General features: G+C 44.7%; 1 protein-coding gene across 1 annotated transcript; it reads left to right on the top strand.

Annotated features, from left to right (window-relative positions):
* The first annotated feature begins 38,030 nt into the window (after positions 1–38,030).
* On the top strand, positions 38,031–71,643 carry LOC115480834 (rab5 GDP/GTP exchange factor-like). Its single transcript, XM_030219765.1, is given in 10 exon segments — positions 38,031–38,110; positions 44,064–44,248; positions 50,804–50,940; positions 55,705–55,718; positions 55,720–55,857; positions 56,755–56,824; positions 59,884–60,019; positions 60,235–60,326; positions 65,339–65,595; positions 70,440–71,643. Coding segments are annotated over 9 exon segments (1,383 nt in total). The 5' UTR covers positions 38,031–38,110; positions 44,064–44,069; the 3' UTR covers positions 70,800–71,643.
* The last annotated feature ends 446 nt before the right edge of the window (positions 71,644–72,089 follow it).

The raw sequence follows: 72,089 nt of genomic DNA, 5'->3' as shown, positions 1-72,089 counted from the left end.
CTCCAATTTTGAAATTTACTTGACAATGACTGTAGACTGCTTGGACTTTTGCTGATCATTTTTAAATGCGTTTGTAAACCGGCCAGTTTCCACTTTTTTGGACATTGCAAAGTGGAAAGGAGCATTGTTAGAGAGGTTAAACCATTAACACATGCTTTCATGATGTCTAGATCAGATTATAGCTATGTATTGTTCTCTGAACTCCTTAAATCCATCATTGTTTAAACCTCCATGAGTTCAAAATACAGCAGGGTGAGTTGTGGCATAACAACCATTAGGGAATCACAATGCTTTGCTGGTACAGGACACCGGGGCCATTTTTTATTTTCAATTCGATGCTGTTGACTTATGAGGCTCTGAACGGTTTGCTGGGCTTATCTCAGGACTTGTTTCTCCAGATGTTCTGCTGAGATCACCAAGGTCAGGGCAGAACTTGCCTGTTTCATCAATCACATTTAAAAGCACTGGACATCAGCCTACTCGTTTGCCTACAGTACTTCAGTGGAGAGAAATTACCTTTTAGAGTTAGATACAAATGAATTAATTTAAAATTTCTATTAAATTACGCTGGGTTGGTTTTTTGTTTTTGTTTTTTTTTTTGCTTTTTTTTAAATTAAATGTTTTGTTTTTGTTTTACTTGATTCAGATTTTTCTTCTTTCTTTCTTTCTTTATATATCTATATTTATTTATTTGGATTTATTTATTGCTTTTTTGAAGGAATTCACTGAGGGCTCCTTTTACTAAGTGACAGTGAGCCCAACATGGACTTACTGCGCACTATACAGGATGTACCGCTGGGCTCCCGCAGCAACCCGGCGGTACTTCCCACCCCTAGCACGCCATCATTTCCAGCGCTACAAAAATGTATTTATTTTTGTAGCGCTGGAGTGTACCCGGTGGTAATCGGGCAGTGCCACACGCTGCCCAGTTACCACTGGGTTAACATGGGAGCCCTTATCGCCACCCCAATGGGCGGCAGTAAGGGCTCCCCCCCCCCCCCCGAAATGGCCATGCGGCAAGTGCTTTACTTGCCGCATGGCCATTTCCTGCAGGAAGGTGAGACTTCCCTTTTACCAGCTGCGGTAAAAGGGGGCCTCGGCGTGCATGTAAAACATACGCCAATGCAAACGGCAGCCCCTTTTGCAACAGCTTGGCAAAAGGGGACCTCAAGGCGGTGTACTATATATATATATGTACAGTACTTTTTTTGTAGAAAAAAAGGTGCCGGTACTCATTATGGGCGGGGTCACCACATATGGCTCCACCTCTATGTGAGCCACACCCACATTAGCCACACCCCCTTACACCAGCCATGGTGCATATAAACAGACATCATTGAAAATATTATACTAGTACAGGAGAAAAAAATAACGTGATTTATAAATCATTTCTGTAAGCTGTTGCAGCTCCAGTATACCCAGTGCAAAATAAGACAGCAGATGTAAATTCTCAAATTGGACATATTCCAAACACTAAAATGAAAATAAAATGATTTTTTTCTACCTTTGTTGTCTGGTGACTTTCTTTCTCTATCCATATTGGTCCCAGTCTCTGATTCTGCTGCTCTCTATCTGTTCTCTTAACTCCGTTTCCAGGGCTTCCTTTCCATTTATTTCTTTACTTTCCTCCTTTCTTCTTCATTTCTTGCCCTGCATCCATAATAAAAGCTGGGTCCTCCTCCGTGGAATTGACTGGAGGAGGTATAACGTGGATCCAGCTTTTGCCTATTTTCTCCATCCATGTGCAGTTTTTCTTCTCTCTTCCCTTTCCCTCATCTCCATCCATGTGCATCTTCATCTTTTTTCTTTCCTCCCCTCCATCCATGTCCAGCACTTCTCCTCTCTTTCCTCCCCTGTATCCATATAAAGCAATAATTCTTTCTCCCCTCTCCTCCATCCAAGTCCAGCAATTCTCCTCTATCTCCTGCTCTCCTCTCCATCCATTTCCAGCATTTCTCCTCTCTTCCCTCTCCTCCCATCCATGTGCATCTCCTTCATCTCTTTCCTTCCCTCCATCCATGTCCAGCATGTCTCCTCTCTCCCCTGCCCTCCACTCCCATGTCTAGCGATTCTCCTCTGTCCCCTGTCCTCCCCTGCCATCCATGTCCAGTGATTCTCCTCTCTCCCCTCCCCTCCCCTCTCATCCATGTCCAATGATTCCTCTCTCTCCCCTGCCCTCTCCTTCCATCCGTGTCCAGTGAATCTCTCTTCCCTGACCTCCCCTCCCATCTATGTCCAGTATGTCTCCTCCTTCCCCTGCCCTCACCTCCCATCCATGTCCAGCGATTCTTCTCTGCCCCCTGTCCTCCCCTGCCATCCATGTCCAGCGATTCTCTTTCCCCTGCCCTCCCCTCTCCCACGTCCAGCAATTCTTCTTCCCCCAGTCCATCCTCCGTCTCCCAGCCTGTCCTCCTTCTCCACTGCCTGCCAGCGAAGTGATAGAAAGGCTGCCAGCGTTGGACTCAGCAGCGCAAACGGTGCAGCGATTCAGAGAGGCTGGCAGCATCGGAGCTTCCCTCTGCGAGTCCCGCCTATGTGGAAACAGGAAATTGAAACAACGTAGGCGGGACTCGAGAGGGAAGCTCCGACGTTGCCAGCCTCTCTCAATCGCTGCCTGCACCATTCGCGCTGCCGAGTCTGACGTAGTAGTAAGTAGGGGAGTGAAAGGAAGGGTGCAGGACTCGTCGGGGGAAAAAAGTGCTGATACGCTGTACCGGTGCGTACCGGCACAAAAAAAGTGCTGGATAGATAGATACACACACACACTGGTTGATATTCAAAGTAATTTAAGTGGCCAGGAGAGGCTCCTGGCTGATTAAGGGGTCCTTTTACAAAGTGGTGTTAGAGCTACTGCTGCTTTGCCACGAGTCAAATCGGGTCTACTGATGGGCAACTGCAGGACCCTGGCAGTACTTCCCGCCCCAGTGCGCACCATTTCTGGCGCGACAAATATTTTTTGCTTTTTGTAGCGCTGAGGCTTACCTGGCGGTCATCGGGCAGTGTCACATGCTGTCCAGTTACTGCTGGATTAGCGCAGAAGCCCTTACCGTCACCTAAATAAGTAGCGATAAAGACTCCCCCTGGAAATGGCCGTGCACCAATCCCTGTGATTAGCGCATGGCCGTTTCCTTTTTTAAAAACCCAGCCTCTTACCCGCTGGGGAAAAAGGTAGGGTTACCATATGTCTGGTTTTACCCGGACTTGTCCTCTTTTTGAGGACATGGCCGGGTAACCAGGCAGGTTTTGCCAGCTTGCCCATTTGTCCGGATTTCTGGACAAACAGGCAGGCTGGCAGGCAGGCCTAATGATGTCCTATCCTAGTCCCCTCCCTGTTACCTTACTCTACTGCCCTGGTGGTCTAGTGATCTCTTCAGGGCAGGAAAAAGCCCCTTCTTTCCTGCCTGGATCACTGCCCTGCATACTGTTGCTTGCTGACGGTCCTGGCGCCGATTCAAAATGGCCGCCGAGAGTTGAAGCGGCCTCGCGAGACTAGAAGTCCCGAAGAGGTCACTAGACCACCAGGGCAGTACAGTAAGGTAAGGAGAGGGGAGGACAGGACACCTTTAGGGGGTGTGATGGGGTGGGGCGGTATGTGACATGGGGTGGGGTGGGGTGGGGTGGGGTGTGACAGGGGGTGGGGCATGTGTCCGCTTTTTGGAGGGAGCAAATATGGTAACCCTAGTAAAAGGGGGTCTTAGTGCATGTCAAAAACACACACGACACTGCCGCAAGCCCCCTTTTATCACAGAGTGGTAAAAGGGGGCCTAAATCACTTGTGCAGGGTTATGCACTGATCAGGGCCGGTCTTAAGCAGAGGCGACCGAGGCGGCCGCATAGGGCCCCGCACCTAAGGGGGCCCCGCGCGACGCGCCTCAACTCTGCCTCGCTGCCAGACCGCTGCTGCTCTTGCGGAAGTTACATCAGAGGGCGGGACATGAGGGAAGGCCGGCCGACGGACGAACTGCGAAGCGGTTTTTCTTCTTTTACTCAGACGCAGGCACCGTCGTTTGGAGATTTTTTAAAAATGCTGGGTCAGGTGAGGTGCTGGCCGGGTCGGGTGGCAGAAGAGGGTCGTTTGGCAGGTCGGAGAGGGGGGGCTCAGACGGAAGGGGGGCTCAGGTGGCTGGAGGGAGGGGGCGCAGGGGAACGAGTAGAGTCGCGTCGCTGGACATGGGTGGAGGGACGGGGGGTTACTGGACAAAGGTGGATGGCAGTTGGCAGGGGAGGGCAGGGGGCACAGGAGGGTCGCTGGACATGTGTGGATGGCAGGGGGGGTTCTGGACATAGGTGGATGGCGGAGGGCAGGGGGCACAGGAGGGTCGCTGGACATGGGTGGATGGAGAGGAGGGGGTTTCTGGACATAGGTGGATGGCAGGGGAGGGCAGGGAGGACAGGAGGGTCACTGGACATGGGTGGATGGAGGGGAGGGGGTTTCTGGACATAGGTGGATGGCAGGGGAGGGCAGGGAGGACAGGAGGGTCACTGGACATGGGTGGGTGGAGGGGAGGGGGGTTTCTGGACATAGGTGGATGGCAGGGGAGGGCAGAGGGGACAGGGGGGGTTGCTGGTCATGGATGGCAGGGGGGACAGGAGGGTCGCTGGACATGGGTGGATGGAGGAGAGAGAAGAAATGCTGGACATGGATGGAGGCGAGGGAAGAGTGAGGAAGGAGATGACGTGAGGGAAAAGGATGAGAGGAGAAAAAGTGCACATGGATATAGAAAATAGGCAGAAGCTGGATCCACTGGACAGTCAAGTCTAACCCACTTTTACTTACAGATGTAGGGCAAGAAATGAAGAAGAAAGGCGGAAAGTAAAGAAATAAATGGAAAGGAAGCCATGGAAACGGAGTTAAGAGGACAGATAGCAGCAGAATCAGAAACTGGGCCAGCATGATCAGAAAAACAAAGTCACCAGACAACAAAGGTAGAAAAAACTATTTTATTCAGGATTTATTATTTGGAATATGTCAGTTTTTGGAAATGTGCATCTGTGATATTTTTCATGTACATTTCAATTTTTGTAGTATTGCTGCATGCTGAGTCTGACTTCTTGAGGTAACTTTCCAGTTCAGTATTTTGCCTTCATGTGTTTTTCAGGTGTGATCAAGGAAGGTGCAGTATTCTGCTAGCGTATAGTTTGAATCCCTTTTTGTTTGTTTTTTTTCACTAGGTTGTGCACTGGTGTTTTAGAGCCAGGTGTAATTACAGTTGCCTTTCCACGCCACGCATAAGGTTGTAGCTCGTCCTGTCCTTGGAATTAGTGCTGTTTATGGTTTGTTAAGGTTATGAGTGTGTTTTTGCACAAGTTTGTGTATAGCGTTTTGCAGTGGAGAGATTGTGTGTTGGCCATACTAAGGTGGCACCAAACATCGGAAAGGGTGTAGAGCCTAAGTCATGACACACTACCTCTAAAAGGGTGTTTTGTGGCTCTACATGAGAATGATCCCTTGCTAGCTTCATATTGTTGACGGTCTGCATTTTCCGTATGGCTGGTATATTGGTGTATAAGGTATTAATTGTGACAATTTGTTTTTACTTATTTTTTTTCTGTGTGTTGTCAGACAGTTATGGATGACAGACAGAGTCGGAGTCTTCTTGAGTCAGAGAGTTGTGGTATATATTTTAAAACAATTTTAATGCCTTGGTGGTCTATATGTTTTTATATTGTACATTATATTTCACACATCACTTTATTTTATTGTTTATCTTTTCATTTTATTTTTATTTTATTGCATATATGGGTTACAGAGTAATAGGGGAATTTGAAAGTACTGAATCTTTTCTTAATATTTTTCCTTTATTCTCCTTTGTTATGAGAATTGGAACTACTACTTGTAGTGGACTTGAACTGAATAATTTCTGGGGAGGGGAGGTTTCATGATAGCATTGTGCTTATTATTTCAATCAGTTTTTTTGTACAAGTTTAGCTTCATTTGTCTTTATTTGAAATTTCATAAATAAAAAAATGTTCTAAAAATGGAATAATCTTATCAATGGGGTGGAGCTAGGGTGGGGGTGGGGCTACAGTGGGGCGGGGCTAGGATGGGGCCCCACCAAATTGGTCTACATAGGGCCCCGCACTTGCTAAGACCGGCCCTGCCACTGATATCCAAAATATTAGCACTGACTGCCAAACTCCAGGCTGGCTATTTTACTACTAATACTACTTATCATTTCTAAAGCGCTGTACACTTGAACATGAAGAGACAGTCCCTGCTCATAGTAACATAGTAACATAGTAGATGACGGCAGAAAAAGACCTGCACGGCCCATCCAGTCTGCCCAACAAGACAACTCATGTGTGCTACTTTTGTGTATACCCTACTTTGATTTGTACCTGTGCTCTTCAGGGCACAGACCGTATAAGTCTGCCCAGCACTAGCCCCGCCTCCCAACCACCGGCTCTGGCATAGACCGTATAAGTCTGCCCAGCACTATCCCCACCTCCCACCACCGGCTCTGGCACAGACCGTATAAGCCTGCCCAGCGCTATCCCCACCTCCCACCACCGGCTCTGGCACAGACCGTATAAGTCTGCCCAGCGCTATCCCCGCCTCCCAACCACCAGCCCCGCCTCCCACCACCGGCTCTGGCACAGACCGTATAAGTCTGCCCAGCACTAGCCCCGCCTCCCAACCACCGGCTCTGGCATAGACCGTATAAGTCTGCCCAGCGCTATCCCCGCCTCCCACCACCGGCTCTGGCACAGACCGTATAAGTCTGCCCAGCGCTATCCCTGCCTCCCAACCTCCAGTCCTGCCTCCCACCACTGGCTCTGGCACAGACCGTATAAGTCTGCCCCGCACTATCCCCGCCTCCCAACCTCCAGCCCCCGCTCCCACTACCGGCTCTGCTATCCAATCTCGGTTAAGCTCCTGAGGATCCTTTCCTTCTGAACAGGATTCCTTTATGTTTATCCCACGCATGTTTGAATTCCGTTACCGTTTTCCTCTCCACCACCTCCCGCGGGAGGGCATTCCAAGCATCCACCACTCTCTCCGTGAAGAAATACTTCCTGACAGCTCGACAGAGCTTACAATCTAATTAGGACAGACAAACAGGACAAATAAGAGATAAGGGAATATTAAAGTGAGGATGATAAAATAAGAGTTCTGAACAAGTGAATAAGGGTTAAAAGCAGCATCAAAAAGGTGGGCTTTTAGCTTAGATTTGAAGACGGCCAGAGATGGAGACGGCTCAGGAAGTCTATTCCAGGCATATGGTGCAGCAAGATAAAAGGAACAGAGTCTGGAGTTAGCAGTGGAGGAGAAGGGTGCAGATAAGAGAGATTTACCCAGTGAACGGAGTTCCCGGGGAGGAATGTAGGGAGAGATGAGAGTGGAGAGGTACTGAGGAGCTGCAGAGTGAATGCACTTGTAAGTCAATAAGAGGAGTTTGAACTATATGTGGAAATGGATAGGAAGCCAGTGAAGTGACTTGAGGAGAGGGCTAATATGAGCATAATGACACTGGCGGAATATTAGTCGTGTAGCAGAATTTTGAACAGATTGAAGAGGAGAGAGGTGGCTAAGTGGGAGACCTGTGAGAAGCAAGTTGCAATAGTCTAAGCGAGAGGTGATAAGAGTGTGGATGAGGGTTCTGGTAGTGTGGGCAGACCAGAGGAGTATTTGGCACTTATGCGGTTAAGTGCAGACGTTCAGCACATAACCACATAAGGTAGCGCATAAAATACAGTCCTATCTTAGGGGCCCTTATATCAAGCGGCAGTAGGGCTATTTCGTGGACAGCACGCAGCAAAACAGCACCACCCCTGGACGCACCCAGGAGCCTAGTGGCAGTCCCGAGTTTGCCACACACCGTTTCCCACAGTACAAAATTGTTTTTATTTTCTAGCACGGGGAGCAGGAAGTAGGCATTCCTGGCAGTAATCGGGCAGCACGGGCACATTGCCTTCATATGTCTCTACTGCTGGAAGCGCATCGATCTAGAGACATTTGGACACATCCCCCTCCCTCTTACCTCAAAGTTTCCCTTCTCCTTCCGTCCATTCCTACTCTTCCCCAGTATCTCTTGTAGGTTTTCTGCTGTATTAGCTTCATTTTACTGCATTGGCGTCTGCCTCTGTGGTGCGTTGTATGCCACATTGAGCCTGACACTGTTGGGAAACTGTGCGGTACAAATGAGATAATAAATAAATAAATAAAGATTACTGCTGGGTTAAAGCTTTCAAACAGGTAGAAAAAGCGATGGCCAAAGCCAGAAGGATGCTCGGGTGCATAAAGAGAGGCATGACCAGCAGGAAAAAGGAGGTGATAGTGCTGTAGTATAAGTCTCTGGTGAGGCCTCATTTGGAGTACTGCGTGCAGTTCTGGAGACCGCACCTACGGAAAGATACCTACGGAAAGATATAAATAGGATGGACTCGGTCCAGAGGGCGGCTACGAAATTAGTAAGCGGTCTTGAATGCAAAAATTATAGGGACAGGCTTATGAACCTCAACATGTATACGCTGGAAGAGAGGAGGGGGAGAGGAAACATGATAGAAACGTTTAAATATCTCAAGGGCATTTATGTACAGGAAGAGGGACTTTTTCAAATGAAGGAGAGCTCTGGAATGAGGGGGCATAAGACAAAGTTAAGAGGGAAGAGGCTTAGGAGTAACCTAAGGAAGTATTATTTCACAGAAAGGGTGGTGGAGGCGTGGAATGGCCTCCCGGTGGAGGTGGTGGAGTCGAGGACTGTTCCAGAATTTAAAAAGGCATGGGATAAGCATGTGGGATCGCTTAGGAACAGGAAGAATTAGGGGTTACAGAGGATGGGCAGACTGGATGGGTCATATGGCCTTTATCTGCCGTCATGTTTCTATGTTTCTAGTGCATGAGCCCTCACTGTCAATTAAATAGGTGGTGGTAAGGACTCAGGCAGTAAACGGCCATGCTTTAAGGTGCCCTTTTACTAAGCCGTGGCAAAAAAGTGACCCGCGGCAGAGTGAGCACGTCTTTTGAGTGCACGCCAGGCCAGTTTTTACCAGGTCCTGGAAAAAAGGGCCCTTTTTTTAAGGGGCCGGAAATGGACGTGCGGCAAAATAAAAACCACCACGCATCCCATTGACTTAGTGGTAAGGTCTCACATGCCACCAGGTGGTAGGCATGCAGCGCGTGCACAGTGCCATTTACTGCCAGGTAAGCGCCATGCGGTAGCAAATACAAAATATTTTCTACCGCATGTTTTTGACATGCGCCAAATTCAGAATTATCGCCTGGGGCATGCGGTAGCTGGGCAGTAATGCTGATTTGGCGCATGTTGTACGCACTTTGGGCCTTACAGGCCTTTGTAAATGGACCCCTAATTTTGATATTAGTGCACACACAGGGGAGATATGATAGAGGTCTATAAATAATGAGTGGAGTTGAACGGGTAGATGTGAAGCGTCTGTTTCCGCTTTCCAAAAATACTAGGACTAGGGGGCATGCGATGAAGCTACAATGTAGTAAATTAAAACAATCGGAAAAAAATGTTTCTTCACTCAACGTGTAATTAAACTCTGGAATTCGTTGCCAGAGAATGTGGTAAAGGTGGTTAGCTTAGCAGAGTTTTAAAAAAGGTTTGGACGTCTTCCTAAAGGAAAAGTTCATAGACCGTTATTAAATGGACTTGGGGAAAATCCACTATTTCTGGGATAAGCAGTATATAATGTTTTGTACATTTTGGGGATCTTGCCGGGTATCTGTGACCTGGATTGGCCACTGTTGGAAACAGGATGCTGGGCTCGATGGACCTTTGGTCTTTACCAGTATGGCAATACTTATGTACTTATGTAAAAAAAAAAAAAAAAAGCTTTTTCCAACCGTGGTAAAAAGTGGCTGCTGCGCGGCAATCCCGTGTGCCGACACTACCGTGTACCCACTTGTACCACGGCTTGGTAAAAGGGTCCCTTAATGAGATTCACCTTATGCAGTTAAGTGCTGAATATTACATTTAACCAGATAGCCGACTGCACAAAATGGGATATTGAATATTAGTTAAGTGCTCAACATTTTGCTATTTACAGTGACAAGGATATAGTCACTGTTGCATTGTCAAAAATAAAATTGTGACTAAATTGAAACAAGTGGTGCAGTGGCGTAGCAAGGGCGGGGCGGTGGGGGTGGCCCGCCCCGGGTGCACACTGCTGGAGGGTGCAGAGAGCAACCGCGCGCCTGTCGGTTCTGCTGGTTCCCTGCTCCCTCTGCCCCGGAACAGATTACTTCCTGTTCTGGGGCAGAGGGAGCCAGCGGAGCTGACAGGCGTGCGGCTGCTCTCTGCACCAGCAGCCAAGAATGCACCCGGGGGGGGGGGCTTGATGCGCCGGGGAGGGGAGTGTCATTGCGCGGGGAGGGCTTGATGTGCCGGGGAGGGGGGTGTCATTGCGCCGGGGGGGGGGTCATGCTGCACCCTGGGGGGACGGATGCCGCTGCACCCGGGGGGGGGGGTGCAGCGGCAATCCGCCCCGGGTGGCAGCTGACCTAGGATCGCCACTGAGTGGGTGTCAGTGAAGTGCTCGACCCTTTTTGTTATTTACAAAGTTAAGTACATAACAGTCGCTTGTGTTATCAAGGATGAGTAATTTCAAAAGAAGTAAAAATAAAATAATATTTTTAAATGATTTGAAGAAAGGATAAGCAAATTACAAAAAGAATTTTACAAAAATAGCGTGCTACGAGGTTTTTTTGATGAATACCACAACCCCAGTGAAAGACGCCAAAGTTGTAGTAGGCGTTTGGGTGTTTTGAAGTCTTTTCCTCGTTTTATTTTAAATTATATATCTTTGTAGTATTACTACTGGACTCTTCATTTAGTTCATAATTGCCAAAAATGAACATAAGGTAACTACAGAGCTTCTGTGTTAACTACTGGGGCATTCCCAGCATTTTGTCCCCTGGTTAATGGAGAGAAGTCACTATCTTGTGTAAACTGCCTGGCAGATAACATGGGATGCGATTAGCTGCACATCTATGGTGGCCGTTACCTGTTCTCCATTATCTGCTAAATTAACCATTAATGGCCAGCTACTGCTTCCACTACACAGCAAGGTATGGTCCCCACTCATTACACTCTTCCTTCCACGTTAGCTGTTTAATATGGGAATGATCACATCTTAACCCACAAGAGCAGTGGAGGAGCAGCATAATGGTTAGAGCATCAGGTACTCCACTCCATTGAGAGAAATGACCATTTAACCCTCCCCTCTGTTTTCTGTCGAATAACCAATTCCTAATCCACAACAGAACATTGCCTCCTATCCCATGGGCTTTGTCATTGTTTTCATTGGTAAGCATTGTTATTTTTTACCTCTTAATTCTTCTTCCGACGACATTATAACTTTTAATTGTTGCCTGTTTTGTCTTAGTTGTTGTAAAAGCTTCCTCATCCTTCACCAATTGCGCTCTACCCGTAGATACTTTGATCTGTATACTTTTCATTCATTAATTCTATCCCTACTTGTTACGTGACTCGATTACTGTAATACACTTTATCTAGTTCCATCCCAATCCTATCTGAACAAGCTTCAGTCTATACAGAACACAGGGCGTCTTTTACTAAGGTGCGCTCACGTTTTTAGCGCGTGCTAAAATTGTGGGCGCGCTAAACGTTAGAGACACCCATAGGAAGCATTTGCATCTCTAAGTTATTCAAGTTGTTAAATCGCGGGAGGATTGTGAAAAATTACAAGCGGACCTTACGAGACTGGGAGACTGGGCGTCTAACTGGCAGATGACTTTTAATGTGAGCAAGTGCAAAGTGATGCATGTGGGAAAGAGGAACCTGAATTATAGCTACGTCATGCAAGGTTCCACGTTAGGAGTCACAGACCAAGAAAGGGATCTAGGTGTCATCGTTGATGATACGTTGAAACCTTCTGCTCAGTGTGCTGCTGCGGCTAAGAAAGCAAATCGAATGTTAGGTATTATTAGGAAAAGAATGGAAAACAAAAATGAGGCTGTTATAATGCCTTTGTATCGCCCATGGTGCGACCCACCACCTCGAATATTGTGTTCAATTCTGGTCGCCGCACCTCAAAAAGATATAGTGGAATTTGAAAAGGTGCAGAGAAGGGCAACGAAAATGATAAAGGGGGTGGGGGACGACTTCCCTATGAGGAAACAGGAGCTGGGCTTGATGGACCTTTGGTCTGTCCCAGTATGGCAATACTTAGTATTATGTAATGTTTAGCGCACCCACAATTTTAGCGCGCGCCAAAAATCGTGAGCGCTCCTTAGTAAAAGATGCCCCATAGTGATTAAACTCACTTTGTCGTGCCCACAGTGCGATCACGTTCTCTCCCCTACTCCAGAAATTCCAGTGGCTCCCCATTGAGAAGCGGCTCGTTATCGAGCTATTCACTCTCACCTTCAAAGCTCATCGAGTGGGCTTTCCTTGCTTACCTTGCCTATATGCGACCATCCCATACTCTCCTGTTCAACTACTCTGTTCAATTAATGATCACCGCCTGGTCCTTCCCAATCCAAAAGCTGCTCAATTGGAATCTACCCTCCACCGCTCTTCCTTTCCAGGGCACCTTCCTACTGAAATTCGCTCCCTCTTGCTATCTGTCTGAACTGTCCTTTTTGGTGCCCTAAAAGCTTGGCTGTTTAAACAAACTTTTAACTTAACTAAGGGGTTGGGGAGGGGGGAGGGGGAGGGCCTGCAGCCAGTCTCATAAGAACATAAGAATAGCCGTACTGGGACAGACCAATGGTCCTTCTAGCCCAGTAGCCTGCTTCCAACAGTGGCCAATCCAAGACACAAGTACCTGGCAGAAAACCAATGTTCCACTGCTTCCTTTCTTGTATTCCTGCATTTAGTGTAATCCCTTTTCTTTCCTATCTCCCCTTATGACTCATTTTCTCCCCCCCCCCCCCTTTCTTAATCGTGCGCTTTATCCTGTAAGGTTTGAATGAGCTGGTATGACTGGACATCCTTTCCTATCAAATTTTGTAGTTCCTTTTCCTAATTTATTTTTGTGTGTTTTATTTTACATTATAAACCTCCCAGATCTACAAGTCAGCTTGAGTGGTATAGCAAGTTTTTAATAAACAACTTATTAAATATGCTTGTAATTGATTTTATTGTAAACAGCTTTTCTGTTTCAATTAAATGCGATAATGTAAAGTAACTAAACTCTACTCAGCATCTTTTCACACTGGCTTTAAATGCCCACGTTGACCTTTGGGTATAGCTCACTGTTTTGTGTGTCAGTAAATAGCCTCATTGTGCATGCTAAGTTTTAGATAGAGGTCTATAAAATAATGAGTGGAGTTGAACGGGGAGATGTGAAGCGTCTGTTCACGCTTTCCAAAAATACTAGGACTAGGGGGCATGCGATGAAGCTACAATGTAGTAAATTTAAAACGAATCGGAGAAACGTTTTCTTCACTCAACGTGTAATTAAACTATAGAATTCGTTGCCAGAGAATGTGGTAAAGGCGGTTAGCTTAGCGAAGTTTTAAAAGGTTTGGACGGCTTCCTAAAGGAAAAGTCCATAGACCGATATTAAATGGACTTGGGGAAAACTCCTCTATTTCTGGGATAAGCAGCATAAAATGTTTGTACGTTTTTGGGATCTTGTCGGGTATTTGTGACCTGGATTGGCCACTGTTGGAAACAGGATGCTGAGCTTGATGGACCTTTGGTCTGTCCCAGTATGGCAATACTTATGTACTTGGGATTCTGAATGGAATCTTGCTACTCTTTGGGTCTTCTACATGGAATGTTGCTACACTTTGAAATTCTGCATGGAATCTTGTTATCTTTAGAATTCTAGAATCTTGCTACTCTTTGGGGTTCTACATGGAATGTTGCTATCTTTGTTTTTCTGCCAGGCACTTGTGACCTGGATTGGCCACTGTTGGAACAGGATGCTGGGCTTGATGGACCTTTGGTCTGTCCCAGTGTGGCAATACTTATGTACTTGGGATTCTGAATGGAATCTTGCTACTCTTTGGGGTTCTACATGGAATGTTGCTACACTTTGAAATTCTGCATGGAATCTTGTTATTCTTTAGAATTGTAGAATCTTGCTACTCTTTGGGGTTCTACATGGAATGTTGCTACTATTGGGTACTTGTGACCTGGATTGGCCACTGTTGGAAACAGGATGCTGGGCTCGATGGACCTTTGGTCTTTCCCAGTATGGCAATACTTATGTACTTATGTACCTCCTAGTCTCTGGAATCATGTCTGTCTCTACAGGACTCTGAATGTGGTTCTTCTTCACTAAATAACTTTTAGAGCCTCAGAGTCTATGTTGGCAAAGGAGCCAGCTCTGTGGGTGCTTGAGCACTCCCAATATTGAGAAAATTCCTTTTATGTGTCCAGGGAGCGGTTATTTCCATTGGGCTTTACACCCCCAATAATGGCTCCTATATATGTTGGTGTATGATTACGAATGATGTACTCCTTTCCTATAATGCTTTTGGTCTCATGCATTACACCAATGGTCTCTAATTGTTCTCATACCTCACACTAACATTATCGGCTTTGGTCTCACCCAGGATGTAAACTGCACTGAACCCTGGAACGGGGATAATAGCGGTATACAAGAGTTGATTTGATTCGATGTGTACTCAGTTGGCAGAGGCAACTTAACCACTGGAACAGTTGGAGGCACTGGCTCAGGGCACCAAACTCCTCAACCTCTGACTTCACCGCCAGTGCCTCACCTGATCCAAAGGTTAAACCTTATCTTCCCCCCTCTTCATGAGTCAGGCATCTCTCCCTTCCTTTTCCACTGTGGTCCTGTACAGCAGTGGCGTAGCCAGGGGTGGGCTTGGGTGGGCCCAGGCCCACCCACTTTGGGTTCAGGCCCACCCAGTAGCAGCATACCTATGATGTGGCTGGCAGGGATCCCCCAAGCCCCACCAGCTGAAAACTCCCAACAAGTGTCCCTCCTGCATCCTTGTAAGTAGCAGATCTTCGCCCGCAGTGAGCAGTGACATACATACTGCTCGCACCGGCCCCACAGCCTTCCCTCTGATGTATTTCTGCCTAGGCGGAAACAGGAGGTTGAATCAGAGGGAAGGGTGTGGGGCCAACATGAGCAGTGTGTATTAGTTGCTGCTCGCTGCTGGTGAAAATCTGCTATTTAAAAGGTATACGGGAGAGGGGGTTGTTGAGAGAACATATGGCATGCAGCGAGAGAAGGAGAGACCAAATCACCTGTGGGACGGGGCGAGGTTCTTCTGCCACCCATCTTGGGCACAGGCCCACCCAAAATTGGGTGTCTGGCTACGCCTCTGCTGTACAGTTTAACTTGGTTGGTTGCTGCCAACAGCAGCATAAACAATAGGCAGCTTTTGGCCTGCTCCTGCATCTTCTCTCTGCCGTGTCCCACCCACAGGAAATTGCATCAGAGGAGGAGGGGACGCAGTAGAGGGAAGATGCAAAGGTGATCCAAAAGCTGCCTATTCATGCTACTACTGCCACCAACCAAGGTAAGGTGTAGAGGACCACGGTGGAAAGAGGGAGGGAGGGAGAGACCAGACCAGAGGGGTGAGAAGGGGAGAGGCACTGGACCAGAGAATGGGACAGGACCCGCGGGAATGGAGACAAACTTTGTCCCCATGTCATTCTGTACTTTGAAGGCTGCTAATGAATTGGACACTTATTTATGTTCGAGTGATGCAGGTGATGATTTGTTTACTTATTTATGAACATTTATACCCCACTTTTTTCACATTAAGCAGACTCAAAGTGGCTTACAATGTACAGGAACCAATTACAATTACATTAGATAGGGTTATCAATAGAAATCAAACAAAATAAAACATGGAAAAGAAATAAGATGATACCTTTTTTATTGGACATAACTTAATACATTTCTTGATTAGCTTTCGAAGGTTGCCCTTCTTCGTCAGATCGGAAATACGCAAATGTGCTAGCTGACAGTGTATATAAGTGAAAACATTCAAGCATTACTATGACAGTCTGACAGGGTGGGAGGATGGGGGTGGTCGGAGGTATGCATGGGGACATCAAAGCATATCATTGATATTCTAACAGGATGGGTGTGGATAGGTGAGGGGTGGGGTGATCAACAGAGACATACAGCTTTATGGTTTATAATGGGCTAGGAACCCCAGGTCCTTGTTAAGTCCTTTCTGTTGGGTGTTAAAATATTCAATCATTCTGACTTCAAAGGTCTTACTTTCTTGTATGGTTTTTAAAGTTACCTTTCAGGATTCTCACTGTGAAGTCACTGGTACAGTGTCCTCCTGGTCCTGTAAAATGCTGACCAACAGGGGTGGGAACCCTACTGGCACCAGTATTGTTCATCTGATGTCTATTAGATAGGGTAAAAGGAAACAGGGTAGGAAGGGAAAAGGGAAAGAGGGTCTAAAATGGACTATGGAAGTAGCCGTCAACGCGCAGCAGCCGGGACTGGCAATGTGAAAGACCACCCCGGCCTGGTCCGGTGACTAAGTCAGGCTGCAGGTGGCTCAGGCTGGAGCTCGCAGGAAGAAGATCCAAAGGTACTCTGCCTGTCTTAAGGGAAACTCCAGAATTCTGGTGTCTGGGCTTGGCCCCGTTGACTTTGTGGCTTGTGCTCAGATCTTGATGCAGGAGACCATCGTTTCATCCTCTGCAATTGCTCCCTGGAGACTAGAGTCCATTGCATTGTTTTTGGAGATTGCTGTAAGCTCCATTCCATCCTCTTCTTGACGGAGTAGATTATGATGCTTTCATTTTTTGGAAAAACCAAGCAAAAGTGTTGGCCACAACTGGCAAATTTGCATGGGGGGTCATGTACATGCCTGCTACCAGCACATCCTCTGAGAAAACATTTTCTATTGCAGGAAGGTCTGTGAAAGACAGGAGAGCTAGACTGAATCCTGAGATTGTTGATGACTTCTTATTCATCCACAGATTTAAAAATCATAACAGCGCTTCATAGGACATATTTCTCCCCCACTAGAGCATAGAGAATGGGTTGTATTTTGTACAGTGCTAGTGGTTAGTGCTGGGCAGACTTATACGGTTTGTGCCCTGAAAAAGACAGATACAAATCAAGGGGCTGGTGTTGGGAGGCGGGGGCTAGTGCTGGGCAGACTTATACGGTCTGTGCCCTGAAAAAGACAGATACAAATCAAGGTAAGGTATACACAAAAGTAGCACATATGAGTTTATCTTGTTGGGCAGACTGGATGGACCGTTGCAGGTCTTTTTCTGCGTCATCTACTATATTACTATGCTATGTTACTATTTTTAACAGGGTGGATTAGGGTTTCTTGGGGTAGTAGAAGTCAGCTACTGTTGGGGTTGGAAGGGTTAGAGGGTGGTGGTGGGAAGGAGGGTTATTATAGCTGCTCATTGTTATTATTGTTTTTCGATTTGTAATTTATAAACAACAGTTGCACAGACTATTGTCCTTTTTATACTTTAATAAAAGATTTAAATATAAAATCATAAGGGTTCGAGGCTTCTTCAGATGAGGACAGAATCTGCGGGGACAGGGCGGAGAAGGGGACAAAACCTGTGGGATGGGGACGGGGACAACTTTGTCCCTGTGTCATTCTCTACAATGACCGAGCAAATGAGGGAGAGATGCCAGACCTGTGGAGGGGGAGGGGGGGGAGGCGCCGGGGATGGAAGCCAATGCGGGGAGGGCGGGGGCGGCAAAGCAAGTTGAATTAGGGCACCGTAATTCCTTGATCCGGCCTGTCAGTTGGTGGTTAAGGTGCTGAAGTGTGCTATTTGTTTATATAGCGCCTGTATACATGGTGTTATGTTTTGTTGATCTATATTCAGTGGTGGTTATGTGTACAGAAATTTGGGGGGGGGGGGGGGAGTTAGCTCCTCTTCATTCAGTAGAATGAAGACCAAAGCAGATGCCAGTTAAAGGCAGAGACAGAAAGAGCTTCAGTGTTGTATCAGGAAGCCCGGCTCACGTGCAGCGCTGCAGGGAAGAGATTTCTCTCTGAGGCTTTCTCTGTGCTTCATTCCTCTTCCTGAGGAGGAGAGAGATGGCCAGTAGCCAGCAGACGACCCTTTTCAGCTTACGGGAACATTAAATGTTTTCTTTTTTCTTTTTTTTTCAGACAGCTGTAGGGAGCCCCTTCACAGGAAAGGAAGAGCTGGGCTGGAAAAAAGAACCTCTGCTTATCTCCAAACACAAACAAACAGAAACTCCCCAATCGGGTACCCTGCACCTCCACAAGGACACAATGACTCTGAGATTCTCTGTTCGTGAATGGGGGTGTGACATGGCAAATGACTTTCTATACATTTTTATTTTTGTTACATTTGTACCCCGCGCTTTCCCACTCATGGCAGGCTCAATGCGGCTTACACGGGGCAATGGAGGGTTAAGTGACTTGCCCAGAGTCACAAGGAGCTGCCTGCTGCTGAAGTGGGGATGGAACTCAGTTCCTCAGGACCAAAGTCCACCACCCTAACCACTAGGCCACTCCTCCACTGTTGCTACTATTTGAGATTCTACATGGAATGTTGCTATTCCAACATTCCATGTAGAAGTTTTGGCCCTTGCAGAACACCAATGTGACCGCGCAGGCTTTTGCTTCTGTGAGTCTGACGTCCTGCACGTGCAGGACGTCAGACTCACAGAACAGAAGCCTGCGCAGCCTTCTACATGGAATGTTGCTAGGGAATAGCAACATTCCATGTAGAATCTCCAATAGTAGCAACATTCATGTAGAATCTCCAATAGTATCTATTTATTTTTGTTACATTTGTACCTGCGCTTTCCCACTCATGGCAGGCTCAATGCGGCTTACATGGGCAATGGAGGGTTTAAGTGACTTGCCCAGAGTCACAAGGAGCTGCCTGTGCCTGAAGTGGGAATCGAGCTCAGATCCTCAGTTCCTCAGGACCAAAGTCCACCACCCTAACCACTAGGCCACTCCAATCTCACCTCTGTTTTAAATCCCTGTCCACTGACATACTATCACTGTTCGGAACACAATAGTAATTCATTCAGAGACGAGTCAATTCATCATCTCTCCTAAGCACCATGATTCGAATTGACAAATCCATGAGGTCTTTTACATTTTTTTTAATTAAAATTTTCAGAGGTTTATTAAGGAAGTAACTGGATAATAAGAAAACAACCAGAACTGATACAAACCATAATATACCATACAATGTCAACAGTTCTATTAAGGCCTAGCCATAATAGGTCTATTGAAAAAAAAAAAAACACACCCCAGATCCCACAATATCTCAGACTCCAGCCAACACAAGTCTCCCCTGCACAGATTCCGAGATGCTTGGGCTATTAACACAAGTTCTTGTTCCCACAGTTTCTGCGACCCAAAAAGGAGGGTCCTGGATAAACCTGGCTAAGCTGGTCTAGGGAAAGGTACCACCTATGCATAGCCTTACACTGGATCCCCTAGCCTTCCAGGGCCGCCGAGAGAGGGGGGCAGGGGGGGGGTGCAAAATTCCCTGGGGCCCGGGCCTCTCTCTCCCTCCTGCTCCTGACGGGACCTGGATGATTGTATCCTGACAGAAGCAGGAGGGAGAAAAACTCTGGTGCTGGGCCTCCCTTGGGGAGGACCTGAGGAACATGCGCGACCTGAGAGATAAAGCAGCGCAGAGGAAGGCCACGCCGGCCAGAAGGAAAAAGAGCAGCGCTGGAGGACGAGCTCTTCTGCTGGCGGGGCCATGGGACCCTCGCCAGCCAAAGTACTTAACAGTTTACAGCAGGCGGGCAGGCAACCAGCAGCAGCACTCGGGGAGGGAGGGGCAGTGGCAATCGGGGGGGGGGGTCGCTGGGGTGGTGGTGGCTAGCAGCAGCGATGGTGGCACCGGGGCGGCGACTGCAGTAGCAATCGGGGGGGGGGGCGGCTAGGGTTACCATATTTGGTCCCCCCCAAAAAGAGGACACATGCCACACCCTGCCCTATCACAATTCGCCCCACCCCTTTCACACACACACGTCCCGTCACACCCCCTAAGGGTGTCCTATCCTCCCTTCCCCTTATTCTACTGCCCTGGTAGTCTACTGACCTCTTCGGGGCAGGAAAAAACCCCCCACTTACCTGCCCGGAGTGCCTGCATACTGTTCCCCTTGCTGACGGTCCCACCGCCGATTCAACATGGCCGCCGAGAGTTGACGCGGCCTCACGAGAGCTGCAGTGGGAATCAAACCCAGCTCACCAGGATCAAAGCTGACTGCACTAACCACTAGGCCACTCCTCCAGTCCGAGAGAAGCAAAAGGACCAGACATATTCACCTTACTCTAAAATGTGAAATATTTTTGCCTTAAGAGAGTCACTTTCTTCTTCACATCATTAACTTCCAGTGATTTAATCAAATCCACTGTTATCAGCAATAAACTGTGAAATGTTTCTTTTCAAACCCCCTCCCTACCATGAACATACATATAACCTTTACCATTAAAACCGGAAGAAAAACTGGGAGGAGAGATTTCTAGGATGTTCAGATATTACTGTGGGGTTTCTTTATAGATAATAGAGGACAACCCAAGGTCTTAACCCATTTATCTACGCTGACGACGACGTAACATTATACATCCCCTACAAACATGACCTCGCAGAAATTACTAATGAAATCAAGCTGAGCCTAGACATCATGATCTCATGGGCAAATGCATTCCAACTAAAACTCAATACAGAAAAAACACACTATCTCATCATCTCATCGCAATACAATACATACAAACCCACAAACATCAACACCCCAGGATACACCCTCCCAATCTCATACAGCCTGAAAATTCTCGGAGTAACAATCGACCATAAACCTATCACTAGGACACCCAAGCGAAACCCACTATAAAGAAAATGTTTCTCTCAATGTTTTTCCCGAGGGAAATATTTCGTAACCAGACACAGTCAATGGTACTAAGCCACGCAGATTACTGCAATGGAATCTATGCGGGATGCAAAGACCAAATCATAAAGAAACTTCAGACTGCCCAAAACACAGCAGCCAGGCTTTAATTGGAAAAAACGCATTTTGACAGCACCAAACCACTCCGAGGAAAAACTGCATTGGCTACCAATCAAAGAACGTATCACTTTCAAAATCTGCACGACTGTTCACAAAATTATTTACAGCGAGGCACCAGGATACATGACAGACCTCATCGACCTACCAACCAGAAACATCTCAAAATCTGCACAATCATACCTAAACCTCCACTACCCAAACAGCAAAGGACTCAAATATAAATCCACCTATGCAACCAGTTTTTCATACTTAAGCGCACAACTGTCGAACGCACTGCCAAAAGCAGTAAAAACTACGCTCAACCACCTAAATTTCCGGAAAGCACTAAAGGCAGAACTGTTCAAAAGAGCATAATACCCCACCGACCCAACATAAAATACCTGGACACCTGTGACACAATGTAACCAAAGACCGTAATGGACATTACCTGACTCTCTTTTTCTGCCGTCATCTACTATGTTACTATGTTCCTTCCCTCTCTACTACTACTACTTAACATTTCTAGAGCGCTACTAGGATTACGCAGCGCTGTACAGTTTAACACAAAAGGACAGTCCCTGTTCAAAGGAGCTTACAATCTAAAGGACAAAATGTCAAGCTGGGCAGTCTAGATTTCCTGAATAGAGGTATAATGGTTAGGTGCCGAAGGCGACATTGAAGAGGTGGGCTTTGAGTAAGGATTTGAAGATGGGCAGGGAGGGGGCCTGGCGTATGGGCTCAGGGAGTTTATTCCAAGCATGGGGTGAGGCGAGACAAAGGGCGGAGCCTGGAGTTGGCGGTGGTGGAGAAGGGTACTGAAAGGAGGTATTTGTCTTGAGAGCGGAGGTTACGGGTAGGGACGTAAGGGGAGATGAGGGTAGAAAGGTAGGGAGGTAAGTTCCCCCTAACTGTACCTACCATATATGTACCTCATTCTACCACAATATCGCTTTGAATTCATCCAAACTATGTATTTGTTCAGACCGGAATCGGCTAACGCCGTTAATGGTAATATGTAAGCCACGTTGAGCCTGCAAAAAGGTGGGAAAATGTGGGATACAAATACAAAACAAATATAAAAATAAATAAAAGTTTTCCTTGGCAGCTTATTGCGATGAAATAGGGGTGTTTATATGCACTATGATTACTTATAAATTACCCTTGGAGTGTTGTTTTCTCTAGTAAGAACATCATTCTCCTTGATTGTTATGGTTGCCCTTCTCTTAAGTGACCATACAAATGACCTCTTGAAATTTCTGGCACCTGAGAGCCTCTCCTTCCTGTCAGCCAGGACTGAAGGGGTTAAGCTTGTCCCTTGACTCAAAATGGAAGCATTTTCTGCCTTTCCCCAGAAAGGAATAACATTACAGTGTTGTTTTAACCGAAGCCCATGTCTCAAGGGTGTAGCCACAGGTGGGCCCGGGTGGGCCGGGGCCCACCCAATTCAGGCTGAGGCCCACCCAAAATGTCTTCTCCCTTAATATGGCTGGCGGGATCTGCAAGTCCCGCCAGCCGAAGACCTCCTTCCCGCTGAACAACTTACATTTAATGTGGCCACCAGCACTGTCCCCGAGCACTACTGCCAGCCGCAGCACACCCCTCACCCCCCACGCATGCTCAGCTTTCAAACATATGTGAAACTGAGCATACACGGAGGTCGTCACCCGCTGGCAGCTGCAGCTCAGGATAATGCCAGCAGCCGCCCGAGAAAAGTTTATTCAGCTGGAAGGAGGTTTTCAGCTGGCAGGGCTTGGGGATCCATGCCAGCACAGGTACTTCATTTACTTTGGCGGGGGTGGAAATTAAGTTAGGGTTTGTTTTAGTTGGGGGGGGGGGCACCAGGAGGGCTGGAAATTAAATTAGAGTTTTGTTTAGTTGAAGGGGTCCAGGGGAGCAAAGATTTACCCGAACCCGCTTGGAAATTAAATTAGGGCCCTTTTACTAAGTCACGTAAGCGTCTACGTGCGCCAAAATGGGGTTACTGCACGGCTACCACGTGGCTCTTGTGGTAATTTCATTTTTGCCGCGTGGTCAAAAAATATTTTTTTTTTTTGGCCACGTGTATTGGACACACGTCAAGTAGCATTTGGTACTCGTAGGTCATTACCGCCCGGTTACCGCCTGAGACTACTGCTAGGTCAATGGCTGGCGGTAAGGTCTCAGACCCAAATGGATGCGTGGCAATTTTCATTTTGTCGCATGTCCATTTTCTGCAAAAAAAAAAAAAATGTGCGCTGAAAAATGATTCTGTGCGTGCCCAAAACCCGCGCCTACACTACCGCAGGCCATTTTCCAGCGCACCTTAGTAAAAGGATTCCTTAGGGTTTCATTTTAATTGGGGGGGGGGGGTGCCGGGAGGGGGGTGGAACTAAATTAGGGTTTTCTTTTGGTTGGTGGAGGGGTGGTGATGACATATTTTGGCCCACCCATTTTGTTAATCCATTCTGGTCTCCTTGAATTTCTGAGCACACAAAAAAATTAATTGCAGATTATTAAATATTATGTGCTGCCTCAAGGGATAGGGGTGTCCTAAGCCATCTTGCTTTGGCAGTGCCACCCCCCCCCCCCCCCCCATCGCATTACTTCCGGCATCCCCTCCATCCTCCCCCGAAGTTCAGCATCTCTCCCTCCCTTAGACTGTCATTTAACACCCCCCCCCCTCGTCCAGGCTCTCTCTGCGGGCCTGGCATGCAGGGGCGTAGCCAGACAACAGATTTTGGGTGGGCCTAGGCAAGAAGTAGGTGGGCACCAAGTGTTCTCCCCCACCCCACCACCACCACCAAAAAATATCCCAGCTGGCAGGAAAATGCTTCTTTCCTCCTTAGCAGTCTGCAGCAGGCATGTGGTGAAAACTAAGCATTTTCGTTACCATCAGGGGGAAGTCTTCAGCTGGTGGAGCTTAGGATCCCCACTAGCTACCACTAAATGTGTGCTACTGTTAGGTGGGCCTGAGTCCTAAGTGGGTGGGCCGGGCCACCCGTGGCTACGCCACTGCTGGCACGGCTCTGTTACCTGGGTCTTCCCTCTGCCACATCCTGTGCACAGGAAATTACATCAGAGGAAGTAGGACATGGCAGAGGGAAGAACCAGGGGCTGGCCAAAGGCAGTCCATTATACTGCTGCTGCTGGCGACCGACAAAAACATTACCCACAATCTCAGACCTATGTAAGAAAACCCAGTCCTCAGGATATACCCAGCCAGATTTTCAGGATATCCATAATGAAAATGCATGAGATAGATCTGCATACAATAGAGGTAGTGCGTGCTAGCTTATATCATGGGGATCTCCTAAAAACCTGAGTGACTGGGGATCTCCCAAGGACTGGATTGAGAACCCCTGTTCTAACTTCAACATGGACAGCAGTGGCAATTGAAGAAGACTGTGCTGTGAAGAGGGCAAATGTCTTTGGGGGAACATAAGAATGCAGCAGGTCACATAAATGAGAGGCTGCCATCCCTTATATGAGTTTAGGTAGGAAACTTTCAGTCAGCTGGCGCCATCTGGTGGGATAATTACACTAGGACAGGAAAATCTTCAATTAGGGGCCTTTTTACTAAAACACATTAGGAAAATGGGCTTAGTGCAGTGAAGCCAGTGCATGCAAATCTCTTTCATGAATATTCATTGTGGGTATCCTGAAAACCTGACTGGCTGGGGTGCCTCCAGGACCAGGTTTGGGAACTACTGGCTTAGTGTGTTTTAAAGTGGGAATCTCCCAAGCGCTTAACCTATTTCTAACATGGCAGTATAAAAAGCTTCCACGCCCATTCTACACCAATGATAAGCCCCCTTGAAAAAATATTTAAAAAAAAACCTACCTAACACATAAGGCAGCAGACATAATACTGCAAAATGCTTTAACTCACAGTGTGTTAGGGCTTCAAGCCCTGTGTACCACACATCTTGTCCTCATCTGTATATCTGCATTTGGCCTCTCAGTTACACGGTAAGCTGTATTGTAGAAAAGCATTAGTATCATAGCAATGTTATTTGAATTTCAGTGTAGTTAAATGTGTATGTTTTTGATCCTGTTTCATGGTAATCCTATTATTAGGTTTCAATTTGCTGTTTTCAAGTTTCCTTTTTCATTGTATTTATGTTTACACTTGTACATTTTACTATTGTTATGATGTTAACAGAATTGTAAGTTTGATGTTACACTGTACCTACTGTACACCACCTTGGGTGAATCTCTTCATAAAGGTGGTAATCACAAAAGTAAATAAAAATAAATAATAATAAATTCTTTCTGGATGAGCAGGGAAATAACTTATATTCCTGATTCTTACTTGCCTTCAGTCCAGATTTGGAATAAGGAGATGATAAATCTAAAATTCAAACACATGTGTCTGTGCATGTATAGATTTTTAAAAATGTGCTTTTTTTATGCCTGTGTGTGAAAAAGTACCATAGTTTATTTATTTATTTGTTGCATTTCTATCCCACATTTTCCCACCTATTTGCAGGCTCAATGTGGCTTGCATTGTGCCGGAGTGGCGATCGCCGTTTCCAGATTGACAAATACAAAGTGATATTGCATTAGAGTTCATAAATGATAAGGTAAATTACAAAGTAGTTTTGCATTAAATTTCATAAATGATAGGGTAGATTATAGAGAAGTTAGACAATCAGATATAGAAAGTTCATATCCTGCGTGAGAAGTAGAGAGGTAGTGAGTAATGCATAACGTTCATTCGTGGCTGCGTAAATGAAGCAGTCAAGTGTAGAGAGTTCCGTTTTGTCTAGTTTTGGTGGAGTTTCGTTTTCTAGTATTTAGGATGGATCATTGTGGTATGCTTTTTTGAACAGGTTGGTTTTCAGTAGTTTTCGGAAGATTGTTAGGTCGTGCATTGTTTTTATAACATTTGGTAGTGCGTTCCATAGTTGCGTGCGTATGTAAGAGAAGCTGGATGCATATGTTGATTTGTATTTTAGTCCTTTGCAGCTGGGATAGTGGAGATTCAGGAATGTGCGTGCTGACCTTTTTGTGTTCCGGGTTGGCAGGTCTATGAGGTCTGACATATAGATCGGGGCTTCACCGTGAATGATTTTATGGACCAGGGTGCAAATTTTGAACGCAATTCGTTCTTTTAATGGGAGCCAGTGTAGTTTTTCTCTTAGGGGTTTGGCGCTTTCGAATTTCGTTTTTCCAAATTGAGTCTGGCTGCTGTGTTTTGGGTAGTTTGGAGTTTCTTAATGATTTGTTCTTTGCATCCGGCATAGATGGCATTGCAGTAATCTAGGTGGCTTAACACTATTGATTGTACCAGGCTGCGGAATATTTCCCTTAGGAAGAAAGGTTTTACTCTTTTGAGTTTCCACATTGAGTGGAACATTTTCTTTTTCGTGTTTTTCGCATGGCTTTCTAGTGTGAGATTTCAGTCTATTGTAACTCCGAGAATTTTCAGGCTGTCCGAAACCGGAAGGGTGTAGTCTGGGGTGTTTATGGTGGTGAGTTTGTTCGTGTTATATTGTGAGGAGAGGATGAGACGTGTTTTTTCTGCATGGAGCTTTAGTTGGAATGCATCCGCCCGTTAATTCATTATTTGGAGGCTGTGTTTGATTTCATTTGTGATTTCTGTTAGATCATGTTTGAATGGGATGTAGATCGTGACATCATCTGCGTAAATGTAAGGATTGAGGCCTTGGTTGGATAGCGATTTGGCCAAAGGAGTCATCATTAGGTTAAAAAGGGTTGGTGAGAGCGGTGATCCTTGTGGTACTCCGCATTCAGGTTTCCATGGTGATGATGTATTTGAATTTGATATCACTTGGTATGTTCTTGCGGTTAGGAAGCCATTGATCCATCTAAGTATGCTTCCTCCCATCCCGTAGTATTCTAGGATGTTCAGTAGTATTTTGTGGCTGACCATGTCGAACCAGGGGCGTAGCTACGGGTGGGCCTAATTTCAGCCCAGGCCCGCCCAGCGCCAGCGCCCATTGCTGGCCACTGCTGATTTTCCTGTTGAGCAGCAGGGCCGGCGCTACAAAAAAGAAGAAGCGCTAACGGCGCTAAGGACGAGAAATGTTTAAAAAAAAAAAAAGCGCGGCACCGGCAGGCACTGTCTCGGCAGCCTTAAGGCATTGGCTGCTGAGGCATTGGCTGCTGGCTCGCAGGCTCCTCCCGAGCCAGCAGCCAATGCCTCAGCAGCCAATGCCTTAAGGCTGCCGAGACAGTGCCTGCTGGTGCCGCGCTTTTTTTTTTTTTTAAACATTTCTCGTCCTTAGCGCCGTTAGCGCTTCTTCTTTTTTGTAGCGCCGGCCCTGCTGCTCAACAGGAAAAGCAGCAGTGGCCGGCAATGGGGGCTGGCGCTGGCATGCAGGGCGGGCCTCGTTGAAGAAAAGAGGGAAAACATGGAAGGATGGGGAGATAAGAGGGGAAAACAGATGGAAGGATGGGGAGAAAGAGGGAAAACATGGAAGGATGGGGAGAAAAGAGGGAAAACAGATGGAAGGATGGCAGAGAATGAGGGAAAACATGGAAGGATGGGGAGAAAGAGGGAAAATATGGAAGGATGGGGAGAAAAGATAGAAAACAGATGGAAGGATGTGGGGAGAGAAAGAGGGAAAACGGATGGAAGGATGGCAGAGAATGAGGGAAAACATGGAAGGATGGGGAGAAAGAGGGAAACATGGAAGGATGGGGAGAATGAGGGAAAACATGGAAGGATGGGGAGAAAGAGGGAAACTTGGAAGGATGGGGAGAAAAGAGGGAAACAGATGGAAGGATGGCAGAGAATGAGGGAAAACATGGAAGGATGGGGAGAAAGAGGGAAAACATGGAAGGATGGGGAGAAAAGATAGAAAACAGATGGAAGGATGTGGGGAGAGAAAGAGGGAAAACGGATGGATGGGGAGAGAGACTGGATGGAAGGATGGGGAGAGAAAGGGGAGAGACTGGAAGGATGCAGAGAAAGGTGAGAGACTGGAAGGATGTGGAGAGAGAAGGGACACTGAACAGAAAAGGGTAGAGTGATACAGAGACACTGGTTAGAAAGAGGGAGAGAGACATTAGATGGAAGGATCAGGAGAGAGGATAGATGGATGGAAGGATGGGGAGAGAAAGAGGGAAGACGCTGGATGGAAGGGTAGGGAGAAAGAGGTGACACTGGACGGAAGGATGCAGAAAGAAAGAGGGGAGACTACTGGAAGGATGGGGAGAGAGGGGGGAGACTGGAAGGATGGGGAGAGAAAGAAGAGAGCTGCTGGATGGAAAAGGAGAGTAGTGAAAGACTGGAGAATAAGAGGAAGGGGCATGGGGAGAACAAGGGTGAGAAAAAGATGAAAAGCCATAAGTAGATGAAGGAAATTAAAGAATGGATAGTAAGAATGAATTAAATCAGGACAGAGAGAGAGAGGCAGAAAAATATTGAAGAAAGCAAAGAAAAAGGAGAGAAAAATGAGAAATGGCCAGGAAACCGTGGCAGAAGAGTTAAGCGAAAACGAAGGAAAGCAGAATCTAGAGACTGGGAGCGACACAATGAGAAAAAGTAAATGGCCATACAAGAAAGGTAAAGAAATAATTTTATTTTTAATTTAGGATAAAGTAATATGGTACCTGTGTTAATGAAGTTTCAGAGACCAATACTTCCTTCCTTAGGTCAGGCGAGGATACCGTAACAGCATTATACTGACCTGAGGCAGGAGGTTTTGGCCTCTGAAAGCTCATTGAAAAGGGTGTTAGGCTGTTAAATAAATTTTCTGAAATCTGATGCACTGAAAAGCAGCACTTTACCCTGTGTGACAAATGCATCTGATTAGCGTGACTAAATTTTGCTGGGGGAGGGGGGTACAGAGAAAATTTTGTGCCCACCCACTTTGGGTTCAGGCCCATCCAAAATTGGCAGTCTGGCTACGCCACTGTGTCGAACGCGCTGGACATTTCAAATTGTAGGAGAAGTACACTGTTGCCAGTTGCAAATGTTTGTTTGAATTTGGTTAGGAGAATAATTAGTACTGTTTCGGTGCTGTGGTTGGATCGAAATCCTGATTGTGATTCATGTAGTATTGAGAATTTGTTTAAATAATCGGTAAGTTGCTTGGTTACCATACTTTCCATTAGTTTGACTGCCAGGGGGATGAATGCTACCGGGTGGTAGTTGGTTATGTCATTTGCTTTTTTCTTTGAGTATTTAGGTATTGGGGTAAGTAGTATATTTCCTTGGTCCTTAGGGAAGAATCCTTGTTGTAACATGTAGTTGATATGTGACGTTAGGTCTGTTATGAAGCGCTGAGGGGTGGATTTTATTAGGTTATTGGGACATATGTCCAGTTTGCAATGGAATTTGGTGAATCTGTTGATTGGTAGGGTGACGGTTTCGTCAGTCAGTGGATTAAAGTTTGTCCAAATTCGGTCTGCTGGGTATTCATCGGGAATTGGGTCCAGACCGTCAATGAATTTTTCGTGGTCGGTGGTATTAAGTGGTAACGTGAGTCGTAGTTTTATAATTTTCTCATTGAAGTATTTAGCAAAGTTGTCTGCTGATGGGGTGTCTGTGTTGGTTGTGGTAACCGGTGTGGTGTCTAGTAGTTTGTTCACAAGTTGGAAAAGTTTATGCGTGTCTTTGTAGTCTGGTCCTATTTTGGTTTTGTAGTATGACCTTTTGGTTTGTCTTATTGTATATTTGTATTTTCTTTGCATTTGTTTCCATGCGTTAAGTGTGTTTTCATCTTTCATTTTTTTTTCCATGTTCGTTCGAGTCTCCTAACTTGTGTTTTTAATTTTTTCAGTTCTTCGTTGAACCATGGTATCGAGCTGTGTCTTCGTGAGGTTCTGGTTTGTAGTGGTGCAATTTTGTCTAATATGCTCCTGCATCTATTGTTCCAGTTTAGGAGGTAGTGTTTGGAGTCTGTCTGTGTTATCCATTCGTTCTTGTAGATCTGTTGCCAAAATATTACAGGGTCTATCTGGCCTCTCGTGGTGTAGGTTCTGTGTTCTTGCTTGTGGTATGAGCCTTTTTTCCGCCATTGTAGAGCTAGGTTTAGTTTGTGGTGGTCTGGCCATGGTATGTCTGTCCATTTTGTATCTGTTAGTATTAGGTTTGATTCTGAGGACAGTTTGTATGTGATGAGGTCGAGTGTGTGTCCTTTAACATGGGTAGCTTGTATAGTAGGCCAGTTGAGGTCCCATAGTTGGAGGAATTCCTTGCATTCACGTGCATTGGTTGCGTTAGGGTCTTCAAGGTGTAGGTTTATGTCTCCTATTATAAGTAGATTGGAGTTGGATGCACAGGTATTCGATATGAAATCCATGAAGTGTGGCTGGCATTCTTGCCAGTTACCTGGTGGTCTATAAAACAAGACAACGTTAAGGTGGTCAAGCATGGTGGTATGGAGGATTCTAACTGAGGCGATTTCAAGATTTGGTGTTATGGACTCGGCTGTTGTTGTTACGGTTAAGTGGGATCTATAGATTAGTGCCATGCCTCCTCCTCTTTTTTCTTTTCTTGTCCAATAGGTGATTTTGTAGCCTGGGGGGGGGGGGGGGGGGCAAAGTTCTAGAATTATGGGGTCCTTATGGTCATGGATCCAGGTTTCGCTGATGAGTAATAGATCGAGGTGTTATGGTATAAGCCAATCATCAGAATTAAATGTGTAGCATGATGTTGTGTTGGATCAGATACATATATATACACCAATATATTTGTGCAGCTTTTAAAAATATATATTTGACACTGCAGCAGAACTGGCTTTCATTCCAAAAGCCCTCTTCCCTCTCCCTTTGGGGAACATTTAAAAGACATTTAAGAGACAAAAGGGTACTGTGCTTCAAAAAGAAATAAAACTCTCTCTGCCCTCCCACCTAAAAAGACTGAACAAAAGCATGACTAAGGTGGATACTTGAAGAATCACATAGACATCTCCACCAGCAGACAGATAGTCTGGAAAAGGCATAACTCCAGCTATTGATAAAGACTTCAGAGGGGAAACCATAAACAAGACATTTGCTTGTCAAAGGTATACCTGCCCCTCCCATCAACTATCAGACAAATGGATGCCAGGACATCTGCAGATCATGTGAACAGACTACAATAACCATAATGCCTTGCAAGTTATCCAGTGCAAACCAGGAAGCAGGTGCTGGGACTCTGTGATCATATCCTCCTGCAGCTTGCAAGATATAAAAGCAAAAGCTGTTTCCACAAGATTCTCTCTCTTCAGCTGCAAGCAACTCAGATCCACTCACTGCAGAAGTCCTGCTCCTGTCCTAACCATGTGCTCATCAATCAGCTGGACCACAGCATGCTTGTAACAAGGACTTGTAAGTTAACCTACCTGCTACTTTGTTCTATTTTATGCACAAATTCTCTGTTCTAAGATCCTTTTAAAAACCTACCTCTCGTGTGAAATTGTATTTTAAAATAAACCTTTCCTGAAGCTAAAAGTATAGTCTCTTTGTGCTCTGAGTACATGCTTTCAAATCTTGCAGTATAGAATACTGCATTTCAGAGATATATATTTAATTTATTTAATTTATTGCAATTATCACCTTTGGTGATTGGTGGAGAAATTGATATCCTAAAACTTATAAATACAGCGCCTGCTCTTAAATTACAAACAGTAGCGAGTGCTCTAGAGCTCTTTCCCCCAAGATAAATCATTTCTTGTAACATATATTTAATTGTGGAGAATGTGGGCAATGATCCCACTACCTCTCGCATTTCTTGTAACAGAGGTTGTCTGTCATGATCCAGTCTGTTATTATTGTTGTTTTGTTAACTGCTGATCTGGCATTTATGTTTCCCACTATAATTGTTTGGTAGGGGTCATCTGGGTTCGAGCTTGTGTTGATTTTCATTAGTTGTCTATTCTCCTGTAGTGTGGGTTTATTGTGACCTTTCTTCCCTTTGTAGTGTTTTTGTCCACGTATGGTAGTTCTTCCATTGTCTTGGTTGTTGTTATTCTGGTGAGGTGTGTTGTATCTGGGTAATTTATTGAGCTTGTGGATTGTGGGTATGTTGTTGGTATCCATGAAGGGGGTGGTTATTGTGTGGTGAATTAGGGATAGTGAGTAAATTATTAGGAGTAGTTTGGTGGTGTTCATTTTGGTGGTGTTCACCTATTTTGAAACTCTGCATGCTTGCACTTGCGATTTTGTCTCGACATGCTGCAAACCCCTTATGCACACGTGCAAGGCATGTTCCTCCCCTTGCTTTCAGTTAGTCAGCATAAATTCATATGCAAACGATATGTGCAATTATTTCTTGTGAGCATCGCTTTGCTCTTTTTTTCATTGTTATTGTGTTATGGACTTATGCATTATGTGCTTTTGTGTCTGGGTTTGAGCATCATCCTTCTAGTGCAGTGAGAAACCAGAAGAAGCAGACACTCAACAGCTCACATGCAACCCCCTCCCCCTCCATCCCAGTTGATATCTCTCCCTCTCTCTCAAACCCAAACCTCTAAGTCCAGTCCAGCATCTCTCCCTCATTCTCAAACTCTCTACCCTTCCACCACTGCTGCTGCTGCCTCCTCCTCCTCCCTCCCTGCCATTTATCTCCTTTTCTCCCTCCCATTTATTTCCCTCTCTCTTAAGCCTAAAGCCCCAGTCCAGCATCTCCCTCATTCTCAAACTCTCCACCCCTCCTCCTCCATCCCTCCCTTCATCCCATTTCTCTCCCTCTCTCTCAAGCCCAAACCCCCCAGCTCCAGTCCAGTATCTTCTCCACATTCTGAAATCCCCCCCCCCTCCCCAGGCACAACCTTGTCTGTTCTCTGGCATTCCGCCAAGGAGGTTAGATAAAACAGGAGACCAAGTGACGTCAAAACATTTAAACAAATTAGTTCTACTTCAGTATCCCCTTCCCCGCGCAGCCATCATCACCATACTCTCAAAACAAAGAGCAAACCTATGAGCTGCTGCATCCACGTTGTCTTTCTTTATTACTGGTGGCATTTTTATTTAATCTCACTTATATATTCAAACACGCCGGCTTGTGCAGCATACGGATGTACACAGAGGAAGTATAATAACAAATAATTTTTCATAGGTAGAGTAGTAATTTGTTATAAATCGTAATCAGTATGTCATTTGGAGGGGCTGGTTATAAGGACACCCTAGTACTGTCATATTTGTGCAGAAATATTTTTCTCCTGGTAAAGGGCCGCTAAAACAGACATCATGTTATGAGAAATCAGGTGCTCAACATTCGCAATTTCTATTTATTTATGACATTTATACCCCCACATTAAACATGAATCATGTTGAAACCTGGGAGCATTTTAAAAATCTTTGTTTTTTCTTGTGCTTAGATCAAAAGAAACAGATGGCATGTGGGAACTTGCTCCTTTTGTGGATTGCAGACGTATATTGTAAGACTAGTAAAAAAGGCCCATTTCTGGAGCAAATGAAACGGGCGCTAGCAAGGTTTTCCTCCCCAATACCCCCCCCCCTTCTCCCTCCCTCCCTCCCTACCAACCCCTTCGTCGTTCTGATACCATTGCGCTGCACCTCCTGAACGCACCATACGCCATTGCTCCGCCCTCGGTGTGTGACGCCATTGCTCCGCCCTCAACGTCATCACGTTTGACGCGAGGGCGGGGCCCCGAGTCGGCGATTTCGGTGGCTTCACCACCACGAACCCTTCAAACCCGTTTTGATGACGGAAGTGACGTCAGTGTCCTCAGAACGTTGAGGGTGAGTTTTATTATATAAGATGAACTTTCCTTCCTGAATACCTACTCCATTCTGTCTACTCTACCTTAACTATGTATTTCTTTTTTCCGGAACTGGTAATCACCATTTCGGAACTATGTAAGCCACATTGAGCCTGCAAATAGGTGGGAAAATGTGGGATACAAATGTTGTAAATAAATAAATATTATAAAAATGCACTTGATATTTTTATTGCTATTATTTAAAAGGCAGATATTGAATAATGAGGGCAGAGCTACCCTCATGCAGTAGTCCAGAGACAGTTTAAATGTGACAACATTGTTCAGTTCAGCACACTATTAGCCGCCAAGTTCATACAAAGTTAGTTATGTTCAGTGGAAAATAAATCTATTGGCTCAGGCTGCCTGCTATGTGAATATTCCATCATTGCTACCACATATAACATATGGGCATTTGCTTTAAATTTTGATTGTTTTAATTTGTTTATCCAGACCTTACATTCACATGGTTTGCTTTTTAAACCCAAAGGTGAACCCTAAGTGGGATTGAACAATTAGATATAAACTGTGTTGTTTCTGATTTTACTTGTTTTAGAATGCTTTGAGTCCTGCTGATCTGTTCTTCTGCTGTCTGGAATTTTGGAAGATGGAAATATTAAAAATTTAATTTTGGATGTATTTTTTTTTTGTTACATTTGTACCCCACGCTTTCCCACTCATGGCAGGCTCAATGCGGCTTACATGGGGCAATGGAGGGTTAAGTGACTTGCCCAGAGTCACAAGGAGCTGCCTGTGCCTGAAGTGGGAATCAAACTCAGTTCCTCAGGACCAAAGTCCACCACCCTAACCACTAGGCCACTCCTCCACTGTTGCTACTATTTGAGATTCTACATGGAATGTTGCTATTCCACTAGCAAAGTCGGCCCTTGCAGATCACCAATGTGGCCGCGCAGGCTTCTGCTTCTGTGAGTCTGACGTCCTGCACGTCAGACTCACAGAAACAGAAGCCTGCGCAGCCTTCTACATGGAATGTTGCTAGTGGAATACCAACATTCCATGTAGAATCTCCAATAGTAGCAACATTCCATATAGAATCTCCAATAGTAGCAACATTCCATGTAGAATCTCAGAGAGTAGCAACATTCCACGTAGAATCTCCAATAGTATCTATTTTATTTTTGTTTCATTTGTACCCTGCACTTTCCCACTCATGGCAGGCTCAATGTGGCTTACATGGGGCAATGGAGGGTTAAGTGACTTGCCCAGAGTCACAAGGAGCTGCCTGTGCAGGGAATCGAACTCAAGTTCCTCAGTTCCCCAGGACCGAAGTCCACCACCCTAACCACTAGGCCACTCTGTAGAAGTTGCTGTTTACTTTTGCAATGTGATGGATGCCTCTTCTGAATAACTGCCTATACTGCTATGATTTCTGAACATGTGGCATCATTAAACGACAAACTTTTAAATGGCCAGTTGGGTATATATGCTAATCTCAACTTTGTTAAATGTTTCAGACATATCCATCTGTTTGTTCCCTTGATATAACTGAATTCTATTATTCTGTCTCACTGTATATTCAAATTTATGCCACATTGAACCAGATTTTGCTTGGGATAATGTGTGATCCTCCTGCTTCAAAGACATTGCCTACCTGCTAGACAGTGATGGCACAAGGAAAGCAAGTTTGGTCCAGGGAAGACAAACTCAAAATAACCTGTTCATTAGCTGGGCCCTAGTATTGAAAATGCGACCATACCATGCCTCTGTGGTTATGTTTCATTAATAAAGTTAAACAATTAACTGGATTTCTTGAAAGGATTATATAAACTTTGGATGCATGACTAGGGACCCAAACATACACTTATTTATTCAATATCACAATTCCTCATGTACAGCCACAAAACAACATTTTAGGGTGGATAGTGTTCACAACGAGCTCCTTTGATTATCAAGCAGATAGGGATAAGAGTTTTCAGTTTTGGAACAGTGTAAGTCATCACAAGAACAAAATATAAGAAAACCAATGGACTGCATTAGGGGCTTATAGCCCATTTAGTTATGTTTAAACAAAAGAGATCTGCATGAAACAAGATGTTTATTTTTATTTTGAATTCTAAAACCACTTGCCCCTGGCCTGAAACATGTTCCAAAAACAGACTAATCTATTTGCGTATCTAAAAGGTAAACCTCTGCAAAACAGATGAAGATGTGATTCCATGTGCCCCAATGAAAGGAGAGTTTAATTCTTAATTTCAATATATTCCATCATCTTTACAACACCAGGTTTCACAAGGCAGATTACAACAACGGTTAAGAAGATGAACCCATCAGGAAAAAGGATATCCTCACTGAAATTTGACCATCTGTGTTGTATAAGAACAGTGTAGAAAAATGAGGCTACCAGCTAAAATAATTTTGAAGCTGTTTTAGTGATATTCAATTTTTATTTCATGATATTTATATCTGGATATGTTATCAATAGAAATCAAACAAAATAAAACATGGAAAAGAAAATAAGATGATACCTTTTTTATTGGACGTAACTTAATACATTTCTTGATTAGCTTTCGAAGGTTGCCCTTCTTCGTCAGATCGGAAATAAGCAAATGTGTTAGCAGATAGTATATATAAGAGAAACATCAAAGCATTACTTTGACGGTCTGACAGAGTGGGAGGGTGGGGGTATGCATGAGGACATCAAAGCATTTCATTGATATTCTAACAGGATGGTGTGGGAAGGTGAGAGGAGGGTGATCTGACCAAGAAGGGCAACCTTCGAAAGCTAATCAAGAAATGTATTAAGTTATGTCCAATAAAAAAAGGTATCATTTTCTTTCCATGTTTTATTTTGTTTGATTTCTATTGAAAACAATACAGGAACGTAAGACCTTTGAAGTCAGAATGATTAAGCATTTTGACACCCACCAGACAGGACTTAACAAAGATCTGGGTTTTCTAGCCCATTACAGGCCATAAAATTGTAAATTGCACTGCTTTGTTTGTCACCCTCCTGTCTCCATGCATATCCCTCCGTCTCACCCATCCACCTCCACCCCCACCCTGTCAGATTGTCACTGTAATGCTTTGATGTCTCACTTGTATATACTGTCATCTACCAAGATTTGTTTATTTCCGATCTGAGGAAGAAGCAGGGGCGTATCTGCGTGGGGCCATAGGGGCCTGGGCCCCCGCAGATTTCGCCCTGGACCCCCCTACCACAGACCCTCTCCACCTCCCCCTTCCTCCCTCCCGCCCGCCACCAACCCGTCGCCGATCTTTGCTGGCGGGGGACCCCAAGCCCCCGCCAGCCGAAGTCCTCTCTTCCGTGCAGGATGCAAGTTTCAACGCTTCCTGTTCTTCTGAGTCTGACGTCCTGCACGTACAACGTGCAGAACATCAGACTCAGAATTTGGAATTCAGTCTGACGTCCTGCGCGTTGTACGTGCAGGACGTCAGACTCAGAAGAACAGGAAGCATTGCAACTTGCAGCGGCGCAGCCTGCATGGAAGAGAGGACCTCGGCTGGCGGGGGGTTGGGGTCCCCCGCCAGCAAAGGTAAGTGACAGCAGCGGGGTAGGGTGTCATTGGTGGCGAGGGGGGGGGATCGGTGGCGACAGGGGGGGGGCTAAAATGTGCCCCCTCCCTCTGGCTCTGGCCCCCCCTACCGCCCGAGTCCAGATACGCCCCTGGGAAGAAGGGCAACCTTCGAAAGCTAATCAAGAAATATATTATGTCCAATAAAAAAGGTATCATCTTATTTTCTTTTCCATGTTTTATTTTGTTTGATTTCTATAGATTCTACATGGAATGTTGCTACTCCACTAACAACATTCCATGTAGAAGTCGGCCCTTGCAGATCACCAATGTGGCCGCGCAGGCTTCTGCTTCTGTGAGTCTGACGTCCTGCACATACGTGCAGGACGTCAGACTCACAGAAACAGAAGCCTGCGCAGGAATGTTGCTAGTGGAATAGGAACATTCCATGTAGAATGTCCAATAGTAGCAACATTCCATGTAGAATCTCCAATAGTAGCAACATTCCATGTAGAATCTCCAATGGTATCTATTTTACTGTCATAGTAATGCTTGAATGTTTTCACTTATATACACTGTCAGCTAGCACATTTGCTTATTTCCGATCTGAGGAAGGAGGGCAACCTTCGAAAGCTAATCAAGAAATATATTATATCCAATAAAAAAGGTATCATCTTATTTTCTTTTCCATGTTTTATTTTGTTTGATAACCATCAAATAAATGAAAAAAGCTGTCTAGTATTAAGTAAAAACAAAAAAACCTCTTTTGTTCTCCACCCTGTACGGTACTGTCTATCCAACTGCAACAGCTTTACACCACGAGTTAAAGGCAGTTATTTCTAATAACTATTCGTTTTGAACAGCGCGACAAGCTCCGCCCACTGGCTTCTCCAACCATCTTGCGTTCTACCCTTTTTGACGCAACTTCCGGCAGGGCGGAGCTCGGCCGAGTCAGTGGGAGAGAAGTTGTGTCAGAGTGGGCGGGGCGTTGGAGACAGAGACAGGTGGGCTTGACGACCGGGACTTCAGGCGTGAATTTTGGAGGTAGGAATGGATGGGGGAAAAGAGGTTGACATTTGGTTTTTTGGGGAGGGGGAGGAGTGAAGAGGCAGCAGACCACGGGGAGGGGGTTCCCCCCGCGCGCGGGACTTCTTATCTCTGCATTGGACATCGGCAGGTGCATAAGACAGATAGTGCTAAGGGTTGGGGGAAGCGGGGACCTGATCACTTTTTATTCATAGGTTGTAGGTGAGAACATGAGAGCTGCCAAGTTACTCCTTTTCAGGAGGGAAACTTTTGGGCGATCCTCTTAGCTTTCAACTTGCTCCCCCTAAACCAGTGTTGCACTTGCAGTCCTGAGCGCTACCCCTTGCAATTGGTGCTGTGGATCCCATGGTGCAAAAATCCAGAACACCTGTTCTCGGGTTTGTTTGTTTTTTTTGCCTCTCCGTTCGTACCCATGTGTGAGGCTTTCCTCTGAAGGCAGTATGCATTTCTCTAGATTGTTGTCAGTATAGTTTCCTTAAAATGTAATCGAAAACATTGCCGTTTCCAGATTTTTCTGAGGGTTTTTTTTTATTTAATGGTCATAAGTACATAAGTACATAAGTAGTGCCATACTGGGAAAGACCAAAGGTCCATCTAGCCCAGCATCCTGTCACCGACAGTGGCCAATCCAGGTCAAGGGCACCTGGCACGCTCCCCAAACGTAAAAACATTCCACACAAGTTATACCTAAAAATGCGGAATTTTTCCAAGTCCATTTAATAGCGGTCTATGGACTTGTCCTTTAGGAATCTATCTAACACCTTTTTAACTCCGTCAAGCTAACCGCCCGTACCACGTTCTCCGGCAACGAATTCCAGAGTCTAATTACACATTGGGTGAAGAAAAATTTTCTCCGATTCGTTTTAAATTTACCACACTGTAGCTTCAACTCATGCCCTCTAGTCCTAGTATTTTTGGATAGCGTGAACAGTCGCTTCACATCCACCCGATCCATTCCACTCATTATTTTATACACTTCTATCATATCTCCCCTCAGCCGTCTCTTCTCCAAGCTGAAAAGCCCTAGCCTTCTCAGCCTCTCTTCGTAGGAAAGTCGTCCCATCCCCACTATCATTTTCGTCGCCCTTCGCTGTACCTTTTCCAATTCTACTATATCTTTTTTGAGATACGGAGACCAGTACTGAACACAATACTCCAGGTGCGGTCGCACCATGGAGCGATACAACGGCATTATAACATCCGCACACCTGGACTCCATACCCTTCCTAATAACACCCAACATTCTATTCGCTTTCCTAGCCGCAGCAGCACACTGAGCAGAAGGTTTCAGCGTATCATCGACGACGACACCCAGATCCCTTTCTTGATCCGTAACTCCTAACGCGGAACCTTGCAAGACGTAGCTGTCCTTCATGGTATTGTTTCCAGGTTTATTTTTAATACTAGTGAGGATGTATTGAATTCATTGCACTAGACAACTTTTTTTTTTTTCAATGGAGATTATGCCAGTTCTTAAAAATTGCAAGAAAACCTTTAAATTATGGAACTTCATACCTGCACGTTGTAATCACTCTGCTAATGACTTTTTCCATAGCTGACAGGTGAAAACGGCCTGCGTGCCTCTCTTGGGGCCCCAGATGCTAAGAAGTCATGTATTGGTTGCAGGGGCGTAGCCAGACATCAGATTTTGGGTGGGCCTAGGCAAGAAGTGGGTGGGCACCAAATGTTCTCTCCCCCACCCCCACACCAAAAAAATATCTCAGTTGGTGGGAAAATGCTTCTCTCCAGTCTCCACCTTGGTAGTTTGCAGCAGCAATGCGATGAAAACTGAGCATGCGAAGGTGCCAGTATTGTGGAGAGCAGCATTTTCATTACCATGTGCTACTGTTGAATGGGCCTGAGCCATAAGTGGGTGGGCCCTGGCCCACCCAGGCCCACCTGTGGCTACGCCACTGATTGGTTGAGGCATATCAGGATTATAAGCCTAGTAGCGCTTTAGAAATGTCAAGTAGTAGTATTATATGTGCTCAGTTCTAGAATTTGAAATGACCGTCCCTTTCTCCCCCCAAAAAATAAATTGTTGAAAGAATCCCTACCCTATAAGATCGCACACTATTCCCTGCAGTCAAATGGGGGAATTGTAGCCTTATGCATTTGGCTGATTTTTGGCAAAATTACTTGGGTTACAAACGATTTGGAAGATTTTCCCTTTCTGGTTAACATAGTGTTTTGAAAAGGCATCATTGTAGGCTGAAATAAGGGAAGAACTTGGGAAGACCACACCAAGCATATGATGCTCAGGGTGGGGTGAAACAGAGAACAATGCAAAGTAGGGGAAGGTGAGGACAAGTTAAAGATTCATGTGATTGGGAGTGTAAAAAGATTATGTAGCGTGAGAGGATTGCATAGGCATGTCGAAATGAAAGATGATGCAAAATTTAGTTTGCTGTACTGCAATGATTGCACAAACTGACGGTGTACAGTGAAATGAAAAAGGTTAAGCAGTTCTCTATCATAGCTTCTCAAATGTGGCAACAGCATCTGTGGTCAATACTTACCAGAGGTTCCGGTTCCCTGGAAAAATGAGCAGCACTAAGGATCTGGCTCCAAGTGTGCCATGTGTCTTTGCACCGGAGGGACCAGTGCTTGTATTTTGTACCCTTACCTGCCTGAACCAAGGCATTCCAGCAATAGCCTGGGTCCAGTTTGCCCCTGATTCTACTACTACTACTTAACATTTCTAAAGCGCTACTAGGGTTACGCAGCGCTGTACAGTTTAACAGAGAAGGACAGTCCCTGCTCGAGGAGCTTACAATCTAAAGGACAAGTGTACAGTCAGTCAAATTGGGCAGTCTAGATTTCCTGAATAGAGGCATAAGGGTTAGGTGCTGAAGGCGACATTGAAGAGGTGGGCTTTGAGCAAAGATTTGATTCTGCTTCACTTTTGTGGTGGCAATGATGGCACTTAAGGAGGTGGGGGTGGAGTACTAATAGCCACAATAATTCACCCGACAATCCAATCAATTAAGATAACTCATCTGTTATAGCTACCTTAATCACTCCTCTCCTTCTTCCTACCCTTATCTAACCTCTGCACAATATTAAATGTATATGTCTAGAGCCGTAGCGAGGGGAGCTGACACCCGGGGCGGGTCGCCGCTGCGCACCCCCCCCCCCCCCCCGGAGCGCATACCTGCGGCGAGGGACAGGCGGGAGGGCCGATCCACCCCGACTGCACGTTGCTGGGGTGTGTCGGCTCCGCGCTGATTCACTACTCTCTCTGTCCCGGAACAGGAAGTAAGCGCTGCGTAACCCTAGTAGCACTTTAGAAATGTTAAATAGTAGTAGTAGTAGTGCACCAGCACGGAGCCAACACCCCCCAGCGGTGTGCACCCGGGGCGGACCGCCCCCCCCCCCCGCCCCCCCTTCCTACGCCACTGTATATGTCACCTTGCAATGACAATGTTAACAAAACTATGTAAGCCACATTGAGCCTGCAAATAGGTGGGATAATGTGGGATACAAATGCAATAAATAAATCTTGCTGCAGCAGCTGTAGTCCTTCTGTTCCTGTTTTGTCTCCTGGACTGGCTACAGATAGCAAATGAAACCTGGTACCAGAGGAGGAGGAGAACGTGGTGGCAAATCTCGGGCTCTCTGTGCAGCAGCACACCCGTACCCGACAACTTTATGGACCGATGATTAGAAGCAAACGCGGGCACTAGAGGCTATTAGCGCCATACTAGTGTCTGCATTTGCTACTGTCAAAGGATCAGAGCCCCTGAGCGTGTGAAACAACGCGCTTGTGGGCTCTGACTGCAAGTACCATACAAAATAGGGCTCTTACTGCAAGTAGCATGCCAATGCATGCTAAACATATTCCTCCCCAATGATCAGTAGGCAGTGCGTCTGCGGCAAATCCTACGCCACCTCGGAGCTGGTATTAGGGTTTGCTGACCATTGGGGAGGAATGGTGAGCCCTGTCCAGCATGCATTTGCATGCTAGCAGGGCCCCCCCCCCTCAGGAACCCCACCCCCCCCACACCCCAAGCCATAGACATGGGGGCTGAAGGTTCAGCGGACCTCCAGTCCCCCCCCCCCCAAGTTCATGGGGACTAGAGATCCGGTGGATCTCCAGCCCCCTAACTTCCCCTCGCACCCCCCCCCCCCAAAAAAATGCCCTGGTGGCCCAGTAGGCTGCAAACCAAGCCCCCTCAACCCGGTGATCTAGTGGCCCTCTTTCCTGCCACCCCCCCCCCCATACCTTTGTTGGAGAAGAGAGTAGTACACTCCCTCCCAGCACTGCTTGAAAATAGTGGCACCCTGCCCAGTGCATCTTGGGATGCGATGGGCAGGGCTTCACACCATATAAGGGAGGTATGATGGTGAAGTCCTACCCAGTGCATCCTAGGATGGGCAGGGCTGGGTGACGCCATTTTCAAGGCGGTGCTGGAAGAGGAGGGAGTGTACTACCTCCTCCAACAAAGGTACTGGGGAGGAGAGGGGGTGAAGTTCCAGTGCTATGTTCAGAGCTCTATTTGGAACAGCGCGGAGCTTTTGATCATCTGGGCATTAAGAGTCGTGATCACCTTGAGATTTGGTGTGAATTAATGAGCTGGGGGGGGGGCATCATTTTTCTTTCTTCCACCATCGCTGCCTTCTCTTATTCTCGCATGCACACACATTTCTTTTCTCTCTATTCTGCCCCCTGCACACACACCTCCAGCATTTTCCTTCTTGTCTGACCTCAATATACTGATCCCAGGCTTCCCTCCCTGGATAGGCATGGAATCTCACTCAATAGAAGACAGCCCTCTGGTTTTTGCTCGTAGCAAAAAAGAACTATTTTACTCCATTGTCCAGTTTCTCTCCCTTCCTGTTTCTTCCGCCAAACCCCTCTCCCCTGAAAGCCTGTAGAGAATAGATTTCCCAGTTACGTACAGATCCCTGAGCCATGCATTACTTAGTTATTGGTAGTATTAACTAGCACCTGAAGGCTATGTCCTCTTCATGGTGCACCACTGACAGGTTTGCTTGGGTTGGAAGCAGGTATTGGTTATTTATTTGTTACATTTGTACCCCACATTTTCCCACCTATTTGCAGGCTCAATGTGGCTTACATAGTGCCGTGAGGCAATAGCCATCTACAGTGAAGAAACAAATACAGATGGAAGTTATTTACAATGAAATAGATATAAACAGGCACATCAAGGGATCATAAAGAGGGAAGTTATATAACAAATATAAAGTTCAATCCAAGTTTGGATTTCTTCTTGTTGTTGGATTTAGGTAATTAAGTTGGGTCAGTAGGATATGCCCTTCCGAACAGGTAAGTCTTTAGTAATTTCCGGAAGTTGAGGTGGTCGTGTAGTCCTCATGGTTTTTGGGAGTACATTCCAGAGTCTTGTGCCTATAAATGAGAAGCTGGATCCATGAATTGATTTATACTTGAGACCTTTGCAACTAGGGTGGCGGAGATTTAAGTAAGAACGTGATGATCTGATTAAGTTTCTGCTAGTCAACTTAAGCACGAACCAAAGAAAGGAGTACGCTCTTGGCATGGCTGGAAGAGATTCTGTTCACATTCTGGTTGCATGGTCCAGAAGATGGAATCCTGCATCTGCAAGAAACCAGTTTGTGGTGGTGAATGGAGGTGTATCACCATGGCACCATTGCAAGGCCATTTTTGAGTCCTGTATAATCAGCCGCATTTTTGAGGCCACTTTTAAATCTGATCCTGTGATTGTGTCCTTGTTCTATGAACACAGATCCTGGAATCTTTTACTTATCTTGTCAAGATTCTAATCTTCATGGGGCAGGGACTTTCCCTTATGTGCATGTGTTTTATGTCACAATAAAAGTGACAGTTATTATAGACTGTATTTCAGATCAGCTTATGACCTGATGCTCTCAAATTGTACGTATGAAAGTTGTTTTTTTAAAGGACTGGTGGATCATTAATCCTTTCTGTTTTCTGTGCTTATTTCAGGGCACCATGAGTCAGATATCGGCAAGCTGGGGCATCCATTTTGACCAATCAGAGCTGCTGTGCAGAGAAGGCTGCGGTTACTACGGCAATCCGGCATGGCAAGGATACTGCTCCAAATGCTGGCGTGAGCAGAACCGTAAACAGCAACAGCAGAACAGACCACACGAGTTGCATCCGAAGACAGGGTAAAACACATCCTGCAGCTGGCATGTCCAGCACATTATTGGCACACCTTCCCCTCCCCTCCCATTCCAGTATTTTAATTCAATTTGTTTATTAATTTTTCATTTAAACAAGAATACACTTGTTTTGAAATACAGCCATAACACATTATTTGAGAAACAATAACAACATTTCAGAATCAAATCATCAAAGAAAGTAATAACGTACTTCCTAAACATAAAACTTTTTCTTTTAAACATGATTCATTAAGCTTTCTTAGACCCCATTATATTGAAAATGGCGATCAGAGTTAGGGAAGAATTATTACAAATCTTTAATCAAAAGTAATTAAGGCGGCATACATTCCCCCATAATATTTCTAACTACTACAGTTGTTTAGAATCAAGAAATGGTTTTAGACTATCTGGTGAATAAAAGGTGTATTTAACCTGGCCCAACCTAACAAGACATTTACAGGGATAGGCAAGAAAAAACATCCCTCCTATCTCAAGCATTCTTTTTTTTAATGCCAAGAAGGCTTTCCTTCTCTGTTGGGTCGATTTTGTAATGTCAGGAAAAATCTGCACCTTTACTCCACCAAAACAGGTTTGTAAATTCCTAAAATACATTTTCATGATATTATTCAAATCCTGTTCAAAAATTAAGGAAACAATCAAAGTTGACCTTTGCGTAGTCTCATCTACAGTTTGTTCCAATATAGCTGATATATCATCAAGATCTAAATTAGTGTGTGATACATCTTGGTTTTTTTCCAGTTCTCCCTTAGAAGCTGAGATATAATATAATTTGTTTACAGGGGGTATTGCATCCAGAGGAATTTTCAGAACTTCATTGAGGTATTTTTTGAATAAATCATGTGGATTAATGCCAGGGAGTTGAGGAAAGTTCAATAGTCGCAAATTAAGTCTTCTATTAAATTTTTCAATTTGTTCCACTTTTCTTCGGATCTCAAGATTATCTTTTATCACTCCACTTTTAAATTCTTGAATAGAATCAACTTTCTGCTGAAGAGCAGTTACTTTCTCAGCTATTTCCCCTTTAATCAGGTCTATCTTTGAATTCAAATCTTGAAATTTTTTATCAAAAGTGCTGACTTCTCCTGAGGTCTGTTGTAACGTCACATCCATTTTATTCAACATTGTCCATATCATAGCTAGATTTACCTCCTGCGTTCGTCCTGAGGCTCCTGCCTTTGCTCCCGGCGTCTGCTCTAACGTCTCCCGACCCTCACTGGGAACCTTGCCCACAACACTTCCTGTAGGGCAGCGCTCCTCATCAGGCTTCGCTACTGACGCCGGACACGGAGGTTTCGTAGTTAATGGTGGAGAGAGAGATATTTCCTCTCCCAGCAGGGTCTCCGCTTCCCCAGAGATCCCCGCTATGGGATCCATACCTCCAATAGATTGGGAGACTGTTGCGAAGAAACGATCGAGGCCTGCTTGGGCCCATTTCAGTATTTAAGCATGTCCTATGTTGTGACACCAGTAGGTATTGGCTTACTGATCTGATGAAATGACCCATGTTCATTGACCATTGGTGGTGTTAGACTATAAACCCTAAACAGGGTTGCCAACTGGCTTTAGGTTTTTCAAGACAACTGCCTCGCAATCTAAAAACGATATATGAACTAACGAACTTCCGCAAACTACTGAAGACCCATCTCTTTAACAAGGCAAACCACAAAGATCAACAAATGTGAATATAGACAGCTCCTCCACATACATCCAGAACTGTCTTACAATATCTGTTTGATATACTACTATCACGTTATATCATTATCATGTTACCCAAAATCCTTCTTGTTATACTACTATTATGTTTTTTCATTATCATGTTGTCCAAGATCCTTCTATAACACTAAATGTCTATTTTCTAACCTATTTCCACCACTCATGATGTATTGTAAGCCACATTGAGCCTGCAAAGAGGTGGGAAAATGTGGGATACAAATGCAGTAAATAGTAATAATAAAATAATAATTCAGTCCTAATTTTACCTTATGTGTGGGGACTTGTAGTCTTGATTTTTCAATAGAGCCTGTTGCATTCCCTAAGAAAAACAGGACTACAAATCCCTGCATGCAGCAGGGTAGAAAAAGCTCCGAATTAGCCTGTGAAGGATGAGGTGGTTTGCTCAGGGTCACAAGGAGCTTCAGGTTCTCAGCCCATTACATTAATGAATCTGAAGCCAGTCGGCAACTTTAGCCTTCAGAAAAGAAAACAACTAAAAATGTAATTTATATGCAATTTGAGGCAAGACTGGATTCCAGGATAGCTGCTATGACTATATGAGAGAGATTTTGCATAGGAAATCATTGCTCAGTAAAGCAACAGCACTGCTTGGTTTCTTTAGTTATTGTTTATTGCTTTCTCTTTTAAGTTTTATTTCTAGATTTCATTTCTTGTTGGTTCTAACGTTTTTTTTTTTTACTTTGTATTTATTTTATTTTATTTTTTTTATTTATTTATCATTTTACTTAATTACATTCACATTTATCACATAAATGTAAGAAAAAACAGAAATTAATATAAAGGAAAAAGAAACATTTTCTCTCATCAATATATATTATATAATTGTCCACAATTGGGAGATCCAAGATCAGGAAAACAATCTCAAAGAAAATAAGAAAAACTCAAAATGGTTAATCTTACAATTCACTTTTTCTGAGGGAGGAAGGTTAATCGGTAGTTGCAGCCGGTACAGTGGTAACTAAAGGAAGTTGCTGCAGAAGGTTCTTCATCTGTTCTTTCAACTCCACAAACTCTTGTAATTTCTTAGGTTCAACAAATAAATAATAAGGAAATAAAACACTTACAAGGGAATCGCACTAGGAAGGTCCCACCTAGGGCAATGATTCCTGGCTTAAAAGCCTAGCATTCACGCCTCCTAGTCTACGATTCCCTTGATATGTCAGGAAATATATTCATCTTTGAACCCCAAAAACTATCAGCCATGTGTCGGAAATACAATTTCAAAACATTGTTTCTATCTAAATCAAAGGCGAAAGTCACTAATAATATAACTCTATCTGTAATTTCTGAATTTTCCAAAATGTCAGTTAAGTTCACATCTCTTTTCTCTGATAAAGAAAATTTGAAAGGAAATATAAATCACTTTAGACACCAGAGGGTGGCTATCAAAAAGTATTTGCAAAATATCAGAGAAATTTACTTTGTATTTATTATGACAACCCTCCCAGTTAAAAAAAAATCTCCTTCCCTACATCTGCACTTTAACTCTTTCTGTAGCATTTTATACTTTGTATGTTACACTGCCCTTCTCAGTGAATCGGCAACCTAATTTCCTTTATCTGTATATTTACATTATATATTCTGCCTCGCCTCAACCTATTCTTGGAACAAACTTCCTGAGCCCTTACGCCAAGCCCCCCTCCCTGCCCATCTTCAAGTCTTTGCTTAAAGCCCACCTCTTCAATGCTGCTTTTGGCACCTAACTCTTACCTTTCAGGTAATCTTGACTGCCCCTATCGGACTGACTGTTCACTTGTCCTTTAGATTGTAAGCTCTTTGAGCAGGGACTGTCCTTCTGTGTTAAATTGTACAGCACTGCGTAACCCTAGTAGCGCTTTAGAAATGTTAAGTAGTAGTAAGTAGTAGTACATTGAAGCAGCTTTCAGACGATTAGGGTAAGGGGATGGGTTTTGATATACCACTTTGCTGTGGTTACAATCAAAGCGGTTTACGTATTATACTTGGGACAGTAGAGGGTAATTGACTTGATCAGGGTCTCAAGGAGCTGCAATGGGAATCGAATCCCGTTCCTCTGTTTTTCAAGCTGATGCACTAATTATTAGGCTACTGCTAATGCTAAGCACAATGTCTCTTTTTTATAATTTGTGTCATTTACCACCTCAGTTGCACTCTTGAAGTACTGCAGATTTGACAGCAGTCTCAACATGTGCACCTGTAGCACAGACTGTCTAACACCAGTATTAACATAAACGTCGCTCACACTGTTCTACTGCAGCGTCTAAGTGATTTTCAAATCTTGGATACTGTTCTGTCCTACCTTGATTCCAGATCATTCCATGTTATGTGGTCCCAGCAGCTCTTATATGCTTCTGTCCTGTGGGATTCCTCTAGGTGCTAATCTCTTTCTCATTTATCAGGCTCCCTTTGCTCTCCTTCTCCAAACTCTTGGGTTCACCTTTTTTCTTTTTCTTTTTTTTATTTATTATTTATTTAAATTTTTTTTATCATTTACAAGTTACACTTATAAAACTGAAAACCGGCAAATAATACATTTACATATTAGTTTTAACAAAGAAAAAGAAAAGCACTAAAGCTTTCTTAAGCCTTCTTAGACCACAATACAAAACAAGGGGGCGAAGAACTCATAGTAGGAGTATACTTAGAAAGCATAAACAAAAATCATTGCAAATGGCCTGACCTTAACCTGACAATTTAAACTCCGTCTTTAATATGCAGTCTATTTAATAATTTTCTTAGCTTCTATAAATGATTTCAAATGGCTTGGGTCAAGAAAAACATATTTGTTACCCTGATATTTCACACAACATTTACAGGGATATGCCAGTAGAAATGAGGCTCCCATTGCCCTAACCTCCTCTCTAAAAGCCAAAAAGGCTTTACGTCGTTCTTGAGTAGTCTTTACAACACCTGGGAATACCCAAATCTTTTGTCCACAAAAAGTTTTTGAAGTATACTTTCATCACCTTTTTTTATTTTTCATGGATGATATTCAACTTCTCAATGCACACTTGGCTCTTTTATCCTGACTGTCATTAGTCATATTTCAACAAAAGTAGATGAAATTTGAAATTTAGCTATTGCTCACTGAACTTGAATTTAAATGTCACCAAATCTAAGGTTATTCTGTTTTGGAGGTAGAAGACAAGTTTGGGGATAAGGGGACAACATGTTATAAGTTTTGGGTGTTGTTTCGTAAGGCGTGAGATCCTCACACCGAAAGTTTGTGTAGTCTGCTAAGTGAGGGTTATTGCTTTGGTTTGAGCTGTTGAATTCAATGCTAGAGTTACTGCAATGTTTTAAATACACCAGCAAAGTGGAAATTGCCGTAACAGGTTTACAGACTACGTATAGTGGGAGGAGGAAGGGTGAAAATGTTAAAGTTTGATGACTGTACACAATGTTGTATATCTGTTGTGTTGCAAAACTGTACTGTAGCCAATAAGATGAGGTGGATTTCTATTTCTTGATGTGTCTTCAAATAAAAACCGTTGAAACATAAGGTTATTCTGTTTACCTGTAATTCTATGTCCCTCTGTTTATGGTCCTTCCTTTGAAAGCTTTCAACTTCCATTAAAAGATCCAGTGAATATTTTGGGTATCACTATTGATAAAGACCTCATCTTGCTCCCCAAATTTCATCAGTTGTTCAGAAATGGTTTTTCACACTGAGGCATATCTGTTCAGCTTGTCCTGTGCTTGATCTTCCATCCCCTCCCCCACCCTCCTCACTGTGTATCACTCTAGCTCTTGTCTTTACTAAATTGGACTGCAACTCCCTATATCAAGAGCTTTAATCAACCCAATTAGAAAGACTTCAGTTGATACAAAATACAGCTATAAAACTGTTCTTAGGAAAGAAAAATACTTCACCATGTTACTCATCTATTGCAGTCTGAACATTGGCTACCTATCCCCTACAGAACATAAGAACATTAGAATAGCCATACTGGATCAAACCAGTGGTGCATCTAGGCCAGTATCCTGCTTCAAACAGTGGCCAATCCAGGCAGAGTCCCAAAGAGTAGCAAGATCCATGCTACCAATCCCAAGACAAGTAGAGGTCTCCCTCATGTCTATCTCAATAGCACACTATGGACTTTTCCTCCAGGAACTTGTCCAAATCTTTTTTTTAAACCCAGATGTGCTAACTGATGTAACCAAATCCTCTGGGAATGAGGTCCAAAGCTTAACTATTTGTTGAGTGGAAAAATATTTCCCCCTATTAGTTGTAAAAGTATTACGATGTAACGCCCTAGTCTTTGTACTTTTTGAAAAAAGTAAAAAAAAATCTATTCACTTCCACCCATTCTACACCATTCAGGATTTTATAGACTTCTATCATATCCATCCTTAGCCTTCTCTTTTCCAAGCTGAAGAACCCTAACCTCTTTAGCCTTTCCTTGTATGAGACGAATTCCATCCCCTTTATCATTTCGGTCGCTCTTCTTTCAACCGGCCATAACACAAAGAGTCCGTTTTACTAATGCTCAGGCTGTGCTAATGGACATCAGCGCTCACTAAATGCTGAGTATCCTATTTTATACCTATGGGCTACGTGGTACTTTGCGCTAAGCTTTAGTAAAAGAGCCCCTAACTCAGGAAGGCTGCTCCGGACCAGCAAAGTATCCTTGTGAGTATGTGTTCTTGTTTTGTAATGGATGTTTAGGTCTTGGCAGCATAATTGGCCTTATATGCAAATGTCATACATTGACACCATGTGAACATTTTGTTTAAAAGGATAACTCCAGCATGAGCACACTGTAACATCTTAAGTCGCATGTTCATCAGAGATCATATATTCCCTTCTGTTCTTCGTTTTTCAAGGACCAGTCAGACTAGTGCCGATGGATACGCTGGCTACATCTTTGCAAAGTTCGAAGAGAAGAAAAGCAGTGAGAAATGGCGGAGAGCAAATACTATGAAGAAATTTTTCAGCAGCACTAAAAGTCTGCTGAAAACGGGTAAGAGGGGCCCAGTGCAACGAGGGGGGGGGGGGGGGAACTACCAGCAACATTTAAGGGGTCCCATGGGGGATGTAGAACGGTAACAAAACTCAATAGAAGACAGTTTCTCCCATAGCAGAGGAAGAAGAACAGAACAGTATGTCCGGCAAACAAAGAGTGAGGGGGGGGGGGAGGGTTGATGCGCCGGGGGAGGGGAGGGTCGCTGGACATGGGTGGCTGCAGGGGGGGCAGGGGAGAGGGAGGTGGGGAGGGGGTCTTGAGACTAGAGAGATGGGGGTGGGGAGGGGGGCCCTGCAAGAAGGGGGTGGGGGCTCACACTCACTCACTGTCTCCCACATACACTCTGACACACTCCCTGTCTATCACACTCTATCTCTCTGTCACACACGCACAGTCTCAAACACACACACTCTCTCTCACACACGCACAGTCTCAAACACACACACTCTCTCTCACACACGCACAGTCTCAAACACACTCTCTCTCTCACACACTCTCTCTCTCACACAAACACACACACACACACGCTGTCTCTGTCTCTCATTCCCTCTCTGACACACACACTCCATCTCTCACACACACTCTCTCTCAAACATACACACTCAGAGGAAAACCTTGCTAGCGCCCGTTTCATTTGTGTCAGAATCGGGCCTTTTTTACTAGTTTATTAATAATGGAAATTAGTTTTATCTGTTGAAAATGTTACTATTCTACCCAACTAAGGACCTCTTTTACTAAGCCGCGCTAGCGATTCTCAGCACGGCAAATGAGAGGAAGCCCATTCAGTTGCCACACGGGAGTCACTAGCATGGTTTAGTAAAAGAGGCCTTAAATTTGTGCAAATGAAATTGCTAATTGTACAACTTTATCTGGATAAGAAACGGACTAGGAACAGGTTTTAAAAAAATGATCTAATGTAATCTGAGATTTGTAAACCGCACTACTCCCAGCATGAGGTTCAAGGTGGTCAGCAAAGCAAAATGACTCACAAAACATGAGGAGCTACATAAAAACAATCTGCAGTTTGTCAAACAAATATGATTTCAATTTATTTCTCAATTGCATATAATTTAGCTCAAAGCGCATTCCAGATCGTAACAGCTTGAAAAGAAAACAGCCTCAAAACGATGCTTCAGTTGAACAGCATTAAATGCAGAAAGTTTTAAGACATAATTATCTTGCAATAGAGAAGAAAAAAGAAAAAGGCCTGGAAGAGGTAGACGAAACAACTCCGAAGTAGAACCATTTATTTTTTTTTTGTTACATTTGTACCCCGCGCTTTCCCACTCATGGCAGGCTCAATGCGGCAGGGTTAAGTGACTTGCCCAGAGTCACAAGGAGCTGCCTGTGACGGGAATTGAACTCAGTTCCTCAGCTCCCCAGGACCAAAGTCCACCACCCTAACCACTAGGCCACTCCTCCACTGTTGCTACTATTTGAGATTTTACATGGAATGTTGCTATTCCACTAGAAGTCGGCCCTTGCAGATCACCAATGTGGCCGCGCAGACTTCTGCCTCTGTGAGTCTGACGTCCTGCACGTATGTGCAGGACATCAGACTCACAAAAACAGAAGCCTGCGCAGTCCTCTACATGGAATGTTGCTAGTGGAATAGCAACATTCCATGTAGAATCTCCAATAGTAGCAACATTCCATGTAGAATCTCCAATAGTATCTATTTTATTTTTGTTACATTTGTACCCTGCGCTTTCCCACTCGTGGCAGGCTCAATGCGGCTTACATGGGGCAATGGAGGGTTAAGTGACTTGCCCAGGGTCACAAGGAGCTGCCTGTGCCTGAAGTGGGAATCGAACTCAGTTCCTCAGTTTCTCATGACCAAAGTCCACCCCCCTAACCACTAGGCCACTCCTCCACTGCTGCTACTATTTGAGATCCTACATGGAATGTTGCTATTCCACTAGCAACATTCCATGTAGAAGTCGGCCCTTGCAGATCACCAATGTGGCCGCGCAGGTTTCTGCTTCTGCGAGTCTGACGTACTGCACGTACGTGCAGGACGTCAGACTCACAGAAACAGAAGCCTGCGCAGCCTTCTACATGGAATGTTGCTAGTGGAATAGCAACATTCCATGTAGAATCTCCAATAGTAGCAACATTCCATGTAGAATCTCCAATAGTATCTATTTTATTTTTGTTACATTTGTACCCCGCGCTTTCCCACTCATGGCAGGCTCAATGCGGCAGGCAATGGAGGGTTAAGTGACTTGCCCAGAATCACAAGGAGCTGCCTGTGACGGGAATCGAACTCAGTTCCTCAGCTCCCCAGGACCAAAGTCCACCACCCTAACCACTAGGCCACTCCTCCACTGTTGCTACTATTTGAGATTCTACATGGAATGTTGCTATTCCACTAGCAACATTCCATGTAGAAGTCGGCCCTTGCAGATCACCAATGTGGCTGCGCAGGCTTCTGCTTCTGTGAGTCTGACGTCCTGCACGTACGTGCAGGACGTCAGACTCACAGAAACAGAAGCCTGCACAGCCTTCTTCATGGAATGTTGCTAGTGGAATAGCAACATTCCATGTAGAATCTCCAATAGTATCTATTTTATTTTTGTTACATTTGTACCCTGCTTTTTCCCGCTCATGGCAGGCTCAATGCGGCTTAAATGGGGCAATGGAGGGTTAAGTGACTTGCCCAGAATCACAAGGAGCTGCCTGTGACGGGAATCGAACTCAGTTCCTCAGCTCCCCAGGACCAAAGTCCACCACCCTAACCACTAGGCCACTCCTCCACTTGAAACTTGAAAAATCACAAAAATAGATTAAAAATAATTTGTGCCTTAAGAGGAAGCCAGTGTAGTTTTCTAACACTCTCTATACTTTTTTTCAGCCCAAAAACCGAGCATGCAGCTGTATTTTATATCATCTGTAACTTATATAAAAGTTTAGCACTCATTCCAATATGAAGAGAGTTGCAATAGCCCAGGTGCGACCGCATCAACACCTGGACCAATACAGCAAAATGTGACTCAGAAAAATATGAACTAAGACGCAACTGCCTGATTCAATAAGTTTCACTTCTGTAAATCTTTTACCTTGGATTCATAAGTGAGCGAGAAATCCAGTATAACTCTTTACACACAAATTTTGACCATCAGGCAAAGGGATACCATCAGGAATAGTCAACAAAGAATTGGAAAACCAAAGCACCTTACTTTTAGAAGGATTTAACTTAAGCATGTTCCCTAAGGCCCAAAGCGCAGATTTTATGCATACAACCAGTAACCTCATCAAATGTATCATCCAAGATGACTTCAACTGGCACCAACATTAAAATATTATCTGCATAGGAGAACAAACATTCTCCATTATTAAAAATAATTATAGCCAGTTAGCATAACATATTCAGTTCCTACCAAGATAAATCTGTTCTGTAAACTCAGTCTGCAGAAAAGGAATGCAGGTAATTTAGCCAGGTATTCAGCAGCACTTCACTGCCAGCTATCTGGATAGTAATCTCAGCCAGTTTACCGTTTTAGAGGCCCCTCAGAAAGGTAAGTGGCTGTAACATGGGACTACGCGAGGATCCCACAAAAAATTTACCATGGGATGAAGTCATCGATGACCGTGCAGATTACTGCCACATTAAAATTAACATTAACAATATAGCTTGTATTCCGCTGATACCTCACAGTTCAAAGTACATCACAATTCACAAGAAACTGGACATTTCCAGGAAAAAAAAAATTGCAGCAGTAATCTGCAGCTTGGCTCAGGCACTGACAGGAAGGGTGACAAAAAAAAAAAGGGAGGGGGGGAGGAATTTACAACAGTCCCGTTTTTAAAAGGCTCCAGTGTAGCCAGCCTTCCCTTAACAATTTTTGGTAGTCTAGCAGTCTCTGACCCCCGCCCCAGTCCTAACTCTTGACTCAAAAAAAAAAAAAAAAAAAAACTTTCCATGATACCTAGTACACCTCCACCCTTCTCCCCCCCCCCCCCCCCCCAAACCGACCCTGGCCTTTTTTTTTTAATACACCCTTTCCCTGATGCTAGTATATCCTCTGTGGAAGGGGGTTTTTTGTTTTCTTTTTTTGTTTTTTTTTTTACAGTTGGCGTCAACGTCAGAGAAGAGGGGCTGTACTAGGGACCAGAGAGGGGTTTTTTGGTTGTCTCTTTTTTTTTTGTTGTTGTTTTTGGAGTCAGACTTGTGGACAGGGTGGCTGTGCATTAGACACCAGGGATGCAGTTTAAATCAGGGGTCAGGGTGGTTTGTTGGGGCTGATGCAGACCGATGTGACTCTTTTTTTTTTTTTTTTTTTAATGTCGCCTTTCCTGCCTGGGCTTGAACCACAGCTAATCACTACTCAAGCACTGACAGGAAAGATTGTGGCAGGGATGTCAGGTCAGGCTATGCTGCCCTAGATCTGGAGAATAAATTCTTGTTATAACTGCACATGAAAGCTACCGTTTCCTTCTCTGCTTGGGCATGAAATACTTAATGGGCTCATGTGTGTTCATTTTAATGCAATGTATGTCCATGTATTCCAGGTGAATTAATCCCTTTCTGCATTGTACAACCATGAAACCTGCATGGTTAGACTCCTGGTAGCTTTCTGCATTGCTTTTCAATACTGACCTCATTATGGTGGCTATATATATATCTATATATATATATATATATATATATAATCATGCCCATCATTTATGGTATGTGATATGTGTAGGCCTCTCTCTGTGGGTCATTTCATTTGTAAGGTCAGAAGTTATTTGATTGTTTGTATTTCACTTTGTTTTCAGACATTTTGCCGGTTTTCCCCACTGGACCCCCAGACTAACCCTATACCCAGGACAAGTGATTTCACAGACTTTCTGAAGTCTCTTCGGAAACCAGCAACTCAGTTCGTTCAGAAACACTGTATCAGCTTCATTGAGACCATTCAGAGCAAAAAGGTACTTTTCCAAGCTCAGCACTTCCTGATTCTGTATCACATCTTGGTTATAGTTTGCTTCAGCTCGCTCTCGTTCCCAGAGGACATAAAAAGTTGCTTCTGCTCTGTATGTGATCAGGATCATCGTGGGAGGGGAAGGGGTTTTCTGTTTCACTAGACCAGTAAATTTAGTGCTAATTTGTAGTAAGTTTGGAGTCTGTATTTTACATACCACAGCAGAGCATGCTGGGAAAGAGCTTGTCTCATGTCTTTTTATATTCTGTGTGTACATTTGAGCATCTATATCCTAGCCCCTGTATAAAGGCTGCACCATGGCGTGCTAGAAGTAAGGCATATACATCTCTGCATGTTATATAGATGGTAGGAGAAGGGATTATTTTTGTGCCTTGGGTGCCTTCTCCGGAGTAGCCCCCACACTCTGGAATACACTGCCTGAAAGGCTCCGCTTAACACAAGACTATCTCTACTTCAGGAAACAGGTGAAAGCTTGGCTCTTCAACCAGGCCTTTAATGGAAGAAGTAACTAACTTGTTAGTCTCACTCACACACACAAGGATTGACTCAGGCTGCACATACTGCAGCAGGACATGTTTATCCACTCCTACCCTAGCTAAGATAATATTTAACCATCTCTCTGGCCTCATGTGCAACTTTCTCTAAATCAGTCACCTTAATGTTCTATTATGTATTGTGTTGACTTTGTAAGTAGTATACTATGCCATACTTCTGTATTGTTTTTGAATATTTTTACTGCTGTAATTGCCTATTGCTCATGTTCTATTCTTACTGTACACTGCCTTGAGTGAATTCCTTCAAAAAGGCGGTAAATCCAAATAAATAAGACAGAAGAGATGTACTAGGATGAGTTCTGTTTAATCCTTTTGACTCTTGTCTGCAGGGTATACCTGTACAGGAGCAGTCTGATCTGGTTCAGGATTTCTACCAAAGCATGACATCACATTTTCAGAGTGAGTTTTGTCTGCTGTCTAGAGTGACAGTATAATTTGCAGTTTCTCTTAAACTAGCCGTTGAGCCCGTGAAAACGGGTTACTTTTGAATGGGGGGGGGGGGGTTCCGCGCCCCCCCCCCCCCCCCGGAGTCGCCGCCACCCCTCCACCCAGCCTGAGCAGCACTGTAAACTTACATCAGCAAAGCTGCCGTCGGGGCGGGCTTCCTTCTCTGCCTGTGTCCCGCCCTCGTGTGACGTAACGTCGGCGAGGGCGGGACAAGGCAGAGAAGGAAGCCCGACGGCAGCTTTGCTGATGGGCCTGCTGCTGCGTGCTGATGTAAGTTTACAGTGCTGCTCGGGCCGGGTGGAGGGGCGGTGGCAACTCCGGGGGAGGGGGAGCGGTTCCGACGTCTGCAGCATGCCAGTAGAGACTTCCCTCTCTGTCCCGCCCCCGTATTGAAGCGGGGGCGGGGCAGAGAGGGAAGTCTCTACTGCGCATTTGCGAGTGAGTACGGTCACTCGCCGTTTATATGTTTGATATGAATTTGAAATACTGTTTGGGGTTTTTTTCACTTTCTGCCTCTCGCATACCTCTGTGTCTAGCCTTGGGCTTGGCTCAATGTTGCTCTGCTACCTTTACCTGATGTGATAGCTGGTGCTGGGTTAGCATTATTCTCTGGCTACCAGTGGATGAGTTCCTTCCCCTATCCAGGTTTAACAGGGTCTTTCTCCATCAGCATCTTACTTATTTATTCGTTGCATTTGTATCCCACATTTCCCCACCTATTTGCAGGCTCAATGTGGCTTACATTGTTCCGTCATGGCGATCGCCATTTCCGGAGTGAGAGAGACAAGTGGTATTACAATAAAGATAATGATTGACATAGTAGATTAAACAGTCAAGTATAAAGAGTTCATATTCGGACTAAGAGATAAAGTGGTATTACGTTAAAGTTCATTCGTGGTAGAGTAGACCTTGGTAATCGAGTTTTATCCAGTTCAGGCTTATGCTTCAGGCTTTATGCATGTTTATTTGGAATTTGCTGTACCACCTAATCTGGCATACAGGTTTAGGTGGTTTGCAGTACTAAAAATAAAAATTCAGAACCAGAAAGGAACACCAAATAAATTTAACAAACACTATCATACCACAGCTCAAAGAAAGATCCATTAAAAACACACAGCCTGTAGGGGGTCGGCAGGCAGTGTAACTGGAAACTATTAGTAAGATGCAGATATAGAGAAAGTCACGCAAAAGAAGTGAATCTTGAGGAGAATTTTACATTTTTTTAAAAAGAGAACGAATAGGAGGTGGAAGATCATTGCAGGGCTTAAGACCAAGGGAAAAGCAGAATGTCTGGTGGATTCAAGGTGAGCTCATCTAGGAGGGGGGAAGGACAATACTTGTGACCACCAAGGGGAATGAAAGGTGGTATATGGAATGGTTAAAGTAGACAAATATTCATAAATCCCTCTATGTAGGTAGAACGAGAGGACATGAAATGAGGTTGAAGGGGGGCAGCCTCAGGAAAGATGTCAGGAAGTATTTTTTCACAGAGAGGGTGGTGGATGCTTGGAATGCCCTCCCGCGGGAGGTGGTGGAGATGAAAACGGTAACGGAATTCAAACATGCGTGGGATATGCATAAAGGAATCCTGTGCAGAAGGAATGGATCCTGCAGAACTGCACAGTGAAGGGGATAGGAGGGGGAAGTGCAAGTAGAGGGAGCGAACGTGTAAGAAACCACCCCCATTAGTCAATTCCTTAGCGTCCCTCCGGACTGGACCAGGATTGGACTGATGGGTTGTTCTCGCCTTCCAGCAGGTGGAGACTGAGAAAAAAACTGTGACTCTAGAGAGCCAGTAAGAGCCCTGGTCATGTGACCCTAGCCTCAGTATTTTCTCAGTCTCCAGCAGGCAGGTGAGTCCATTAGTCTCTCTCTCTTTCTCTTTTAGAGGTTAATAATAAGAACAATACTGGTGGTGGACTTTGGTTCTGAGGAACTGAGTTCGATTCCCACTTCAGGCACAGGCAGCTCCTTATGACTCTGGGCAAGTCACTTAACCCTCCGTTGCCCCATGTAAGCCGCATTGAGCCTGCCATGAGTGGGAAAGCACAGGGTACAAATGTAACAAAAATAAAATAGATTCTATTGGAGATTCTACATGGAATGTTGCTATTCCACTAGCAACATTCCATGTAGAAGGCTACGCAGGCTTCTGTTTCTGTGAGTCTGACGTCCTACACGTACAGAAGCAGAAGCCTGCGCGGCCACATTGGTGATCTGCAAGGGCCGACTTCTGCATGGAATGTTGCTAGTGGAATAGCAACATTCTACATTCCATGTAGAATCTCAAATAGGAGGAGTGGCCTAGTGGTTAGGGTGGTGGACTTTGGTCCTGGGGAACTGAGGAACTGACTTCGATTCCCACTTCAGGCACAGGCAGCTCCTTGTGACTCTGGACAAGTCACTTAACCCTCCATTGTCCCCATGTAAGCCGCATTGAGCCTGCCATGAGTGGGAAAGCGCGGGGTACAACTGTAATAAAAATAAATAATGCTTCTTTTTCTGTGCCTGGGGAATCTCTGTTAGAGGCTTGGCAGCTAGGGATTTCTTTTCTTTCTTTTCCAGCCTCTGGGGTGTTATACTCGGGTGCCCCGAGTCCCTTCCTCCCCATCTCCCTTACTTAGTGGGAAGGGCTACTCTTTCAGTTGAAAGTTGTATTGCCTTTGGAAGAGGCAGCCACAATAGGAAGTTACATTGTTTATGGGACATAAGGATCACTTAGCAAACCTAGCTTCAAGGGGTTACCAGGCCTTGGCCTTTTCTGTAACTGAGAGACCATTGTGAACTCTGATTCCAATTGGATTCAACTAGTATTTCTTTAGAGTCCAGTGGAGAGAAAGGTGTTGAGCTGCTCGTTGATTAGACCCCACAGCATACGTGACTAGTACGATCACAACCTGTTCCCTCAATGTATTCCCTTGTAATCATTACTTTGGCAAGAGTTTCCAGTGTGGTATTAAGGCATGCATAGGAGGAGAATATGCCTATGAAACCAGCTTTGTGCTTCGTAGATTACCCTACCGAGGAGAGTGACCGCATGATGGATAATATCGAAAAGATGGTTATGACACAACTGTATAAGTCTGTCTTCTGCCCAGATAACTCGCAAGATGAGCAAAAGGATCTATCGATACAGAGACACATACGGTAAGAAAGGAGGTGGGGATACTGCAGTCAGCCGCTTTCTGCTGTACGAGTAGCATTTTTTGTTAAACTACACTAACATTATTCCCAGGGCATCAGTTTTGGCAAAAGCCCTAACCCATGTGCCTGGGGATGTTTGCATTTTATCTCAGACCAGTGGAGGACATGGATGCTGAGTTGTGGGGGTCTGTGGTAATTAATAACTTGTTTGTGTTCAGCTCCTTACATTGGGTAACTCCTGAGATGCTGCATGCTCCAATTAATGAAGGGAAAGCGGAGGTCAGAGATGATATCTTTTTTGCAGTTACAGGTTGGTGAGTTTATTCATCCTTTTGTAAATTTATCATCCCACATAACCACCTGCCTTTCCAAGTCCAGTGAATTGCTGAAAGTTGACGTTTATGTTCCAGAATTTTGTGCTTTTTCGGTGTCGAGGTTCTGTTCAGATTCTCAACCCAGGCTGTCTTAAACAATTGATAGAGAACATCTTCTGTTTTAATACTAAGGGGTATGTTTACTAAGGCGTGTTAGCGTTTTTAAGGCGCCTTTAAAGTTAAGGCGTGTTAAACGTTAACACGCCAATAAGTTCCTATGAGAACATTAGCGTTTAATGCGTGTTTAAAATGCTAACGCACCTATAGCGTGCCTTAGTAAACAAACCACTGTGTAAGGTACAAAGAAATAGGTTACTTGCACCGGCTTTTCCACTAACGTTAGGTAGTTTCTTTTAGGTCCAACATTACCACTTATTCTTATACTGATGGCAAAGTTGCTTACCTGCAAAGGAGGTTCTCTACGGACAGCAGGGAAATGGCACACAAAGGGACCCTTTTACTGTCTGGTAGAAGAGCTACCGCCAGGTTTGCACAAGGAAAATCGGCCCTACCACCAGGATCGCTCAGGATCCCAGTGGTAGTTCCGGTTTCCTGCATGTGCTGTTTCTGGTGCTAGGAATTTTTTTTTTTTTAAATTTTCTAGCGCCTGGCAGTAATCGGGCAGCGCTGTGTGCTGTCCTGTTACCACCCGGTTAGCGCTGGAGGCGGTAAGGGCTCCCAAAGCAAATGGATGTTCGCCAATGTGTTTCGTTAGTGCATGGCCATTTACTGACCCTTTAAAGAAAATTACCTTTTACCCAAGACAGTAAAAGGTGGCCTTAGCGCGTGGTAATCCCGTGCGCTGACGCCACTGTGGACCACCTTTTACTGCTGTTTGGTAAAAGGACCCCTAAATTGTGACATCAGCAGGATGCCTCATCACCAGGACATGTTCTGCTTTAGCTGAAGGAATCTAGTGAAAAACTTTCTCAAATGTAGGCAGGTGCTCATGTGCCAGCAACTAGCCTCCCCTTTCTGTTCGGTTCATATCACAGTTACTGGGGTAAGGGGGTGGGAATGAGTGGCTGTATTTTTCTACTAGATTCCGCTTCTCGCATATATTTTTGTATATTGGTTGATATTTTGAGTATGCTTTATTACTTTATGTAATTGATACATATAGGGTTTTTTTTTTTTTTTAGGAAGTTTGCTTGTTTAGTTTGCAAACCACCTAAATACCTTTTCCTTTTTATTTAGTGACTAGTGCAACCAAGCCCGTTTCTTCAAAAATGAAACGGGCCCTAGGAAGGCTCTTGTCTAAGCGATTTCTCCTCTCTCCCCTGCCCTCCTCTCCATGTCCCGTGATTCTGACCTCCCCTCCGTGTGCCGTGATTCTCCCCTTCATGTCCAGCAATTCTCCTCTGCCCAGCCCTCCCCTCCGTATCCCAGGATTCTGGCCTCCCTTCCATGTCCAGCGATTCTCCTTTGCCCTGCCCTCCGTATCCCAGGATTCTGGCCTCCCTTCCATGTCCAGCGATTCTCCCCTGCCCTCCCTTCCGTGTCCCGCGATTCTCCCTTTGCCTCCCATCACCTCCATGTCCAACAATTCTCCACCCTGCCCTCCCCTCCGTGTGCCGTGATTCTCCCCTTCATGTCCAGCAATTCTCCTCTGCCCAGCCCTCCCCTCCGTATCCCAGGATTCTGGCCTCCCTTCCATGTCCAGCGATTCTCCTTTGCCCTGCCCTCCCCTCCGTATCCCAGCATTCTGGCCTCCCTTCCATGTCCAGCGATTCTCCTTTGCCCTGCCCTCCCTATCCCAAGATTCTGGCCTCCCTTCCATATCCAGCGATTCTCCCCTGCCCTCCCTTCCGTGTCCCGCGATTCTCCTTTGCCTCCCATCACCTCCATGTCCAACAATTCTCCACCCTGCCCTCCAATCCGTGTGCCGCGATTCTCCTCTGCCCTCCCCCCCCCCCCCGTCCTGCGATTCTGTCCTCCCTCCATGTCCAGCGATTGTCCTGTACCCTGCTACCCTGCCCTCCCATCCATTCGTAACATCCTGACGTCAGCTCGCCTCCAGCGTTCCCTTCCCTCTCACTGTTCTGCCCTCCACTGATGTCATTTCGTCTTTACGCGAGGGCGGGACAGTAAGAGGGAACGCTGGAGGCTTGCTGACGTCAGGATGTTACGAACCCAGCCAGCCATAGAACGTTGAGGTACAAATTATTATATAGATTATTCTTGTGAGAAAAAAAAGTTTGTTTTTTGGTGTCCCTCTTATTTTGGTTCTTTCTCCATATACATCAGAGAGAATGCAAACACCTTTGTTAATACCCTTTTTATTTGATCTTCCTGTCCCACCGGTGGACTCTTTTCGTTACTTAGGTATGATTATCGAGAGTAGCTTTTCTTTCAATAAGCAAGTTTCCCAAATGGTTAAATCTGTTTTTTTTGGCTGTGCCACTATTTGGATTTCTCTTCTCTTCATACATTATTACACACTTTGTCATATCAAGGTTAGATTACTGTAATTTAATTTATAATGGTCTTCCCCATAGTCAGTTATGTTGTTTACAAACCCTGCAAAAAAACAGCTGCTAGATTACTTTTCAATACCAAGAGATCAGAAAACATTACTCCACTGCTTGTGTAGCTTCACTGGCTCCCTGTAAAATTCATGTCACAATTATAAGGTAGTCATCCTCACACACAAGGTTTCCATACAGGCAAACCCTTATACCTTTCTTCCCTAATCATCCCTATGCCCTCCGTTCCCTTGGCTCCCATCGACTAGTTCTACCCCCTCCCAGGTAGGTTCATTACGAAACTACCAGAAAGACAGCATTTTACTTCTTGGCACCATACCTCTGGGACAGCTTGCCCCCAGATATTAGCGCAGAGACCTCTTTTATCGGTTTTTAAGTGTCACTCAAAACTTATTTTTTTTTCACTTACCTTTTAACGTTTTACCCTAACCATGTCCTGATTCCTGTTTCCTTGTCAGCCCTCCAGACCAGTCCAGCAGTGTTCCGTGGGTAATGCTCACCTACCAGCAGATGGGAGACTGGACTGGTCTTGAGGGCCTAAAGGAAAGAAAATTAGCAGGTAAGCCTTAATTTCTCCTTTTACAGCACGATCCACAAAACACAAGAAGTTGTGGGTTTCTATGAACTCTATTATAATTAGTGTGTAAATGCTTCCCTACTCTTTTTGTTGATTGAGCTCTTTCCTGTCATTAATTGAATTCCTTTCTATCTCTATTAAATTGTTGATTTTAAAACTATACACCGCTTTGACCTTCCCAAAGAAAGGGTGGTGTATCAGACCTTGATTAAACTTAAAACTTATGTATACTAAATGGCAATTGTTGAGCTGAGAATTACCTTTTAAAGAATCTGGTAAGGTTTACTACCTGGGCAGTGTAAGCTTGCAGGGCTTGTAGGGATTTTGGCATACTGATTGGCCATGCACACTGTCCACATGAGTCTGGACAATAATGTTTAGTGAAAGCAGGGACTGAACATTTAGCTTTCGCTCTGAGTTGGTATACCAGTATGGCATGTTGGTAAGTATGTTGTGCGAAAGCAAAAAATGTATAGAGCTTAATACTTACTTTGAGATTGAGTCACTAAGAGACTCCAAAGAGCTTTATGAAAAATATAAACAATCCTTTTATTAATCCAACAGTATCCAGACTCTCCAGCAGGGTTGAGCTCTCACAGAAAGATAAAGGGACCCTTTTACTAAGCGGCAGTAAGCCCATCGCAGGCTTATTGCGCGCCAATCTGAAGCTACTGCTGGCCCAATGCAGGCGCAGGTGGAGTAGCCTAGTGGTTAGTGCAGCGGACTTTGATCCTGGGGAACTGGGTTCAATTCCTACTGCAGCTCCTTGTGACTCTGGGCAAGTCACTTAACCCTCCATTGCCCCTGCTACAAAATAAGTACCTGAATATATGTAAAACCGCTTTGAATGTAGTTGCAAAAACCTCAGAAAGGTGGTATATCAAGTCCCATTTCCCTTTCCCTTATGACATCACAATATCAGAAGTGAGCCAAGTATTGGGCAATCAAGCCATTGTGACATCACTGATGAGGTTGGCTCTTATTGGTGGAATGAGTGGAGGAGTAGCCTAGTGGTTAGTGCAGTGGACTTTGATCCTCAAGAACTGAGTTCAATTCCCACTGCAGCTCCTTGTGACTCTGGGCAAGTCACTTAACCCTACATTGCCCCTGGTACAAAATAAGTACCTGAATAGATGTAAACCGCTTTGAATGTAGTTGCAAAACCTCAGAAAGGCAGTAGATCAAGTCCCATTTCCCTTTCCTCCTTTCCCTTATGACATCACAATATCAGAAGTGAGCCAAGTATAGGGCAATCAAGCCATTGTGACATCACTGATGAGGTTGGCTCTTATTGGTGGAATGAGTGGAGGAGTAGCCTAGTGGTTAGTGCAGTGGACTTTGATCCTGGGGAAACTGGGTTCGATTCCCACTGCAGCTCCTTGTGACTCTGGGCAAGTCACTTAACCCTCCATTGCCCCTGGTACAAAATAAGTACCTGAATATATGTAAACTGCTTTGAATGTAGTTGCAATAGAAATCAAACAAAATAAAACATGGGTGGGTTTTTCAGCTACAGAAGAACGTTTCTGGTACTGGGCTGTCACAGCGACATCGTCATGTACTGGATATGCACTCCCCTGGTAAAATGTGTTTACTAGAAGATAAAGCAACTATCTGGGTCTTTGGAAAACATCCTGCTTGATTGAGGCACTTCTTTACTTTTTATTGTTATGATGATTACAAATGTATTAATACAGGCACCTTGGAAGCATTGGAGATGATTAAAGAGTTTGTGTTTAGGCCATAGCAATTCATATCCTTTGAAACTGTTGCTCCTGCATTTTGTTTCACTAAAGCAATTGTCTCTCTTAGTAACATCTATTAGATATATTCTTACTGTACAGTTCTTCACACCAGTCACAAACCTCAATGTTTTGTTATCTAGCAATGATTGAGATGGATTCTAAGCGAGCCCCGCAAGATAAGCTTTCCTGTGTCACCAAAGGCAGCAATTTCTTATTCAAGGCTATCCAGGGCTCAACTCAAGAACCAGCCACTGCCGATGACTTCCTCTCGTCCTTAATATATGCTGTGCTGAAGGCTAATCCTCCGCGGCTCCAGTCCAATCTGCAGTACATCACCCGCTTTTGTTATCCTAAAAGGCTAATGACGGGGGAGGCTGGCTACTGCTTCACCAATCTGGTGAGGAACACATCTGTCTGTCTATGCCGATTTTCTCCCTTTTTTTGGGGGTGGGCATAAGAATTAAAACTCTGCTTTGTTTCCCTGATTTTTAGAGAATTTTTAGAGGAGTGGCCTAGTGGTTAGGGTGGTGGACTTTGTTCCTGGGGAACTGAGGAACTGAGTTCAATTCCCGGCACAGGCAGCTCCTTGTGACTCTGGGCAAGTCACTTAACCCTCCATTGCCTGCCGCGTTGAGCCTGCCATGAGTGGGAAAGTGCGGGGTACAAATGTAACAAAAAATAAAAATATTGCAGAAACAAAATGATGTGACGGTTATAGTTAGAAATGTAAAGTCTGAAAATGTGGATAAAATGTTTTCATTATAGGCTACAGCACTTAGAACAGTCTGTATCATTGATGTACTAAAACAAAATCTCCAAAGAAAAGTCTTGACACTTGCAACAGGAACATTGCCAAAATAATTTCCCTGTGCTTTATGCCATGGTAATGCTTTGCCTTAGAAAAATCTGGTCTTGTCTGTTCTTACTCGACCAGTCCAGAACCATTGGCTTATGCCTGTCAACCAGCAGATGGAGACAGAGAACAGACTTGTGAGCTGTATGTAGAGCACCATTCAGTACTTCCTCCTTGGTATTTCTGTCAAATTCAAAAATGGCTGTCAACAAGATAGGCCTGCAGCCTCACTGAACAAACAGCTACCAGCATAGGCACCTGTGTATTTCAACCCACAGTTATTCTGTTTCCTCTACGACATCTTTGCCCCTTCGCAACTTGACCAGTCATCAAAGCAATCTTCTCTGATGTGGGGTCATGTACCAGGGCTACCTCCGAGACCTTGAAACTATGGTCCTTATGTCTAGCCACCAGATGTCATTACTTCCCAATGAAAGGGGCTGTGACCAACTGCCTCCACAGTATCCCCAGGCTTATGAAATAATGACACAACTTGGAAACATAGCCCAGGTTCTCTACATGGCCGCACTTGACATTAGAAAAGAGAAAGGGGAAAAATCTATGTAATAATCATACTCCCTACACATATAACCAACAATAATTGCTAGCACTTCACATTAAACCACCCCAAAATGCATTATTTTACATTAATTTCAGTGGTCTTATAAACTAGTAAAAAAGCCCCGTTTCTGATGCAAATGAAACGGGGGCTAGCAAGGTTTTCTTCAGAGTATTCATGTGGGAGTGTGTGTGTCCCTGCCCTCTCTCCCTTCCCTTGTGCTGTCTGTCCCCTCCCCCCCCCCCCCCCTCCGAGTCGAGTCCTTCAGTGTTAAGTTTCCTGCTGTGCTGTGTTTGTGTTACAGAGAGAGTGAGGGCGTCTCACTCCCCTCCCCCTTCTGAGTCCTTCACTGTTACAGAGAGAGCGATTTCGTGCTGTGCTGTTTTCCTTCACTGTTTGTGTTACAGAGAGAGCAAGGGTGGGGCAGACACTCATGGGGAAACCGGATATCTCTCCCCCTTCACACTTCCGGCTGGAGGCTTCATAGAACGTTGGTGGTGCCTTTTATATATAGAGATGTTAACATAAAGCTAAAGAAAGTTATTTCGCTTTTGTCGCTCAGGACAATTTTCAAAGCCATTTACCCATCTTGTAACACCTCACTCAAAACTACCCTCCTTCACTGCAGGTAAAACTGCCTGTGCCGTTTCACATTTGTGGGCACTTTTATCCGTGAATGTGTGAGACCAATATGCTTGCTTGTACATCAAGCTTCAAAATTCCCCATACTCTAGTACAGTGGTTCTCAAATCTGTCTTGAGGAATCGCCAACCAGTTGGGTTTTCAGGATATCCCTAATCAATATGCATGAGATAAGCATGCTCCATTATATGCCATTTTCTCTCGTGCATATTCATTAGGACTGTCACTTCCATTATATACAAATCTCTCTCATACATATTCATTGCCACATTGAGCCTGCCAGAGGTGGGAAATTGTGGGATATAAGCCCTATAAAATAAATAATAAATATTTATTACATATTACAAAACAACCTAAACAAGATAACCTAAGATCATTAAAACAATCTGGCCACAAAAGTGACTCACACTGCACTCCCCCAAGCGCTGGTACTCTCGAACTTAATTCATATAGTTGACTCTCAAAACACAATTCCCTGGAAGTAGAAAAGTCACCATCTAGCAAGTCATAACTGTAAAATGTTTATAAAAAGAAATTTGAAAATAGATGAGAAATCATCGCCTGCTTGCAATGTACTTGGTGCTCTCAAAGTTCACCAATCAATACACGTTGACCACTTCACAATCAATAATTCTCAAAAAGCCAACTTGCTTGAAGAAGTCAACCCCCACTTAACCATGGGGTTTTAGAGAGGAAGATCACTGCTACAAACCAGCAATACAGTGCTCAAATGTCGCTCATCATCCTCACAAACAACTTTATTAGGCCTGACGTGACATCATGTTTTGCCACTGGACATTATCAAGAGCCAGAACTAAAAGGCTTTCACAAAACCATTTAGACCATACTTCGATGGAGAAAACCAGTGAGAGGAACTCCTCCCCACTGCCAAAGTCTCAGTATTCCTCAGAGAAGATGATCTCTTGTGTACCTGTTCTGCATAGCTCTGACACCTTAACTGTATTCTTTCAAGGGCCAGGCCATAAGACAAAATCAAGATGGGTCTTCCGTTGGAACTGGCCAAGTCGGGCATAATGTTTACCCCTCCAATGGTTGGACTACTTCAGTCTGTTCACCCTTCTGTGGGCCTGGATTTTGCAGACCGACTACCTGTTTTTCTGGGCCAGTTTAGCGATACCAGGTCAACCTTGGATGAGAAGTTCTCTTTTGCAATACTTGACCCAGAAGTGGCGAGGGAGGGAACACAAAGAACCCGTCACTGAAGACACTCTTGAAACAAGGCATCCAAGCCCTCGCTTTCCAGCAACTGAAAAAAACAATATACTTTTGCATTCTGATTTGTCACAATTAAATCCATGACCAGAGTGCCCCAGCTACTCTTGATCAGAACAAAGGCCTCCTTGGAAAGGCTCCACTCCCTTGGGTCCAGGAAAACACCTGCACAGGAAATCTACTTCCACATTCTGATCTCTTGTGATAGGAGATGCAATATGGGATTCTGCCCACCACAGCAGGAGCGAGACTTCTTGGGCTACCGTCACACTTCTCTATCCTCCCTGACAGTTGACATAGGCTGCCATTGTGGGAAAAGATTCTACTACTACTACTACTACTATTTAGCATTTCTATAGCGCTACAAGGCATACGCAGCGCTGCACAAACATAGAAGAAAGACAGTCCCTGCTCAAAGAGCTTACAATCTAATAGACAAAAAATAAATAAAGTAAGCAAATCAAATCGATTAAATGAGAACCGGGAAGGAAGAGAGGAGGGTAGGTGGAGGCGAGTGGTTACAAGTGGTACAAGATTCTGAACACTTTGTCATGGATCAGGAGCTGAAAGGCCTGAAGAGCCTTCCCAAATGACATCTCTTGTCCATTTGGTTGATGGACCTCTTCAGTCATCAACCGTTTCCCTTGCACTACCTGGCCCTGACAGTGTGTCCCCCTCCCTACCATTCAGACTGGCATCTGTCATTATCCAACTGGGGTTCTCCAGACTCCAAGTCCACACTTTTGCAAAGATTTTGCTGGTTCAACCAAATGGAAGATGGCACTTGTAACTGAGAGTGTGCTCACCATTGGTCTAGTAGCAGTCTCTGAACTGTCACATCTGTACATGATCTCACTGAACCAACTTAGTGGTTCCTGCCGTGGAGCTTATAACCTGCATGTAGTCTCGTGCTAAAGCCTCAGCTGAAAGGGTGGCAGAAAAATGAGTGCCCAAAAGCAGGAGCAAAAATGGCTGTTCACACACTTTTTAGACAGCTGTGAGAGGGAATAAGCACAGTTGCTACAGCTGGCACAGATAGCTCCATATGTGTTTACCTACCGCACACATGCCACTCAGCCTGCTGCCACAAATTTCTCTGGCAGCTGGTGTAGCTGAAGTAGCACTTGGCACGCTCTGAAGGGGCCTTTATCTCTCCTCACTACTGCTGTACACAGTTCTGAGAATCATGTTAGAACTCACCCATCCTGCTTCCAATGTGAACAACCAGCCAAAGGGAAATGCTCCCCTTACCATGCAAAGCCTCCCTCCCAAAAGGGAGCCAAAGATCTCTGGTATATGGCTCCCACTCTTCTGAACTCTCCCTTTTCAGTGCTCCCCCTTTTTTAACCTGATATTCAAAGAGGGTGGCAGGGGGAATCAATCCTCAGCTCCTCCAAACAAGAAGAAGCAAAGGTATTCTCAAAAGATGATGCTCTTATCTGGATTTTAGATTCCACTTCTGACTGAAGCAGCTGAACTGGGTACTCGGTTGTCTAATTGGGGCCAGGAACCTTACCACACCAGTTCAAAGCCAGCTGCTGAAGACAGAGAAATACAGAGGAGCAAATGCTGTTTGGTGATGTGACCTTCTCTTGGAAAACGTGACTAACGTCACTAGTGTGATGTTTTCCCAAAGACAGTTACATATAGGGCAGAGCTCAGGGCTCACAAGTCATGGTTCTCCACTCTGGTTCAGGACTGGTCAGGTGAATAAGGAATTTGTTTTTCCTCTTTGGATTTGTCTCTTTTCATTGTTTCCTGTTACTTGTTCTTTTCTTCTTTCTCTTTGCTACTACAAATCATTTCTCTCCCGTCTCTAAAAAAAAAAAAAAAATGTCAGCCTCTTAAATTCCTGGGAATGCATAGGTAAAATCAGTACTTACAGATTTTTTTTTTTTGTTTGTCTGTTCATTTGTATGCGGTAATGATAGCATGTGTTCTGCATTCTTTCCAGTGTTGCGCTGTTGCTTTCATTGAAAAGTTGGATGCCTCAGCACTCAGTCTATCCCGAGAAGAATTTGACCAGCATATGCAAGGCCAAAGATTACAAGTTCGAAGGATTCCACTTTGTCTGTTGAAATCTGATTGGCCAGGACTGCAGCAAATACAACAGAATCAGAAGCTCCTAGTGGAACTCAGGGCTCGACAGGACAGAGTTATCCGAGGAGTCCAAAATATGCAACAGGAGCTGAAAGACTGGCCTCAGTCAATTGGGAAGGAGGTGCAGGAGATAATGAACAGATTCCCATTGCATATCCCACTGCCAAAAGTGCAGCTTCCACTGGCAGGCATAGTCCGTTCTTCAGAAAATTAGCCCAGTGATAAAAGAAACTCCAGTACCATCAGGCAGAAGTATGAAATGTAACCATTCAGGTTTCCCCAGGTAAGGGTGTAGAAAAAAAATTCATACAGAAAGCAAATACAACAAATTTGAGTGGAAACACAAGTTTGCCCTGAAATTTCTTTATCAGAATTAGCCCAAAGTACACTGTGACTAACATCTGACTAGTACAGAGAAAGACCACATACTAAGTATACAAGTGACGGACCATGTTCTGCTCTGGATTTGCAGTACCAGTAACGTAAATTCATACGTATAGCTTACACAGTTCTTTTATTTTCTTCCTGTTAGTCATATGGAGGCTTGACTTGACCCTTTCAATACCATCAGAATTTATCTGAGCCGTACACAACTGAGATGCATCACTTCTAGGAGACTAACACCCTGGGTCTGGTATTGCCTAGCCTATGACATTTATGCGATTCTACTTTGGAAATGTTTACAAAATTGGACAATTTACATAGCACCTCAGCTATTCTGGTATAAAGCCACTACGTATAGTGCAAGCCAGTATTTTGGAACTAATTTCTGTGGGAAGGTCTGATTGTGATCAGGGAAGTGCCATAATTATTTATAAGCCTCTTTCTGTCTGAGCCAGGGACATTGTTTTCCTTCTGATTTCTAAATATTAAAAGTTTACATTGGTGGATGAGCTTAGCCCAAGCACAAATTCTTTTCACACGGTAGATAACAAACAATACATGTTTTTCTGCCTCTTTCAGATGTGGTTTGTTTAGTTGATTGTATGTAATTAAAAACCCTAATGAAAAATCTAACTTAGCTTATACCTTAACCAAAACCCTCATGAGATATATCTTATATAATATTTCTCACCCCCAACGTTCGAAACCTGGCTGCCTGGTGTCCGTAACTTGGGTCTCCGAAGCCCTCTGACATCACGACACATTACGCAGAAAACCAATCAAGTTGGACTCTGTGTGTGCGTGCGTCTGACGTCAGACGCACAATCACAAACTGAGTCCAACTTCACTGCGTTTTCCTCCGCGCGCCGCCGAGAAGGGGAGACTTCGGCCGGCTGGCAGGGGGTTGGGGTCCCCCGCCAGCACAGGTACGCCAGAGCGGCTGGGGTGGTTTGGCGGAGGGAACGGGGGCTCCTGACGCTCGCGACGGGGGGTCCACAGGTCAGGAACTGCGAGGGAGGAGGGTCTAAAAATCGGAGAGAGGAAGCCATGGAGGTGGGGTCTCGAACTTGGACAGCGGGAGGGAGGGGTCTGGAACACGGAGGGGGGGGGTCTGTAATTC

This window comes from Microcaecilia unicolor, chromosome 11 (assembly GCF_901765095.1).
Source record: "Microcaecilia unicolor chromosome 11, aMicUni1.1, whole genome shotgun sequence".
NCBI lineage: Eukaryota > Metazoa > Chordata > Amphibia > Gymnophiona > Siphonopidae > Microcaecilia > Microcaecilia unicolor.
This window is presented reverse-complemented; position numbering and strand designations above follow the sequence as displayed.